Below are 72,089 nucleotides of genomic sequence, written 5' to 3' on the forward strand. Positions count from 1 at the left end.
CACTATGCCACAGTGCCGGTCCCCCCAGATTGGATTCTTTCAAAAAATTTTACTGTTATTTGAAGGGTGGCAGATTATTAAGTCAGCTTTAGTAGTTTTTTTTTTTTTTAAGATTTTACTTATTTATTTATTTGAGAGGTAGAGTTACAGAGAGGGAGAGGGAGAGAAAGGTCTTCCATCTTCTGGTTCACTCCTCAAAATGGCTTCAATGGCTGGAGCTGGGCCAATCCAAAGCCAAGAGCCAGGAGCTTCTTCCAGGTCTCTCCATGTGGGTGCAGGGGCCCAAGGACTTGGGCCATCTTCTACTGCTTTCCCAGGCCATAGCAGAGAGCTGGATTGAAAGAGGAGCAGTCGAGACTAGAACTGGCACCCATATGGTGCCTAGCTTACTGTGCCACAGTGCCAACCCCAGCTTTAGTAGCTTTTGAACTCAATGTAAACTTTTAGAAAATGGGAGAAAATTTCTAAGCAAAATTTGTATGTGTATTTTTACTGATATTAAACAAAAAGATGGGACATGCTAGGGAGTGTCAGTCAGCTGATGGAAATGACACAGAAGAGGGAATATTGATGATGGAAAAGATATAATTGTAGGAATGAAGCCATTTAGAGGATGATAGATTGGTTTTCTTTCTTTTTTTTTTTTTTTTTACTATTTATTTTATTTATTTGAAATACAGTTACAGGGAGAGGTAGAACCGGAGAGAGAGAAAGGTCTTCCATCTGCTGGTTCACACCCCAAATGAGCACAATGGCCAGAGTTGTGCTTATCCAAATCCAGAAATCATATGAGTTCTTCCAGGTCTCCCACCTGAGTGCAGGGGCCCAAGGACTTGGGCCATCTTCTACTGCTTTCCCAGGTCATAGTAGAGAGCTGGATCAGAAGTGGAGCAGCTGGAATTCGAACTGGTGCCTGTATAGGATGCTGACCATGCAGGCCAGGGCTTTAACGCTCTGTGCCACAGTGCAGGCCCCTAGGTTGACTTTCAGTAGGGAGTAGTGACATTTCATAGAGCAGGGAGGAGGGCAAGTATTTGACTCCAGAGGCAGGCTGTGAGATGGAGCTGGATGGGCTCAATGGAGTTTTGCCTTTCTGCCTGCTTCTAGTTGTTCCGTGAGGTGTAAGGTAAGATCATCAACCAAGTGCTGGTATATGGGTACCAAAATGTTGGACATATCAGTCCTATCTAATATTCCATTACTGGTTTTGGATACCTTTGCATCTGAGAGCTGTTTATTTTTCTTTTCTTTTTTCTTTTTTTTTAAGACATTTCTTTTTTGAAAGACACACACAGACATGCAAACACACACACACACATCCACACGGGGGTGGGGAGAGAGGAGAGAGAGAGACCTTCCAGGCTGTCTTGTGCTGCCTTCCCAGGTGCATTAGAAGGACAAAACAAGGTGGGACTCGAAATGGCACTGTGATATGGGGTGCTGATGTTGCCAGTGTAGGCTTAACCTGCTGCTCCACAATACCACTCTTCAGGCTGTTTAAAGTTGTTTCTTTGGGAAATCTCATGTGGTGTTCTAGGAAAAGTGAGAGTGGAGTATAGAGGTTCTTGAAGTTTGATTTACACCTGGGAAACCTGATTAAAAAATAAATATCCAGGCTCCACCCTGACTCTATTAAATTAGAATTTAAATTTAAATTACCTCCAGATATGTACAATTGATAGAGCTCCTCAGGTGGTTCTGAGTCAAAGCACACAGAGAACCTCCACTTAATCAACAGTTTCAGAAGAAAACTGGACACTAACTGGGGGTTCAATACCAGGATAGAAAGAGGTGGGGGGGGGTGGCGCTGTGGTGCAGTTGGTTAAAACCCTGGTCTGCAGCATCAGCATCCATATGGGTGCTGGTTCGAGTCCCAGCTGCTCCACTTCCCATCCAGCTCTCTGCTATGGCCTGGGAAAGCAGTAGAAGATGGCCCAAGTCCTTGGGCCCCTGCACCCACACGGGGAGACCCAGAAGAAACTCCTGGCTCCTGGCTTTGGATCAACTCAGCTCTGGCCGTTGCAACCATTTGGGGAGTGAATCAGTAGATGGAAGACCTCTCTCTCTCTCTCTCTCTCTCTCTCTCTGGTGCTACATCTCTCTGTAACTCTGTCTTTCAAATAAATGAAATAAAACCTTTAAAAAAAAAAACAAAGAGGTAGGGGGAGGCATTGATGCTAATAATAGAAGAGGAAATCTGCTTTGGTTGTTGACATTTTCCTGGATTGCTTTTAAACTATATAGAACTTGCACTAAGATCATTGTACTCCTCAGCTTGTGCCATATTATTCACGCTCTGTTGATTTGGTTTGTCCCTTTTATTCTCATTTTCCATTTCTTTTTGTTTTTAATATTTTAGTACAGCTGCAAAATGTACTTCTTTTGTGGATTTACTTATTTGAAAGTCAGAGTTATATAGACAGAGGGAGAGAGAGAGAAAGAGAGAAGGAGAAAGAGAACTTCCATCTGTTGGCTCACTCCCCAAGTGGCTGCAACAGCCAGGGCTGAACCAGGCCAAAGCCAAGAGGTGGGAACTTGGGAGACCAAGAGAAGCACCTGGCTCCTGGCTCCTGACTCCGGATCAGTGCAGTGCGCCGGCCGCAGCGGCCATTGGGGGGTGAACCAACAGAAAAGGAAGATCTTTCTCTCTGTCTGTCTCTCTCACTGTCCACTCTGCCTGTCAAAAAAAAAAAAAAAAAAAAAAAAAAAAGAGCTGGGAACTGTATCAGGTCTCCCACATGGATAACAGAAGTTGAGTAACTGGGGTATGAACCCACGCCCACATGGGATGCCAGTGTGACAGGTGGCAGCTTTAGCTGCTACACCACAAAGCTAACTCCACCCATTTTCCATGACTAAAGCTCAACCTACAACCATTCATATGTGTACAATGCACATCCTTATTTGTGTACCTGAATTTTAACTTACATAGATGCATTGCAATAGAAATCCCATTTTGTGTCTAACTTTTTTGTTGGTTTGTTTTTAGCCCGGGATTGTGTATATATATATATATTTTTGACAGGCAGAGTGGACAATGAGAGAGAGAGACAGAGAGAAAGGTCTTCCTTTGCCATTGGTTCACCCTCCAATGGCCGCCGCGGCCGGCGCGCCAGTGCACCGCACTGATCTGATGGCAGGAGCCAGGTACTTCTCCTGGTCTCCCATGGGGTGCAGGGCCCAAGCACTTGGGCCATCCTCCAGTGCACTCCCTGGCCACAGCAGAGAGCTGGCCTGGAAGAGGGGCAATCGGGACAGAATCCGGCGCCCCGACCGGGACTAGAACCCGGTGTGCCAGCGCTGCAAGGCGGAGGATCAGCCTAGTGAGCTGCAGTGCCGGCCCCAGGATTGTATTTTAAGATCTATGTTTCTATGTACATTTAGTTTCCCACTTCTTTCAACTACTGATGGTAGGTGGTTCAAGGAGTAAGTGCATCCATCCAATTTACTTATACATTCCCTAATCATGGATATCATATTGTCTTGGACTTCAATCTTCAAAAAAACATTCAAGCATGCCTTATTTTCTATTTTTATTTTTATTTTATTTATTTATTTTTTGACAGGCAGAGTTAGACAGTGAGAGAGAGAGAGAGAGACAGAGAGACAGAGAGAAAGGTCTTCCTTCCGTTGGTTCATCCCCAAATGGCCACTATGGCCAGCGTGCTGTGCCCATCCGAAGCCAGGAGCCAGGTGCTTCCTCCTGGTCCCCCATGCAGGTGTAGGGTCCAAGTATCTGGGCCATCCTCCACTGCACTCCTGGGCCACAGCAGAGAGCTGGACTGGAAGAGGAGCAACCGGGACAGAATCCGGCTCCCCAACCAGGACTAGAACCCGGGGTGCCGGTGCTGCAGGCGGAGGATTAGCCTAGTGAGCCGCGGCGCTGGCCACATGCCTCCTTTTATTTATATATATATATGTATATATATATATATACAAAATTATTTGTATTTGTGGAGTACTATGTGATGTTTTGATACATATCTACATTGTTTAATGTCCAATAATGGTAAAAATATTTATACCCTCAAGCATTTATCATTTCTTTACAGAGAAAATATTCAAAACCCTTTCTCCTAACTTTTAAGGAAAAATAAACAGTACATTATCACTACCGATAGTCACCCTACTGCAATAGAACACCACAACTGTAACCTGGCACCTTTTCAATAACCTTTCTCCATACATCTCCCCAAACCCCAATCTCCCCCACCCTCTGGTTACCGCTGTTGTACTAAACTTTTATGAGATCAACTTTTTCAGAGTTCACATATGAGTGAGATTGTGCCGTACTTGTCTTTCTGTGCTTGACTTATTTCACTTTAAATAATAACCTCCAGTTCCATCCATGTTGTAAATGACAAGATTTTATCATTTTTATTTCTGAAGGGGATTATATTGTGTGTATATACACACATTCACTCATCACTTGATAGACATTTAGATTGTTTTCATTTCTTGACTATTATGAATAGTACTCTAATACATGTAGGAGTACAGTAGAGATAGATAGATAGATAGATAGATAGATAGATAGATAGATAGATAGATAGATAGAGATGTCTTCCATCCACTGGCTTACTACCCAAATGCCCACAAAAGTTGGGCCTTGGCCAGGCTGAATCCAGGAGCTTGGGCCTCAATCCAGGTCTTCTATATCAACTGCATGGACCCAAGTACTTAAGCCATCACCTGCTGCCTTCCAGGGTGCACAATAGCAGAAAATTGAAATTGGAATTGGAGTTGGGAGCTAGACTCAGGTGCTTGGATAGGGGGTATGGATGCACCAACTGTATCTTAACCAGTGTAACAAATGTCTGCTTCTATTTTTCTTTTTTTTTTGAGGACTCTCCATACTGTTTTCCACAATGAACATATTAATTACCTTTCCACAAACAGTGTTCAAGGGTTCCTTTTTTTCCACATCCCTGTCAACACTTGTTTCCTTTTGGCTTGTTGATAGCCAATCTACTGGGAGTGCAGTGGTATATCATTGTGGTTTTGACTTGCATTTCCCTGATGGCTAGTGATGTTGAGAATTTTTTCATATATCTTTTGGTCCTTTGTATGACTTCCTTTGAGAAATGTCTCTTTGCATCTACTTTCCATTTTATTTATTTTTTTAAATATATATTTATTTGAGAGATAGAGTTAAAGAGTGAAAGAGAGAGAAAGCTCTTCCATCCACTGGTTCACTCCTCAAATGGCTGTAACAGCTGGAAGCCAGGAGCATGGAGCTTCTTTCGGGTCTCACATGTGGAAGAAGGGGCCTAAGCACTTGGGTCATCCTCCAGTGCTTTCCCAGGCCATAGCAGAGAGTTGGATTGGAAGTGGAGCAGCTGGGACTCTAACTGGAGCCCACAGGGGATGCTGGTACCACAGGTGGAGGCTTAGCCAACTATGACACAGGTCTGGCCCCTGCCCATTTTAAATTGCATTATTATTATTATTTATTTTGGATTGAGTTCTCCTTTTGCATGTGCATAATTTCTTGGGGGTAGAGCCTCAGGAACTAAATTACATGGGCATAGTGTTTAGATACCTTGATTTTATTCAGAAATTCTAGGTTGTTTTCTAGAAGGCTTCATCATTGTACCTTCCCACCACAACATGCATGAACATTTCTGTATTGCCAAAATCCTCCAACACTTGGCATTATCCAACTTCTGATTTTTTTCCCTTCAATGGATATAAAGTATCCTTTCATAGGTTTTTTAAACACTTATTTCTCTGATTATTAATGAGTTTGAACATGCCTTTTTTTTAAAAAAAAGATTTCATTTATTTATTTGAAAGGTAGAGTTATAGACAGTGTGAGAGAGAGACAGAGAGAAAGGTCTTCCTTCTGTTGGTCCAATACCCAAACGGCTGCAACGGTGGGAGCTGCACCAATCTGAAGCCAGGAGCCAGGAGCCAGGTGCTTCTTCCTGGTCCTCCATGCAGGTGCAGGGCCCAAGCACTTGGGCCATTCTCCACTGCCTTCCTGGGCCACAGCAGAGAGCTGGACTGGAAGGGGAACAGCCAGGACTAAACCGACGACATGTGGGGTGCCGGTGCTGCAGGCGGAGGATTAACCTAGTGCGCCACGGTACCGGCCCCTGAACACGTCTTTCTATAGGAGTATCTGCTGGGGTTTCTTCCAAAAATTGCATATTAATATCCTTTGCCTGTTTTCCTTTAGATATCCTGTTTCTTACTGATGAGTGGTAGCACTTTTTTAAACAGTAAAGAATAAGGATTAACATGAAGGATACTGAGTACTATGGTTGAAGTTGTAAGGGGAATGGAATCCTGAAAAAAAATACCTGAGGGGTTTCAAACACTAGTGTAGAGGTAGGTGTGTGATTCAGCAGTTCTGAAACTGCTTGGGACATCTACATCCCATATTAGAGTGCCTGATTTGAGTCCCAGCTACTTTTCTTCTAATCCAGCTTACTGCTAATGTACACTCTGGAAAGTAATAGAGGATGGCTCAAGTACTTGTGTCCTTGTCACCCACATGGGAGAACTGGATTGAGTTCTGGGCACAACCCTGGCTGTTGTGGGCATTTGGGGAATGAAGCAGCAGATGCATGACCTTTCTCTGTTTCTATATTTCAAATAGAATGAAAATAAAAATTGTTTAAAAATGAAAATGCCTTTTAAAAGCTCATGTAAAATTTGCATTATGATAAAAAATTAATGAATATTAACATTTCATATTATCTTTTAATGTCATTTTTCCATGAACTGTGTGAATACTCCTCTTATAGAGGATTTCAACTGTATTGTAATGATTAATTCCTCAGGTTAGGTGGTAGATCAAACACATTTACTGAATTTTAAAAAATCTTGTAAATTGTAGGTGTTATGAAATTTTAAACAAATTCTACATGTTAGAAAGTAGTTGATTTTCTAGATCAGGGTGTCTCCGAGTGTGGTCCTTCCAACAGTAGCATCAACATTACTACAGAACTTGTCAGAAATGCAAAATCAGGAAGGGCATTGTGGTGCAGCCCTTTAAGCTGCCACTTGGGACATCCACATCTCGTATTAGAGTGCTGGTTGGAGTACTGACTGCACCACTTCTGAACCAGCTTCCTGCTGATGCATCTGGGAAGGCAGTGGACAATGGCCCAAGTCCTTGGGTCCCTGTCACCTATGCAGGAGACCCAGATGGAGTTCCTGGCTCTTGGCTTTAGCCTGGCTGAGAACTGGCTGTTCTGGGCATTTGGGGAATGAACCAGTGGATGGAAAACCTCTCTCTGTCTCTCTCTCTCTCACCTGGTCTCTGTTACCCTGCATTTAAAATAAATGACTAATTAAAAAAATGCAAAATCAGCCTGTTTTCCAAACCTCTGGACTCAAATTCTTTGGATGGGTAGTGGTGTTTTAACAAAACTCTGTAGTGATTCTACGAGTTGCTAAAGTTTTGAATTATCATGGAGGAAAAAACCACAGCACATTTTGATGCTATCTTAAAAAATAAGAGATTAAGGAAGGTGTGTGTTTGACACAGCAGTTAAGTCACTGCTTAGGTGCCTTGCATCTCATACTGGATTGCCTAGTTTGAATTTCAGCTACTTTGCTTCCAGTGTAGCTTCCTGCTAATACCCACCCTGGGAAGCAGTGGATGATGGCTCAAGTACATGAGTCTCTACTACACAGGTGGGAGACCTGGATTGAATTCTGGGTTCCTGGCTTCAGCCTGGCCCAGCTTTGGCTGTTGCACACATTTTGAGCACAAACTGGTGGATGAGAGATCACCCTGTTTCTGTCCCTTTGTTTTGTTCTTTCAAATAAATGAAAATAAAAAAATAAAAAAGATTAATCTGTTGAAACCAGCAATTCTCCTTCCATCTGCCTCTCTCCCTCCTACTCCCTCATACCCTTCCTAATTTTTCTTTGGATGTTGTTCCTCTGTCTGAACCAAATTTCAAAAAATCCTATTAATTAATGGTTGTTGAGCCAGCGCCACGGCTCAATAGGCTAATCCTCCGCCTGTGGCGTCGGTACCCCAGGTTCTAGTCCCGGTCGGGACACCAGATTCTGTCCTGGTTGCCCCTCTTCCAGGCCAGCTCTCTGCTATGGCCTGGGAGTGCAGTGGAGGATGGCCCAAGTCCTTGGGCCCTGCACCTGCATGGGAGACCGGGAGAAGCACCTGGCTCCTGGCTTCAGATCAGCGCGGTGCACCCGCTGAAGCGCACTGGCCGCGGCGGCCATTGGAGGGTGAACCAATGGCAAAAAGGAAGACCTTGCTCTCTGTCTCTCTCTCTCTCTCACTGTCCACTCTGCCTGTCAAAAAAAAAAAATTATTGGTTGTTGGTAAAATACCACAGTTGAAATACCAGGACATGTAACTTCATCACTAAGACTCTTTAATTAAATGTTGAGGGGCCAGCACTGTGGCTTACTAGGATAAGCCTCCACCTGCAGTGCTGGCATCCCATATGGGCACCGGTTCATGTCCCAGCTGCTCCTCTTCTGATCCAGCTCTCTGCTATGGCCTGGGAAAGCAGCAGAAGATGGCTGGCCTAAGTGTTTGGGCCTCTGCACCTGCATGGGAGACCTGGAAGAAGCCCCTGGCTCATGGCTTTGGATTGGCCCAGTTCTGGCTGCTGCAGCAATTTGGGGAGTGAACTAGCAGATGGAAGACCTTTCTCTCTGTCTCTCCCTCTCTCTGTCTAACTCTACCTCTCAAATAAATAAATAAAATCTTAAAAAAAATTGAAGTAATCTAATTTCTGTTACATTTTTTACCTTACCATATCCAACATCACTTTTCATAATTCAATTGCTAAATTTTTAGCCTCATTTTGCATGTCTAATTCTTTTTTTAAATGCAGAATGGAAATCTCTCCAGCAATGTTCAGTAAACTTGCACTATAATTTCTTGAAATTTTGATGCTAGAGAAACTTAGATCATAACAGTGCTAGATTTCTCTTTCTCTAATTTCAGTTCCCAACCAGAAACCCAGGAAACAACCTGTTATTTCTTTACTGGTAAACACTCCAGCTGAAATTCCAAAGAATCTTTTAATGGTGATGATTATGCACAACCTTGCTGAGATAAGCACCTGGAAATTTGCATGGGTAAAATGTCAGCAAATTTTAAAAGCTTCCCCAACTATTTTGCAAAATGATTTCAGAGATGATTTATCTTTCTATTTTACTAATCTCCATTTGGCTGTACAGGGCTAGCCTTAGGTAAACTCCGATAGATGTGAGTGCAATTTGTCCATGACACCATATCTGCTTTTTAGTTCTTTCTAAACCAGTCTGGGCCTGCCTGTATTCTGACAGTAGGATTCTCCTGCTGTCTTCCTCAGGAGCATCATGGTCCTTTCTCCTTGGTTCTTAAAAGGTATCCTCACTGTGCCCTGTGGGTCAAGAAAGTCATACTCCCCACCTCCTTTCCACACAAACAAAACTTAATCTCTAGGGTCCCTATTCCCCCAGGGTTCTCATCTGCTGACAAAGGTGCTAATGAATTTAAATGGGATCAATCAACCTTGACTGATTGTGCTCAGCCTTTAGTTTTCACACTACTTTTAGGAAGACCTTTGAAAAAGAAGTAAAACAAACATATGCTATATTCAACTAATCCTGTTGAGCATCTGCAAATTGGCTGCTTTCCCTGGGGTGAAGACGGTTCTCTAACAGTCAGTCTCTACGTGGGGAGCACTGAAACCATATTGATGGCAAGACCACATCCCCAGAGATTCTGATGTCACTGATCTGGGCCTGGGTCTGGGCATTGGTAGTTTTACAAAATGATACCAATTTGTTTCTCCTCTTCATCATGCATTAGAATCCCCTCAAGGGTCTGTTAAACCAGGATTACTGGGCTCTATCCTGAGTTCCTGGTTAGGATAGGGCCTGATCATTTATAATTTGAGCTTCTAACAAGTACCCTGGAGATATTGCTGCTGGTGGTCCAGGGTCTGCATTTTGAGAATACTGCTTCCCTGCCTTAAATACTTCAACACTTTACAATGACTAAGAACACTATTCTCCTTGATACCGGTGATGGTGATACCGGTTTATCACCATCAGTCCATGAAATGTCCTCTCACCTTTTTTTTTTTTTTTTTTCCTTTTTAAAAACTTTTTACCCAATTCCCAACATCAGCCCTCCATTCTCTCATTTCCCAGCAAAGGGACTTCCTGTAGACTCGTCCTGCGAGGTCCACTTTGCCGGGATGGTGGGGTGACGGTGTTCTTCAAGAAGCACCCGAGACAAGTTTTGGTGAACATGTCCGTTTATTACTGATCAAGCATAAGCTTTTAAAGGGCAGGCAGATGGGGCCTAGCTTATTCAGGGCAACACTAATTCCACAGGATAAAGCCAATATTGGTGCCTCTATGCTTCTCCAATCAGCCTGAAGGTCACGTATGCTATGGTAGCTTTCCAGGTAGTCCTAATAGGCTGGGGCACACCTGGGAGCTGTTTACCTGATTGGTAATTACAAAACCCTTCAACAGGGAGGGGTTGGGGGTGGGGGAAATGTGCCTGGAGCTCCTGCCGCCTGCAGGCAATCAGGCCATCCCAGGAGGCATGGTGTGCCACGCCCTCCTAACTTCCTGCATGGGCTAGGCAGGCAGTCTCCCAGCCAAGCACAGGATCACCCCCAACTTCCTAGAACTCACTTGATATAGTACCTTTTATAATTATGGAGAAATATAATTAACAGATCAATCCTGAGAATTATAGTCACAGACTGCTTGGAGCAGAATTTTAAAGCTGGAGTGGTTTTGGGTAACTTTGAGTTACAAAATGGCCTTATATCTTCAAATATAGTGTCTGAGGGGGATTGGTTCCAGGATTTTCCCCAGACACCAAAATCAGGCCCTCAGTTACCTCATATAGCATGACGTAGTACACATAGTACTATGTAAAGTTCATTATGTGCATAATAGTACACAGTGGCAATGTGCTTATAACCCACACACATATATCTATTTTAAATGATCTGCAGGATATCTATCATACCAAATACATTGTAAATGCTTTGCAGATAATCATTATGCTGCATTGTTTAGGAAATAATGCCAGAAAGTCTGTACATGTTCAATAGATACACTTTTTTTTTCTGAATATTGTTGATCCTGGATGGTTAATTATGTGCATGTGGAGCTCATGGGTGTAGAAGGCTGAATGTACTAAAAATCTTATACTGTTTAAATAAATGATGTAACACAACTTTTTTAAAAAAATATTTTACTTATTTGAAAGTTACAGAGAGAGGTAGAGACAGAGCGTGCAAGAGAGATCTTCCATCTGCTGGTTCACTCCCCAAATGGCCACAACAGCTGGAGCTGAGCTGATTTGAAGCCAGGAGCCAGGAGCTTCCTCCGGGTCCCACATATGGGTACAGGGGCCCAAGCACCTGGGTCATCTTCCCTCGCCTTCCAGGTGCACAAGTAGAGAGCTGAATCAGAAGTGGAACAGCTGAGACTCTAACTGGCATCCACATGGGATGCCAGTTCTGCAGGCTGGGGCCCTAACCTATTGTACCACAGTGCCAGCCCCAACACAACTTTTCATAATAAATAATAATTAAGATAGACTATTCTTATACTGGTGCTTATTTTCTGTAGAGTAGGAAAAGTCTTTAGAGCATTTATCTTCCTTGAGGATAAAACAGAGATAACACATATATTATAGTGGAAAAATGTTGTAAATCACTTGTAGGTCATCTTTAAAACTTAATAGAAGTGGGCTGGCATTGTGGCATAGTGGGTAAAGCTGCCGGCTGCAGTTTCGGCATCCATTATGGGCACCAGTTCAAGTCCTGGCTATTCTGCTTCTGATCTGGCTCTCTGCTATGGCCTGAGAAAGCAATAGAAGATGGCTCAAGTCCTTGGGCCCCTGCACCCATGTGGGAGACCTGGAAGAAGCTCCTGGCTCCTGGCTTCAGATTGGCACAGCTCTGGCCATTGCGGCCAATTGGAGAGTGAAACAACAGAGGGAAGACCTCTCTCTGCCTCTCCTTCTCTCTGTGTGTAACTCTGACTTTCAAATAAATCTTAAAAAAAAAAAAAAAACTTAATAGAGTGGCTGGCGCTGTGGCACTCGCATCCCATATGGGCGCCTTTTCATGTCCTAGCTGCTCCTCTTCCAATCTAGCTCTCTGTTATGGCCTGGGAAAGCAGCAGAAAATGGGCCAAGTGCACCTGTGGAGAGACTCCGAGGAAGCTGCTGGCTCCTGGCCTTGAATAGGCTCAAGCTATGGCCATTGTGGCCATTTGGAGGGTGAACCAGTAGATGGAAGACTTTTCTCTCTGTTTATATCTCTGTTTCTCAAATAAATAAATAAATAAAAATATTTTTTTAAAAAACCTTCATAGAATAATGTGGATTAAATATAAATGGTGATTCGTTTCTCATAAGGTGTCTGGCCTTTGATGTTTTCTAACACTGCTGTTTCAATCCAGCATGTTTTATAATTTACTTTGTCAGTGAGATTAACATGATAGATATCCTTAAACCTTGTGACTGGCTCCCAAATACCAGTAAAGCAGAATGATACAATGACCTGTGCCAAAAATAAACATATCCATTGATTTTTAACCAGCAATTATGTTCTGAGAGGCTCTTAGTTTTCTGATCCTTTGATTTGTGGGATCATCAAAGCTCTGCAACTCATCAAAGCCACTGTAAGTGTGTTTATGATGTTGCTATAGGCATTATCCTTATTTTGAACAAATATTTCTATGTTTGTATAACATTCAATTGACCTCATAATATTATCATTGAAGAAATCATAATGACATCTATATAGTTGATAAATCCACTAATTTTAATTATGGGATAAGGGAAGTTCATTCACCATTCATTTAAAGAAGAAAATAAATATTATTGCTGTGTTTTAACCCTTCCAAATCCTCCTTTCCCATAAGGACCATGCCCTACTGTGTCTTACTGTCTAAAGTACTTGGTATGGGAGCCAGCACTGTAGTGTAGTAGGCTAAGCCTCCACCTGCAGTGCCAGTATCCCATATGGGGCCGGTTTATATCTTGGCTGCCCTTTTCTGATCTAGCCCTCTGCTTATGATCTGGGAAAGCAGTAGATGATGGCCCAAGTGTGAGAGACCCAGAAGAAGCTCCTGGCTCCTGGCTTTGGATCAGCCCAACTCTGGCTGTTGCAGCCATCTGGGAAGTGAACCAGCAGATGGAAGACATTTCTGTCTGTTTCTCCCTCTCTCTGTCTATAACTCTGCCTCTCAAACAAATAAATAAAATTTTTAAAAAAACCAAAGTACTTGGTACAGTGTTATGTATGAATGCTTTATAAGTACTGATTACACTGACAGACTCCAAATTTCGGAATATAGGTGTATGTGTATAGTGATGGCCCTGGGTTATTCCTTCCACTCATTGGAGAAGTCTTTCAGATGCAGAAGTTCTATAGTCCAGTGCTTTAGGAAAACTACTTTGTCTTAGCTTAGAGTAAACTTTAACCTGGGAGAGATTTCACTGTATCAGATGTAGTGGAGAATGTATTATTTTCTGTTTCTTTCCAATCACACTGTTGTTAAACCATCTGCAAAGTGAAGGGCTTTTTTTTTTTTTTTTACATAATTGCTGTATTTACTGATGTGTATTCAATTTGTGATGGATGGTGATTTCTGCATTTAAAAAATGTTTGTTCAAGAGTTCACTTCATTTTGTTTGTGTAGTTAAAAAAAAAATCCTAAGTGTACTTCGCCACACATTTCTCAACACAATTGCTCATCAGTCTATTTATATGACTCTTTTTCCAGCTTTACAAGGTCATTTAGAATTCCAATCCTGTCCTCCAAAGTATAACCATTTATTCCAATTTGCTATTATCTGTAAATTTAATCATTATGCGCTCTAGTCCATCAACCATACAACTGATGAGAATGTTAAATAGACTTAATCCTAAGAGAAAAACAAAGCATACTATAGTTTAGTAAACACTATTCCTAAAAGAAACTCAGTATATAACTCCATTTTTTCAAATAGCTGTAAACCATCCTTTATTTTTGTGTAATTAATGTGTATATCATACACTTACAATGTTATTAATGCCAAGATATGTTTATTTTGAGACCCAGTTAAGGGAGTAATGGATAGGGGGTATTTTTATTTGGGATTTATTTGTTTCATTTGCAATTATTCCTATGAAGAGTTAACTGCCTTGATTATAGAAATGATTTCCAGAAAGAGTCCCATAATCCAATGTGTTGTGCTGACCTGTGCATAAGATGTATAGAGCCAAGGGCAGTTCCTGTAGTGCCTGGTACTGGAGGCATATGAGTATGGAGGGAAGCAAGAATTTGAGAGGTATGGATTTAGAAGCTAGACTGTTGAAAAATCCTACGGCATACATGGAATAAAGAACTTACAGAGGTTTACCCCAATTTGATAATACTCCTGAAACTTTGAATGACTGATAACAGTATGATACTAAAAGAAAATTTTCAAAATTGTGAATGGTGAAAAAATTTCCATAATATGTGTTAAATGAAAGATTGAATTATATTTTTTTGTGGGTACAAAAGTTATGTGTTTATTCACTCAATAGACTTCATATTAAATATTTAAGGGCAAGACAATATATTAAAAGGAGTGAAGGTGAATGAGAAATTATGCCTCTCCCAAGGAGTGAAAGTCAGCTACCCATACAGATACCATGTAGATTGAATTATATATATATATATATATATATTTTTTTTTTTTTTTTGACAGGCAGAGTGGATAGTGAGAGAGAGAAACAGAGAGAAAGGTCTTCCTTTTGCCGTTGGTTCACCCTCCAATGGCTGCCACGGCTGGCGCGCTGCTGCCGGCGCACCGCGCTGATCTGAAGCCAGGACCCAGGTGCTTCTCCTGGTCTCCCGTGGGGTGCAGGGCCCAAGCACCTGGGCCATCCTCCACTGCACTCCCTGGCCACAGCAGAGAGCTGGCCTGGAAGAGGGGCAACCGGGACAGAATCCGGCGCCCCAACCAGGACTAGAACCTGGTGAGCCAGTTTCTCTGCTCACTAGTATAGCAAGATGTTTCTAAAGAATGTCTAATCAACTCTTCTAATTTTAATCACTCATTCATTCTGGATCGCTTTTCCATCAGGTTGTCTTGTCGATGTTTTCTTTGAAACTTCAATTTTTTTTTTTTTTTGACAGGCAGAGTGGACAGTGAGAGAGAGAGACAGAGAGAAAGGTCTTCCTTGGCCGTTGGTTCACCCTCCAATGGCTGGCGCGGCCAGCGCACTGTGACCGGCTCACCGTGCTGATCCGATGGCAGGAGTCAGGTACTTCCTCCTGGTCTCCCATGGGGTGCAGGGCCCAAGCACTTGGGCCATCCTCCACTGCCTTCCCGGGCCACAGCAGAGAGCTGGCCTGGAAGAGGGGCAACCGGGAAAGAATCCGGCACCCCGACCGGGACTAGAACCCGGTGTGCCAGCACCGCTAGGTGGAGGATTAGCCTAGTGAGCTGCGGCGCCAGCCTGAATTATATTTCTATTTTTTCTTTACTAGAAATTAAAAAATTGTCACATGAAAATGTAATCAAAACATATACAACAAAAATGTACATGAAAGTATAACAGGGATGTAGCAAAAAGTTAATAAAATTATTATGCTCTCTTTTCTATAAAGGCACTTGGAATTTTAAAAATTTATAACTTGTTTGTTTTGCTTCATTATAAATTTTTATTTTTATAATTAAAAACATTATTTTACATGAAGAGAATACTCAGATTGCCTAAGTTCCAAAACTCTCAAAAAGTCTGTATTTACCCTCGATTCCACCCAATTCCCTCTCATTAGGCCAATGCCTTCCCTCTTGACTGTGGTTTGTTTAGGGATAGACTGGCTGTGAACAGGAAACATGGGGCCCCAGTGACTGCTAAAAGGTACTTGATGTCTAGATGGAAGAGGCAAGTGACACAGAGAACTGCAGAGTCTGAGGGAAATACACTTGAAACCAGGTTTATTTTGGGGCATATAGTCTGTAAATTCTCTACTAGAATTTGCAATAAAATCAGGATTTTAAAAAGCAAAGTTAACCCTAATATTTAGTTGAATAGTTGAAAGTACTAAGCTAAGTTAAAATAAAGAAATGTAGGCCAGCGCCGCGGCTCACTAGGCTAATCCTCCGCCTTGCGGTGCCAGCACACCGGGTTCTAGTCCCGGTCGGGGCGCCGGATTCTGTCCCGGTTGCCCCTCTTCCAGGCCAGCTCTCTGCTGTGGCCAGGGAGTGCAGTGGAGGATGGCCCAAGTGCTTGGGCCCTGCACCCCATGGGAGACCAGGAAAAGCACCTGGCTCCTGGCTCCTGCCATCGGATCAGCGCGGTGCGCCGGCCGCAGCGCGCCGACCGCGGCGGCCATTGGAGGGTGAACCAATGGCAAAGGAAGACCTTTCTCTCTGTCTCTCTCTCTCACTGTCCACTCTGCCTGTCAAAAAAAAAAAAAATGTAGACACATAGTCTCCGTTTTTCTAAGGCATTTTCCATTCATATATAAATCATTCTAATCATTGTATCTTCAAGAATTAATAATATTGAAAGTATAAATTAGTATCAGCTTGGATGTTGAGACTAATTTATTAAATTCTATACGTTTTTCCAACAGCTTCTATGTTAATGTGAAAGTACAGAAACCAGAAATTAAAAAAATGAGTTCATGCATACTTCTAGAAAGTTTATTTTGATGTAGTTCCTTTTCATTTTTTTATGTGTATTTCCTTTGAGAAAAAAAATGATCATACTTCATATACAATTTTACATACTGCTTTTCTCTGTAATTCTGTGGGGTTTAGCACAGAAGCATCTCCATGTTTCACAAATTCAGGAGCCTTTGTTCACATTGTAATCTATGTGAATGGCATCCACAGAGTTGTGAACAGGCTGAGTGACTTTGTAAGGCAGCCGTTTACGTTGAGTGCCCAGCCCTCAAGGCAAGTTGGAGCATTTTCTGCGACTGTCCATTTAAATTACAGATTTGGGAATAAAAGTCGGGGCAAACCTTTCCTGGCCCGCTTCCAGAACTGCCATATAAATTCAATATTCAGCCTTTGTGCCTTTTCCTCAGGCTGGCTTTGTCTGTGGCTGTGTCTCACAGCTCTCCTCTTACAAGGTTACACCTGTACCTTTTTTCATCTAGGGATAATCTGCTGACTCTAAGTGGATGAAAAGAGTGTTAAATAATTAACCTCATGGCTGCTTTAATGATTGCATTTCATGGTTACATCATTTTGCATGGTTCCAATCTAACTTCCTTCTGCCAGTTTGTTCAGATTGATTTTCTATCTACTCATTTTTCAGGAATCCATACTGTTATTACCTTTGCCCTATCTCAAGCAACAGTCAATCTCCATGATTCTAATTTTCTTTTTGTCAGAAAATGAAATATTGCTCATATTCCAATAAAGGCACCTAAATCATGGTGAAAAATCAAATTACGTAATCATTTATAATGGCAAACTATCCTATTTTTCTAATAGTGAAAATGCTAACTTATTGATAACTGAGGACTTGATTTATAATTTTTAGTCCTTCAATAGTTAACTCCTTTTAGACACATATATTGTCAATGTAGTACATGGGTGGATGAAGGATTATCCAAGAAAACTGAACCTCATTCTCAAGGTAACCCTATGCACTCAGGAAAGATGGGATTTGCAATAAAATGCAGATCTCTCTCTTCACTTTGTTTTATAAGACTTAGTTTTCCAACTTTTATTTCATTCAAATAGGCTTGGCTGCTCAAATCAAGCTTTAGAGAAAGTGCAACAAACAAAGCAATTTCTTAAAAGGTTAAGCCCACTTCTCCACAAACGGAAAGAAAGGAAGGGAAATTAGAAGGGAGAAAGCTAAAATGGGAAGGCCATTCTAGGAAAAGGGGCAAGAAAGGCCAGGGAGATTAAAGAAGGAGGAGCATGGGTGACAGAGTTCAAGACATCTGGTTGGTTCTCCTGCTTAAAAGTTTGAGATTATCTTCTTGAATTGATATAGGAAATTAAGTTTGATCAGGTTTGAGCTTTGCTCTACTCTACTACTTGTTCCACAATAAGACCATTTTATATATCAAATATTGCGTAGAAGCAGAGTAGATATTTATTGAGACTGCAGAGAACTTGGATAGCTGTCTAAATTATATGAAAACTCTAAAGTATCAGAGATATTTTCATAACCATGTTCTATACTTCCTGTCTTCTGTGGCCACCAAAGTTCCACCAAATATTAATTCTATTTTTAAAACAACTCAATGGGAGCAGAAAATATATCCAATGTACTCAAGTTATCTGCACTATGACCCACTGTGTAACCAGTGTGTTTGAAATTTTGTGAGCCAGTAAGAATTTCAGTGGCTCACCAGGACCTATGAACTAATATATAGGACAGGGTTACCCAGCAACCACTCTGGCTTTAAGATGGGGATGAGGGGGAAGTGAGGAAGCCACACTTACCTCTCTGCTGCCTTCCTTCCTTCTCCCATAGCCATGCTCCTGGCTGGGAGAAGGGGTGGATAGAATCCTGCAAGAATTGCACTACCAACAACCCATTGGGTTCCTTTTATGAACCCATAGATGCTTTTCTAAATCCAGCCGAAATCCGACTCCCCAGCCTGATCATTACACTTGTGGTCAGAATCGCAGCACATGAGTTGGCTCTGCTGCTGGGAATTGTGAGTCACTCCTTTCAGGTTCTTCCTGGTGTCAAAACGAGTCTCTGTCAGGTGAGCTCATCATTATCCTCACTGTCTAAGCATTGACTTCCTGAGAGACCGTGCAATGTATGTGAAAAGAGCCCTTGTCAAATTCCAGGAATATCACTGTCTCATTATGTGACCTTGGGCAAGGCTGCTGAAGTTCTCGGAGCTTCAGTTTTCTTGGTTAAGATAGAAAAGATTCCACAGAGTTGGTGGGACTAAACTTAAATACTTAGTGTATGGGAAGTACAGATCTAGACAAATGAAAAATACTGTTTTATAACATTGTGAACACAGCATAAAGTGTAGTAATTATTATTTGCAGAAGTATATGAAACACAATACAGAAGAGAAGAATAGAAGACAAAATAGATGACTATCCTTTGTCATTTATTTTTTTCAACAACTAGTTATTGGTCACTGTTCTATGCAAGGTCTATGAGGCACTGTGAAAACACAAGGATATAAAATGTATAGCACGTCCTTAAAGAGTTTATGGTGGGAGCCAGCGCTGTGGCATAGGGGTAAAGCCGCCTCCTGCAGTGCTGGCATCCCATGTGGTCAACGGTTTGAGTCCTGGCTGCTCCACTTCTGATCTGGCTCTCTGCTATGGCAGAAAGCAGTGGAAGATGGTCCAAGTCCTTGGGCCCCTGCACCTATGTGGGAGACCCGGAAGAAGCTCCTGGCTTGGATTGGCACAGCTCTGACCGTTGCGGCCATCTGGGATGTGAATCAGAGGATGGAAGACCTCTCTCTCTTTCTCTGCCTCTGCCTCTCTGTAACTCTGCCTTTCAAATAAATAAATTAATTAACAATCTTTAAAAAAAGAGTTTATGGTACATGAGGGAAGATTGGTTACATGTACAAGCAAGTAACGTGTTCTTTGTATAAGATGTGCACGTAAATCAGCTGCTATGGCAGTTCAAAACAGATTAATCCAGAAAAAGGCTTAATGCAGAAGGAAGGCAATACAAGCCAGTGCCACCATTATGTGCACTGCTGTAGGTATTTGTATATTCAGTGATGACTCTTATAATAAACTGCCTGAATCAAGGTAGAGAGGCAGGAACCCACACAGAAGGTGTGGCAGGGATTGAGTAGCTTAGGTAGAAGCAGTGCTCTGATAAAGACAGATAAGATTGAAATAATTCTGATGTGCATAGATGTAGCATCATGAATGTCTTTTTTGTTTGTTTGTTTGTTTGACAGGTAGAGTTATAGACAGTGAGAGAGAGGTCTTCCTTCCGTTGGTTCATTCCCCTAATGGCCGCTAAGGGCCGGCACTATGACAATCTGAAACCAGGAACCGGCTGCTTCCTCCCAGTCTCCCATGCAGGTGTAGGGACCCAAGTACTTGGGCCACAGCAGAGAGCTGAACTGGAAGAGGAGCAACCGGGACTAGTACCCAGTGCCCCAACCAGGACTAGAACCCAGGGTGCTGGCGCCACAGGAGGAAGATTAGCCAAGTGAGCCACGGTGCTGGCCCCATGAATGTCTTAAATACAAGGCCAATGTTTAGTCTTTGTCCTTTAAGTAATGAAGATAATGCATTCCATGGAAGCCTTTACAAAGAATAACTTTTCTTTTTTTTTAGATAAAATCTGCTTTTCTGCTCCTGGATTTGTAAGTGGGCCACCTCTGTGTAGAACTAGATTAGCTCCAAATCTGGGATAGATTATGTAAGAATTCTTTTTTAAATGAAGAATTCTTTATTTATTTATTTCTAAGAGTGACAGAGAGAGGGAGAGACAGAGAGTTTAAGCAGTTGATAACTGATAGAGGCTGACTAAGGGCTGTGTTGTCTCCTAAATTCTCCAAGACAGTAGAACTCAAAGTTTTTTTTTTTTTTTTTTTGGTTTTTTTTTTTTTTTAATTTACTTGAAAGGCAGTTAGAGAGAGAGAGAGAGAGATAATCTTCCCTCTGCTGGTTCACTACTCAAATGGCCACAATGGCCTGGTGAAGCTAGGAGCCTGGAACTCTATCTGGGTCTCCCATGTGGGTAGCAGGGGTCCAAGCACTTGAGTCATCTTTTGCTGCTTTCTCAGGTGCATTAACAGGGAGTTGGATTGGAAGTGGAGCAGCTGGTACTCAAACTAGAGCTCATATGGGATGCTAGCATCGCAGGTGGTGGCTTAACCTGCTGGTCCTGAACTCAGACTTTTAACAATTGCGTCAGTCACAGTTCGAGTAAGGAAAAAAGAAATCACAACAATTATTTAAAAAAAAATTATAGGAGGAATTTGTTATATAAATACCGGAGGACTGAAAGGGCAAAAAGAAACACTTACATATAGGTAACTGGAGGAAGCAGCTATTACCACTGGCCCCTGGGGAAAATGAGGAAAAGATTGTTAGAAGCTAGAGGCTTGGAGGAAGAATCTGTGAAGCTGGAATGCAGACGTGTGTGGTGTGGAAGCTGCCTGCAGGCTCAGGTGCCTCAGGAACTCAGAGAAAAGTACAGCGGTGCTGGAATCCAGACAAAAGAAGATGCTGGTGCTCTGAGGAAGTGTCATGGCATTGGTACAGGGAGACAGGACAAAAATGGAAACTGGAACCAAAGCTACTGGAAACAACTGGGACTGCTGAGGTGAAGAACCACAGCCGGGAGACACTGGCAGGAGCAGCAGCAAAGCAAACTGGAAGGAGCCTACTGACTCCTTCCTCCTGCTTTCTGTTTTCCTTCCAGGGTACCCTGTTGGTGGAACTCAACAGGGAGCTGGGTGGTCACAGAGACCCAACTTCAGCATCACAAGACCAAGTGTAGGAAGTGGGTTTGATCCTGAGACAGTACTGGTAACCAGCAGTACATGTGTACAGTTCAGTGGGATAATTGATTTTTTGCTGAAAAGCCCGAGATCCACACCTGGAGTTCTGATTCAGTAGTTTTAGAATGAGGCCTTGAATGCTTCATTTTGCAAAGGAACCTTGAATAATCTAGTGTAGAGAATCTGTGAAACATTCTTTCAGAAACGCTGCTCTAGTTTGTTAAACTCCCTAAATCAAGTTAGAACAAGAGTTGGTGAAGTACTCATCTCCACTAATTCAGTTTTCTGAAACAAATGGTCTGATGAATTAATTTTGCTTCCTTAAGTTTTTCCATTTACAAAAAATGCTTTTATGAGAAATGACTTTGTAGTGTCTTTCAAACACGGGTTGAGAGTTTTTTCCATTATGATATTCAGTATCTGTTATTTTGGCATTGATATGCAACTCCTTATATGATTTAATACTAGAAAAAAATCTATTTTTCACATGAACTTGAATATTTTCTTATTAAAAAATGGGAAAAAAGGAAATAGTACCTTGATTTCTCTTGTTTTGGCTTCCAGGGATTTCAGAGTTAGTATAATCTCTTTGTTTTAATCATTTTATGCTTTTAATTTTCAAATTATGAGCTGTTACATTTATTTTTTGTCTTGAAACAAGTTGGACATGCGAATAAATACATGAAATTACATATTGTATTTTTCAAAATACTTTTTAGTATAGTAGCTTAGAGTTCCTCACTAATTAACTCAAGGTATAATAAGGTCAAAGTTGATGTCCTTTTAGAGGACATGCATCTGTTGTGGCAATATTAGAGCTACTGGCCTTAAATATGAAATATTTTTCACATGGTTTTGCATTGTTAGCATGTCTCCCAGAGTTGTGTGTATTTTATAAGCTAAATTAAAAGCCTGTTAACAAAAATCTACCTTTTCTATACATAACTTATTTCTATTATTTTTAAAAGTACATCTCAGAAACTTGGGAATTACTATATATATATATGTATTTTACTAGGAGTAGGCAATCTGCTAAAAATTCAGACAGAATGCTTTTGGCAAACAAGATGCCTTGGTCCTGTTTCAGGTGGGCTTATTACAGTTTTTTTTCTGTAGTAACTCACAGACTAGCAGGATTTAATTTATAAATAGCACATTGTGTATGAGATCTGAGAAAGCACACAATAAACAGTGAAATAAACACTTTGGAACCTTATTTTATAGCCCTTTTGTGATCATCTTTAAAGGTGATTCTGTCTTATAAAGGAGATTAACTAAGTCTCTGTCTAAATCACCTTACATGGTAATTGAAATGGACCCATTGCTCTGAATCTTTCCATGTAACAAATGGTCTTATGGTATTGCTTCCACTGTTCAAGGAATTGCAACTGTCAGTAAATATGTAAGCAAAGACTGACTTATTTTTTGTCTGTTGCACTATCATGTTCTTTTACCTAATACAAATGATATAATTTGGAGAAATATTCAACTATAAAGTTCTTTTCTATCTCAAAGAGAAAGTGCTTCTTATTGCTCTCTTGGTTTACCTAAATCTTTTCCTGCAAACCATCTTGTTAGTTACACACAGAGTTCTGGATTTCCACACTTTGGCCTGTTTCATCTGAGTTGTGCCTAGTGGCTTTAATGAGAACTATCTGCTGTAAACCATCTTGTTAGTTACAAAGAGTTCTGGATTTCCACACTTTGGCCTGTTTCATCTGAGTTGTACCTAGTGGCTTTAATGAGAACTATCTGCTGTAGGGACTTTTTTTTTGCTGTTTATCATTTCTTTCTCTCACTAGAATCTTCCTAGCAGATATGTGGTAATTCCACATAAATCATGTGTGTGGTTTCTGGACCTCATATCCTTATTCAGTCAAATTCACATAACTAGAGACAGTAGTTGACATTCACAACATAACTCCTGAAATACATGGAAGCTCCCATAAAAAAACTCCCATAATATCAAAAAAAGCAGAATGGTAAGGTTGAGATAAGGAAATTCAGGAGCCCAATCTTGAAGGAAAAATGATTCAGTCAGTACAGGAAATATGATCTGAAGGTACTTGAGAGAGCATTAGAGAGGAAGAGGGATAATATGGGTTCCAACCTGGACTCTGTTGCTAAATGAGTGTGTGCTCTTGAACAAAATATTACTCTGGGTATCAAGTATTTAATCGTTAAAGTAAGAATATTGCATTCATACATTATATTAGATTTTAATCACTATAACAAAGTACTGGAGGTAAACAACTTAATAAAGGAAAAATGCTTATTTAGCCCACAGTATTGGAGGTTCATGTCCAAGATCCAGCTGCCCCATTGGTGAAATCTCCGTGAAGGCAGTGGATGGCAAAGAGGCAGCACCTGCAGGGGAAGATTACATGCTGAGTCAGGAAGCAGAGAGCATGGCTAGGCCCAACTCAGGATTTAATAACGAGCACTCTTGTAAGAAAAGCCTTTGCAGAGAAAGACCCTAAGAACCTCCCACTAAGTCCACCTCATATACACCATAATTGGGTTAAGTTTCCACCCTCTGAGTACCATTAATTTATGACTTTGTAGTTTAAATCCCCCCATGAGTTAGGGAGGCAAATCATGTTCTAAACCACAGCATACAGATTCTTACTGGTCTAACATTCTGCCCTTAAGAATTCCATAAAGTAGGTAAATTAGAATTACCCTTTGATGAAAGTAGCTTCACAGTTCCTGCTTGTTGGAGTCTATTCTGCACATGGATACTGGGCAAAGTAACACAAGGCCTGGGACAGTCAGAAAGTGCAATTGTTAATGAGTTACTGCAGGAGAGGCAGAGAAGGTACAGCACATCCATTTATTGTTCAATTTATATAGGTCAAGGGAAAGTTTCTAAAGTACTGCAATTTGTTTCCAAACTGTGTTTATTTAGGAAATAAATAATTCTGGTGGTTAATGGTAAAACTTAATTAAGTCACTCAGTCATCTGTTATTGTTATTTATGTCTTTTCTTTTTTGATGTAATTAGCTACTTTGATGCATTCCTATGAGAAAGATGCAGCCCATTCCTCATGCTACATGAGTTACTTAAGGAATTATATTGGAGGGGGAGGGCTTGAGATCTCATTGAAAAAGGAAGTTGACATGATTTATGTTAGGATATGATACATGAGACATTTTTGAAGCAAAATTTCAAAATTTATTTTTTTCTTGAATTACTTAGTTTTTAAACTTGTCTACTGTATTCTATATGAGACAGGTTTCAATTAAATGGTCTCTTTATCACCTGTTTACAAAGCAAAAACTCAAAAAGAAAGGTAAATCTCACACAAATCATATTGTGGCAATTATATAATAAACACTGGTCACAGATTAAAGGTGACCAATTTTACCAAAATTTCTTTTAAATTATCTATTTTCATTAGTATTTTACTATTTTTCCTAGTTCTTAGCAGTATTAATTGATAAATTTCCTATAGGCCAAAGCCAAAATATCTCAAAATTTAGCAATAAGGATCACATAAACATCTAACAGGAACGTATTTCCAGTTGTAGAATCAAGGAAGACTGAATATAAAAAGAGAACACACACAGAAGAGGAGAGAAAAGTATTAATGCAAAGCCAGAGTATAATAATACAAGAAATCCAGTGGTTAACTTTTGTTTGACAACTGTATCGTTACTTGAAATTTTATCTATAGTTTTTTTTTTAAAAAACTTGTTGAACTCTCAGTTGAGACTCCTCTGTAGGCTGACAGAGACTCCTCTGTAGGATGACATTAAATTATTCCACAGGTTTATACAGTTACAGGATAGAAATCATTGGCTACTGAATTTTAATGTTCTGAATGTTTATTTCAAGTCCATTTACCAAAGTAAGTTGTGGTAGCAAATATCTTTAATCTGAATAGTGTGATCTTCAATGATACAGTGATGCTTGAATTTGAGGAACTAATAATCTATTTATAGTACTTTCTAAGTTTCTCATTTGCTTATTTTAAATGTAAGTGTAATAGTTGGAATTTAACCATAGTTTCAGCATTGAATTAGAACTGTTACACATGAATTGCTTTCTAGCTTACCTGGATTTTTAGTAGATTGATCTGTATTTCATCGTCATGGCCTATATTTTAATTCAACTGCGTCATATAATGGACTATAATTGAGTCATAAAGCAGGAAACAATCTTATGCCAAGTGTGTGGGACAAACTTGGCATAAATAATGTCTTTAACCTGTTAGTGGAAAGTCATTTCTGGTAAGGCAATCAGTCAATTTATTATTAGTATTTCCCTCACCTGGTAAGACAGGAGATATTATAGGCACACATGACTTATGTGCAATTGTGAAATCCAAGCAGCTATGAAAAGAGGAAGTAGTTTTGAAACTCAAATCTTGACCAGACCTGAACTTGTTTAGCAGTGAAAACTGTACTGAACTGACATGTGACCTTTACAGCAGTCATCCATCTTAGTCTGAATACTTATGTGGCTCCTTGCAGAAATATTGGTGTGTTTGATAATGGGGTACTGTCCAGATCCTGCTAGAAGTCTACTGAGTTCCAAAATACATTGGCCTCAGGAGTGCCCTTTCTTTGAAATGAAATCTACTGTATACTTCTCAATGTTGAGTGTTTTCCTATATTTCCTATAACTCCCCAGGTACATTTATGTATTATTATTATTGCCAATACTAAAGGCAAAATCCTTCTTTTAAAAATATTGTACATATTTATGGGGTACCATATTTTGAAACATGTACATATTGTGTAATGTCCAATTGGGATAAATTTATCTATTTCCCTAGATATTTCATATTTTTTGTTGAAAACATTCAAATCCTATCTTCTAGCTTTTCTCTTTCAAATATGCAGCACATTAACAATATTTACAGTCAACCTACTTAATGGTGCAATAGAACCCTGGAAATTTTTACTTTTATCTAGCTATAACTTAATACCCATTAATCAACCTTTCCCCATTCCTTCTACCTCCCTTCACTTCCCAGCTTCTGGTAACCACCATTATACTTTTACCTTCTACAAGATTACTTTTTTAATTATTTTTTTAAAAATTATTTATTTATTTAAAAAGTAGAGTTACAGAGAGAGAGAAGGAGAAACACAGAGAGAAAGAGAATCTTCTACCCATTGGTTCAGCCCCCAAATAGCCAGGACAGCCAGGGCTGCACCAGACCGAAGCCAGGAGCCAGGAGCTTCACTAGGGTCTCCCACATGGGTTCAGGAGCCCGGGGACTTGGGCCATATTCCACTGTTTTCCCAGGTGCATTAGCAGGGAGCTGGATCTGAAGTGGAACAGCCAGGACTTGAACTGGTGCCCCAGCGCTTAACCCACTGTACCACAGCACTGGTCCCTATTTTTTTTTTTTAATTTCATATATGAGTGAGATCATGTGATGCCTATCTTTTTGTGCTTGGCTGATTCCATTTAACATAACAACTTCTAATTCCATCTGTCTTTTTTTTTTTAATCAAGATTTCATCCCATTTTATGGATTAGTAGTACTGTATTGTGCATATGTACCACAAAACATCCTGCTTTTGTCCTCTGTTAGTACACTGTAGAGACTGAATGGTTTGCTGCCAGGAGCTTTAGCTATGAAATTAAAGAGACCTAGAGTCAAACTCTGGTACTGGGCTGTAAGTTGTGGGATCATAGGCAAGTTACTTAACACTTCCGAGCAACACATTTTTTTATCTGTGAAATTCTTGTGCCTGTACGTTTATTTTTTTTTTTTTGCCTCATACAAAAGTGGAATTCTGAGTACACAGAATGTAGTTGCTATATTTTATCCCTGTTGGATCTTACTGCTAGTTTGTTCTTTGCCAAGGGAATACCTCAAATACCATAAAAACAGCTAAACAATTTATTCTAGCCTTTTCTGCTAGAGCCTTGAGATACCTAGGCTGAAAGTTTAGGTACAAGGAAACAGAAAAATAAATTAAACCAACAAAATAGATACTGTGCTTATTAGGGAAAGTAGAACCATAATCTACGTTGTTCTCTGGCAGCAGCAGAGTTATGGAAAATATGGTGAAAATATTTTCTATAGTCAATGGATTTTTTTTTTTTTTTGGACAGGCAAAGTTAGTGAGAGAGGGCGACAGAGAGAAAGGTCTTCCTTCCGTTAGTTCACCCCCAAAATGGCTACTACAGCAGGCGCGCTGTGCCAATCCGAAGCCAGGAGCCAGGTGCTTCTTCCTGGTCTCCCATGCAGGTACAGGGGCCCAAGCACCTGGGCCATCCTCCACTGCCCTCCCTGGGCCACAGCAGAGAGCTGGACTGGAAGAGGAGCAACCAGGACTAGAACCTGGTGCCCATATGGGATGCTGGTGCCGCAGGCGGAGGATTAACCAAGTGAGCCATGGCGCCGGCCCCATCAATGGATATTTTTAAAATCGATTTTTTTAAAGATTTATTTATTTATTTGAAAGAGTTACACACAGAAAGAAGGAGAGGCAGAGAGAAAGAGAGAGAGGTCTTCCACCTGCTGGTTCACTTCCCAAATGGCCACAACAGCAGGAGATGGGCCAATCCGAAGCCAGGAGCCAGGAGCTTCCTCTGGGTCTCCCACGCCGGTTCTGAGGCCCAAAGACTTGAACCATCTTCTACTGCTTTCCCAGGGAATAGCAGAGAGCTGGATCATAAGTGGAGCAGCTGGGACTCAAACTGGTGCTCCAATATGGGATGATACTGTTGCTCTTATTTTTATGCTATTGTTTTGGACATTGTCTATGACTGGGAGTGGAGGGAAGTAGCCCATTAATTTCCATATCCTCTGTTAATATCCATAATATATATTGTAGAATGTTAAATAATTTGACAACATCTGATGGTGTATACACACACACATACACACACACACACACGGTAATGGTCTGTGTTTTGAACTTTAAGAGTTCATTACCCTTTCCAAAACTCCTGTTTCCTTTGTTCATTGTGCTGTTGTGTTAATTGATCCAGTCAGAGATTTTTCACCATTCAAAGGATTTTGGTTTATAGGATATTACATGTGCAGACTGTATTTTCCACTTTAAATATCTTATCAAAGTTCAGAGTCCTTCAACACTAGGCAACAATTGGAATAAGAAAACATGTGGTTACTTCAGGAGTTGAGCAGTATATCCTGTCTGTTTGACCTCTTGTCTTTATTCAAGTGATTTATTCTAATAACATTAAAAGTTGCTTCCCAGTAGATTGTTTCCTTTGATAGGTGTCTTTATAATTTTTTTTAAAGATTTATTTTATTTATTTGAAAGAGAGATACAGAGAGAGGTAGAGACAGAGAGAGAGGTCTTCCATCTGCTGGTTCACTCCCCGGATGGCCTCAATGGATGGAGCTGAGCTGATCTGAAACCAGGAGCCAGGAGCTTCTTCCAGGTCTCCCATGTGGGTGCAGGGGCCCCAGGACTTGGACCATCTTCCACTGCTTTCCCGGGCCATAGCAGAGAGCTGGATTGGAAGAGGAGCAGCTGGGACTAGAACTGGCGCCCACATGGGATGCTGGTGCTTCAGGCCAGGGCTTTAACCTGCTGAGCCACAGTGCCGGCCCCAATTCTTTAATGTTACTAGTCTGAAAGGTAAGATTTTTCCAGATATATTTTATCTTCTGAATATTTAGCCCATGATATTATCCTTATGTAATAATACAATAATAATAAGCATAATTTATTGCACACTTGCTATATGACTAGTACATGACCTCATATGATTCTCAAAACCTTTCTGTGTGGCAGTATTCTCAATTAGGATTATGTTTAACAGAGAGAGAATTAAGTACTCCAAAGGAGCACTTCAGGCCTATGGTTGATTCCTCTTTACTGCTAAAGTATAGAAGAATCAGTATCAGTTTAAGGTTGATATGACGTGGTGGCAGGGAATCAGTCCCTTTCTGTGTAATATCTCTGGCAAACGTAGCTTCCATTCCTAAGGTTACTTCATAAACAAAACAAGATGTTGGAGCACCTGCCATAATGTCCATATTCTAGCTCCAAGAAGGAAGAAGGGAGTGGACGTCACAATATGCTCCCATACTTTTGAGAACACTTCCTAGAAGTAGAATGTACAGTTGCCACATACATTCCAGAATTTAGATCAATGAACACACTCAGTTGTAAGAGATCCTACCCCCACCCCTGCTGTCATGTGTGTGTTTCCAGCTAAAACTAAGATTCTATGGCAATGGAAGAAGGGTTATGGGTACTGAGAGACAGGAGTCCGCCGAGTTTGAGTGCTATTATCCCCATTTTACAAATAGAGATGTGGAGTCATAACAAGTTAAATTGATTTACTAAGAACTCACAGCTGGTAGAGCCAATATGCAAATCCACGTCAGTCAAACTTCAGAGCTCTTAAGCACTGCTTTGAAGTGCTTCTACATTAAAACAGTTATTTAACTTTATTCTGTCTCGTCTACTCAATTAGTGTAAAAAAGCTTTCTGACTAACTTGCTAAGTCAATCTGTTGAAACAATGGACTCATTTATTTTACCAATGATTCTTGGCAAAGGACACAGTACTGGTATCAACTTGTGCAATCAAGCATTTACTTTTGCTGACATTTTGGGTAGGTAGATTCACAGAATTTACGGACAGGTTTAGAAAATTGGCTGACAGACAGATTAAAGTCTTATTTTCTGTCTTCTACTTTTCCAGGGTTGCAATGGGTTTACACTTCATTGAGATTTTAAAGCAAAATTCTAAAGGAAAATACTTTCAGTAGGACCAATAAGAATTGATAGAAAACAATGATTTACTGTAGGAAAAATCACAGTAACATTATATTTTTGTTCTATGGAAAAGGAAATGATAGTGTATTGTTAAGGTATTGCTAGCAGGTATTAGAATAAACTGTTTTTTGAAGTTATTTGAAAATTATTACATTTAGATTGTTAATCTAGATTCTCTTAGTGGAGTAAAAAATCCAAATTATATATCATGTTATGAACTAGGGCTTCCTTCCTGACCCTCTTTCTTCCCCCCATCCCTCCCTCTCTTTCTCTCTTCTCATTACACACGGCTTAATTTCTTATCCTTTACCTTAGATTCCGTTTTGTTCAGGTTCTTAGTTGTACCTAGATCATGAAGATTTTAATTTTTCCCACACATACATAGATCTTTGCTTTCTAGCAGCAACAGGGAAAATTGAATGTAAATGAATAAATCGAACAGTAAATACCATGCTGTATATATGTACAATTAATGTTGCTTAAAACTTTCATCATTTAAGGAACTTCTTTAGAGATATCAATTTCTCATGAATAATGAGAAGTGCTTCTCCCAACGACCACAGCGCTGGGTACCCTGAGTGCTAATGACAAGTTTTAATGATATGATGATTTTTTTTTCCAAAGTCAACAGACATTCTCACTGCTGTGGTAACTTCTAGAAACAAATAATTCAAATTTAAGAAACACCTCAGAAGTCAGAGAAAACAGTGATCACAGCACAGTTCAAGGGTCAAAGTGCAGTAGAAATTTCTACTTGTTTGCTGTGGGTCTTTGTGTCTTTTTAAACATTAAGCAAGAAAAGGACCAGGGACCAAATAACCTGGACAAAAGAACATAAAATTATTAGTCTCTAATGGATTTTTCATTAATCCTTTAATTTATCATTAACTTACATTTAAACAATAATGTACTAAAACATATTTCTTAATAAAATTTAAGGCCTAATTCAAATAAAGGCAAAATCCCCTTTTTTTTTTCAATGATTCTTTGCCAGCAATACCTTCAATTTCTTCAAATGGACTACTTTGATTAAACAAGTTGTAGACAGAGTATAACATTCAAGGATTGTGAATGTTATGGCCTAGATGTGGAAACAGATGACATAGGTAAGTATATCACTTTACCTGTGCAACTCAATGACTTTTCTTAATTTATTAGTGTTTCTGTTTTTTTCTGGTGGTGTGTTGGCTGCTGCACATGGATTTTTTTCATTTATCTTTACAGCAATGCTATATAGCAACTTACTATACATTAAATGTATATGTAATATACAGTAGGAGCTGCCAATTATCCAACTCAAAATTGAGAGAGCTAAAGACTTGTAATTCACTTAGCTAGTAAGTAGTGGGGTTGAGTAACAATTGAGTAAGTTATACATTTATTATGATAATTAAATGAGAGATGCAGGCAAGGGTTTTAGGAGAGTGCTCTATATATAGAAGATATTAGTCTGTAATTAATTTCAAATGTATTCTCAGAGTTTGGCTTTGAGAATTTGAAAACCATTGCCTGGGCATATTAAAATTTTATTTCATTTATTTTACCAGAGTTTGCAGCCCACTTAGATGTCTTGGATTAAAATATCCTAAATTTAATATAACTTTTCCTAAACACAAGTTATTATTTTATGATTTTGGATTCATTTCAGAGACTCAAAACTGGAAAATATTTTTATTAAAAGTACAAGGATATTTCAAACATTTTTTTGAAAACTGGAATTAAGAGATAAATCTATTTTGTTCAAAACATTTTGAAATCCATACTATACGTTTTCCATAATTTTTTGAAGATCTCTTGTATATGATTTTTCTTATGTTTTCTACTGAGAAAATTTTTTTCTGAACTTACAGATGATTTACTATATACAGTGGAATTTGTTACTCTTTATGTGTCTACAATTTAAAGAGAGTTTAAGCTCACACACAATTTATGATCTTTATTATGGATCTTTATTGTTATCATTTGGCAGGGATCTTGCAGGTACTTCTACTTTGAACTGGTTCCACTATGTCATTAAGGACCCAAGTTCTTTCCATCTTTCCATATTCTCACTTTTTGTGTGATGGCTTAGTTCTCACGCTTCATCCCTCATCGTTGCCACTTGGCTGCTGCATAACCTGACATCACACGAGGACTTGAAAAGAGGATCATTTCCTTCCACACATTACCTCTTTTAGTGAGGAATACTTTTCCCCAAAGTCCCAGCAGAATTAGCTTCATTAGCCACAGTTGGCTCTCATTCCCAGGTGCAAGTTATTCATTGTTCAAATGGTATAAGATCATGATTTGCATTTTTGGGGGTGGAGAAGGGTCTTTCCTCCCTCTGATAACATGTTCTAGGGTAAACAAATTTAGGATTTTGTTAGCAAGGAAAAAGTAGGATAAGGCAAACAAGGTTTGAATGTAGTGTTTTATTTTTTAAAGATTATACTCAAAAATTCAATATAATTTTTTTAAAGATTTATTTTTATTTATTTGAAAGTCAGAGTTACATGGAGAGAGGAGAGGCAGAGAGAAAGAGAGAGAGAGGTCTTCCATCCAATGGTTAACTCCCCAATTGGCTGCAACTGCCAGAGCTGCGCCGATCTGAAGCCAGGAGCCAGAAGCTTCCTCCTGGTCTCCCACGTGGGTGCAGGGGCCCAAGAACTTGGGCCATCCTCCACTGCTATCCCAGTCCATAGCAGAGAGCTGGATAGGAAGAGGAGCAGCCAGGACTCGAACCAGCGCCCATACGGGATGCTGGCACTTCAGGCCAGGGCATTGACCCGCTGCGCCACAGCACTGGCCCCTCAATATAATTTTTTAAAAAAAATTTCTACCGCCCACAAGTTTAGGTATGATGATTAGTGTCTGACTGAAAATCTATTCATGCTTTATTCTTTCAGAAATGCTCTTTGACCACTTATTAGGTGTCAGGCACTCTTCTTGATACTAAGGGTAGAGAGATCAACAAGAAAGATGAGTGTCTGTTTTAGGAATACTTTCATCAGCAAGTAACAGAATAGACAATTACTGTGGCTCAAACAGTAGAGACATTTAATATCTACCCAATAGGTAGTTAGAGATGGGCAGTCTGTAGTCCAGTTGCTCTAAGATGTTTCTTTCTTTTCTGCTTTCTTAGCATGGTAGCTTTTATCTTTATTTTTGTTATCTCATTTTTCCATGCTACTGTAGGTCCAGACGTTCTCTCCCTTCAAACCAAGAGGAACTGTAAAAGGAAGTTCTTTTCTTATTCCTTTCTCTTTCCCAAAGACTGAAAAGCTCCCAAAAGCCTTTTAGTCTACTTCCAAAAAGTCTTACTGGAAGGAATGTGCTACACTCATATCCTAAACAGTGAAGGAGTCTGGGAAAATAATAATCTAACAAAGTGTTAAGGAACTATACACAATGCTGCCTCAAAGAAATGAGCATTCTGCTTAAAAAGGGAGCCATGGATGATGATTGGTCAATTACATGTCCTTTATCGCCCTCTTCCTCTTGGAATTAATTACTTGACCACTTCATGAAAAAGAAGTGATAAATCAATACATTCATACTCTAGTCTAGAAATTGTGTATAAGAAATTTGTATAGAAAATAATTTGTAGGCTTTGATTTTGCACATTCTGATAGAAAAGCTGTGTGTTTACATAGCTTTACCATAATGGGAGTTGGGATGTCTAGCCAATTCATTTGGGCTCATCTTATGGTTGTAAAATGTTGTAGAGAGGGTTAGGAATAGAGAACCATGTATTTGTGTTAAATGTTAGTTGGTCAGATAAAGGGTTGATAACCAGAATCTACAAAGAAATCAAGAAACTCCACAACATCAAAACAAACAACCCACTTAAGAGATGGGCCAAGGACCTCAATAGACATTTTTCAAATAAGAAAATCCAAATGGCCAACAGACACATGAAAAAATGTTCAAGATCACTAGCAATCAGGGAAATGCAAATCAAACCCACAATGAGGTTTTACCTCACCCCGGTTAGAATGGCTCACATTCAGAAATCTACCAACAATAGATGCTGGAGAGGATGTGGGGAAAAAGGGACACTAACCCACTGCTGGTGGGAATGCAAACTGGTTAAGCCACTATGGAAGTCAGTCTGGAGATTCCTCAGAAACCTGAATATAACCCTACCATACAACCCAGCCATTCCACTCCTTGGAATTTACCCAAAGGAAATTAAATTGGCAAACAAACAAGCTGTCTGCACCTTAATGTTTATTGCAGCTCAATTCACAATAGCTAAGACCTGGAACCAACCCAAATGCCCATCAACAGTAGACTGGATAAAGAAATGATGGGACATGTACTCTATAGAATACTATACAGCAGTCAAAAACAATGAAATCTGGTCATTTGCAACAAGATGGAGGAATCTGGAAAACATTATGCTGAGTGAATTAAGCCAGTCCCAAAGGGACAAATATCATATGTTCTCCCTGATCAGTGACAACTAACTGAGCACCAAAGGGGAAACCTGTTGAAGTGAAATGGACACTATGAGAAACAGTGACTTGATCAGCTCTTGTGTTGACTGTTGATGTACAATGTAATACTTTATCCCTTTTAGTATTTTTTTATTCTAGTACTGTGGGGAGCAATCCGGACTAGACTAAGTTACTCGAATTAGGACTTATTCTATGCATCTGCTCTCCCACAATATGGCGCTGGGAGAGAAGTAAACAGCTCCGCACAGCTGCCTCCAGTTCAACCAATTAACTGTAGGACTTGCTCCTGATTGGAGAGCAGCGTACTCAGCCGAGTTGGGATTGGCGGAGGAGGACTATAAAGGAGGAGAGAGACGGCATGCACCAGGAACATCTATGGGGAACATCTAAGGGAACCCGTGCAGCCCCCGAGAAAGCCGGCCGGCGGTCTGCCGCTCCCCTGCGGAAGTGGGGAATGCGGCCAGGGGGAACTGCCCTTCCACGGAGGTGGAAGGGATAGTAGCCAACCCGGGAAGAACCAGCAGCAAACCCGGGGAGGGCCGAGCAGACGAAAAGAACAGCGCAGGGTCCTGTGTTGCTCCTCCACGAAGAGGGGGAGCGACATAATGGTGCCGTGACTCGGATAGGAAACTTAGGACGGATATGAAACTTAGGAGGGAAGAAACGGGAAGAACTAGGGAAAATATCGGAGAGAGAAACTAGCAAACAGCCTAGGGAAAATACCGGAGAGAGAGACTAGCAAAGAGCCTAGGGGAAGGCCGGACGAAAAGGGTGCCGGAAGAAGCTGTTGAAAGCCTAGGCATAGACTCAGATACGGACTACGGGGGGAAGCTGGGAGAAATCTCTAAGGTCGAAAGCGAAAGTGAAAGCTAGAACAAACAGACTCGGACGCGGGCTGTGGGGAGAGGCCAGGAGAAATGAGGGAGGAATATCGTTGGAGGAAAGCTTGGGGAAACATACCGGGTAGAGAAAACTGTTAGGGAAATTGAAGCCGCGGGGGGCAGGCCAAGGCGGAAACGAAAGCCACTTTGGGGTTCTCAGGTTAGCCCGGGAATAGGGGGCGAAAAGTTGAAACCAGAAGCTGAGACGTAAGCCAGATTGGGATCCGTCTGATTAGCCCGGGGAGCAAAGGACGGGAAGCCAAATCGTGGGGCGGAGACGTACGCTGGGTTGAATTCGCCAGGCTAGCCCGGGGAACTTGGATTGAATGCTAGTGGTGGAGACGCAAGCTACGCTGTGTTACTCGCGGAAGCCGCCGCGTGCAGAGAGAGCACGGGGCGTGAATAGATAGGGAACGCTGGCGTAGGCCATGGTTCAGACGCGAAAGGGTTAAGCGTGGAGACCGCGGAGCGCGCAAAGCCGAGCCGCGCAAAGCCGGGAAGCTGCGCAGATGAGAGAGGCGCGCGGGCTGAAGCGGCGCAGAGCCGGGAACCCGCCGGCGGGGCGAGGTGCCGGGAAGCTGCGGGGATAAGAGAAACAGAAGTTTGGAAGTGGAGTGAGAGAAATGGGAATGTTGGCAGATAGAAGTAAAATGGGAGAAATAGGAATGCCCGGAGATAGAGAAATAGAGAAAAATAAGGCCTCCCCTCAACATGACAATTAGAAGGCTTGGATTCGGTTTGCCTGATAGGTCTTGTAAGTCCCCTGCAGGCAGAGCAGAGCATGCGCTGCAGGGCACCGAACACAGGCACGCATCAGCGCCCAAAAACCTCCTCACAATGGCGAAGAGAGGACCCGGATTCGGTTTTCCTGATTGATAGGACTTGTAAGAGCCTGTGGCAACTCTAGCAAGTAGAGCAGAGTGTGAGCTGCGGGACACCGAAGACAGGCGCGTATCAACGCTAAAAAATAAAAAGAAAGGGGGATCTGTGGGGAGCAATCCGGACTAGACTAAGTTACTCGAATTAGGACTTATTCTATGCATCTGCTCTCCCACAATATGGCGCTGGGAGAGAAGTAAACAGCTCCGCACAGCTGCCTCCAGTTCAACCAATTAACTGTAGGACTTGCTCCTGATTGGAGAGCAGCGTACTCAGCCGAGTTGGGATTGGCGGAGGAGGACTATAAAGGAGGAGAGAGACGGCATGCACCAGGAACATCTATGGGGAACATCTAAGGGAACCCGTGCAGCCCCCGAGAAAGCCGGCCGGCGGTCTGCCGCTCCCCTGCGGAAGTGGGGAATGCGGCCAGGGGGAACTGCCCTTCCACGGAGGTGGAAGGGATAGTAGCCAACCCGGGAAGAACCAGCAGCAAACCCGGGGAGGGCCGAGCAGACGAAAAGAACAGCGCAGGGTCCTGTGTTGCTCCTCCACGAAGAGGGGGAGCGACATAGTACTATTGGTTGAACTCTGTAATTAACACACAATTATTCTTAGGTGCTTAAATTTTAACTGAAAAGTGATCCCTGTTAAATATAACAGTGGGAATAAGAGAGGGAGGAGATGTACAATTTGGGAGATGCTCAATTAGACTTGCCCCAAATGGTGGAGTTAGAATCATGCCAGGGGATTCCAATACAATCCCATCAAGGTGGCATGTACCAACGCCATCTCACTAGTCCAAGTGATCAATTTCAGTTCACAACTGATCACACTGATAGGTCTAAGAGTCAACGGGATCACACAAACAAGACTAGTGTCTGCTAATACTAACTGATAGAATCAAAAAGGGAGAGAACGATCCATCATGGGAAGCGGGATACACAGCAGACTCATAGAATGGCAGATGTCCTAAATAGCACTCTGGCCTCAGAATCAGCCCTTAAGGCATTCAGATATGGCTAAAGAGCCCATGAGAGTATTTCAGGCATGAAAAGCCAAGGCACTCTGGAAAAAAAAAAAAAAAAGAAGACCTAAATGAAAGATCTCTGAGAGTGAGATCCTAGTGGAAAGAACAGGTCATCAAAGAAGGAGGTACCTTTCTCTGAAGGGAGGAGAGAGCTTCCACTTTGACTATGACCCTGTCGGAATAAGATCGAAGTTGGCGACCCAAAAGGCTTCCATAGCCTTGGCAACTCATGACTAGAGCCTAGGGAGATTACTGACGCCATAAACAAGAGTGTCAAATTGTTAAGTCAACAACAGGAGTCACTGCGTACTTAACTTCTCATGTGGGATCTGTCCTTAATGTGTTGTCCAATGTGAAGTAATGCTATAATTAGTACTGAAACAGTATTTTACACTTTGGGTTTCTGTGTGGGTGCAAACTGATGAAATCTTTACTTAATATGTACTAAATTGATCTTCTGTATAGAAAGATAATTGAAAATGAATCTTGATGTGAATGGAATGGGAGAGGGAGCGGGAGATGGGAGGGGTGTGAGTGGGAGGGAACTTATTGGGGGGGAGGAAGCCATTAAACTGTACTTTGGAAATTTATATTTACTAATTTTAAAAAAATGTTAGTTCGTTGTTACTCCTTGGATAAAAGCTTCCTTGAGTTAGCACCCACTCATTTTCTTATAACACCAACCAAATTTTATTGCCATCCTTAACTGTTCCTCTAATGAACTTCCTGAGGGAAGAGAATATTTTACTTATTTTTGTATTCCTAATTCTAAGGATGATTCTTGGCACATGGTAGAAACTCAGGGAAAGTTGGAATTTGAAGATTATCTTTCAGTGTGTAAAATATAGGAAGGAAAGTTCAAAAATTGTATATTAAGGAATTAAGACTTGAAGGTTTTAAAAAATTAATTTAAAAAGGTAGTGATAACAACAAAAAGATTATGTGGTAACAAGTTTATGAGGAATAATTTGACTCTTCTTTTATTAAGCTTTTTTTTTTTTAATTTTCATCTCCCTAGGTAACTACTTTGGAGATCATGTGGTGCTTGTACAAATTGCTTGGGAGTACATGGCACAGAATCGGGGACAAAGAGCAAATGAGGTGGAACTCAGAATCAGCCTGTCAAAGCAAACATGATTTAGAACAATTGTCCATATACTGTACCATTTTTATAGTGTTGAAAGCATCAGTGACATATTTTATTGCAGTCTATCACAAGCTGCCTTTACTGTATTAGATGAGTGACTTAAAACAGCTCTTCCAGAAGCTCAAATGTTTGCCATTTATTTCTTTTAAAATTTCAAAAGCAGCTTTGCATCAATATTTAAGATAATTTATTAATTGTTATTACATTGCTAGTTAACACTCTACTGGTGATGTTACTTGTGTGTGTCACGTGCTGATATTTTGAAAAGTCAGTGAAATTTTCCCTAGAGAGTATAGTTTTGTACACTGCTTCCATGCAAGATATGGAAAGAGGGTGGAACTCTGCCGAACTGGGTGGTTCTCAGGTCTGCAAGTAATAAATCCTGGCTCCTGGCCAAGTCAATTAACCTATCTGTTGCTCAGTCTCCACATCTGTAAAAGATGAGTATATGAGAAGACAACCTCACATTCTTGAGATTATGATTCACGCTTGTCCTAGCTCTAAAATTTTATCATCATGACTTACCTAATGCCTATATTTAGCAAAGCTGAAGTAGTTAATGGTTAATGTTTACCCTATAAGTTACATTTTTCCTGTCATTTTGTATAATAAAATATTCATCTTAAGAGGCTGGCATTGTGGTGCAGTGGGTTAAGTTGCTGCTTGTGATGCCAGCATCTGGTATCAGAGTGCCACTTCTAGTCTGGCCTGCTCAGCTTCCAATCCAGCTCCCTGCTAATGTGTCTGAACAGCTGATGATGGCCTATGTACTTGGGCCTCTGCAACCCATAAAGGAGACCTGGATGGAATTCTTGGCTCCTGGTTTCAGCCTGACCCTGTCTTGGCTATTTGGTCATCTGGAGAACAAACCAACATTTGGAAGATCTTTTCTGTCAGTCTCTCCCTTTCTTTCTCTGTCACTTTGCCTCTCAAATGAACAAATAAACAAGTAAATAAGTGATAAATCTTTTTAAAAAATTCCTGTTGTAAATTATGCAATTAAGAAAATATAGCAGTATCTATAAAATAATAAAAAGGTACAATTAACATTTGGTGCATTTATTTTAATGTCTATTTCCACAAATACTCAACATGCATACACATCATTGGGGTCATACCAAATACGAAGTTTTATATCTTTTATTCTACTGAATTTTATACTGTATTTTCCTAACTTATTAAAGAAAGTCTTAGGAACTGGTGGACACTTGGCATCATGGTTAAGATGTTGGCTGGGACAGGTACATCTCATGTTTCTTGATTCTAGCTTCCTGCAAATGTGTACTCTTGGAGGGAGCATGGGATGGTTTCATTCGTTGACTCTCTGCCTTTTTTTTTTTTTTTTTTTGACAGGCAGAGTGGACAGTGAGAGAGAGAGACGAGAGAGAGAAAGGTCTTCCTTTGCCGTTGGTTCACCCTCCAATGGCCGCCGCCGCAGCCGGCGCACCGCGCTGATCCGATGGCAGGAGCCAGGATCCAGGTGCTTTTCCTGGTCTCCCATGGGGTGCAGGGCCCAAGAACTTGGGCCATCCTCCACTGCACTCCCTGGGCCACAGCAGAGAGCTGGACTGGAAGAGGAACAACCAGGACTAGAACCTGGTGCCCATATGGGATGCTGGCGCCGCAGGCGGAGGATTAACCAAGTGAGCCATGGCGCTGGCCCCATCAATGGATATTTTTAAAATCGATTTTTTTAAAGATTTATTTATTTATTTGAAAGAGTTACACACAGAAAGAAGGAGAGGCAGAGAGAAAGAGAGAGAGGTCTTCCACCTGCTGGTTCACTTCCCAAATGGCCACAACAGCAGGAGATGGGCCAATCCGAAGCCAGGAGCCAGGAGCTTCCTCTGGGTCTCCCACGCAGGTTCTGAGGCCCAAAGACTTGAACCATCTTCTACTGCTTTCCCAGGGAATAGCAGTATGGCACTCCCAGGCCATAGCAGAGAGCTGGTCTGGAAGAGGGGCAACCGGGACAGAATCCGGCGCCCCGACCGGGACTAGAACCCGGTGTGCCGGCGCCGCAAGGTGGAGGATTAGCCTATTGAGCCACGGCGCCGGCCCGACTCTCTGCTATTCATGTGGGAGTTCCTGGCTCACTGCTTCAGATGGGTCAGGCCCAGCTATTGCAGGCATTTAGGAAATGAATCAGAGGATGGAAGATTGATCTTTCTCTCTCTCTCCCAAATAAAATGAAAATAAATACATTAAAATTGAAAAAAGAAGTAAAACAGTTGTTTGTTGTTTGCTCAGGCTGACTTGCCCCAAGTGGTGGAGTTGGAAGCATACCAGGGGATTCCAATTCAATCCCATCGAGGTGGCATGTACCAATGCCATCACACTGTTCCAGGTGATCAGTTTCAGTTCACAGTTGGTCATGGTGAAGGGACTGGGAGTCAAAGGGAGCACATAGACAAGTCTAGTACCTGCTAACGCTAACTGATGGAGTAAATAAAGGGGAGAGTGATCCAACATGGGAAGTGAGATACTCAGCAGACTCATAGAATGGCAGATGTCCTAAATAGCACTCTGGCCTCAGAATCAGCCCTAAAGGCATTCGGAGCTGGCTGAAAAGCTCATGAGAGTATTTCAGGCATGGAAAGCCAAGACACTCTGGCAAAAGATCTCTGCGAGTGAGATCCCAGTGGAAAGAACAGGCCATCGAAGAAGGAGGTACCTTTCTCTGAAGGGAGGAGAGAACCTCCACTTTGACTATGACCTTGTCTAAACAAGATAAGAGTCGGAGAACTCAGAGGGCTTCCATAGCCTTGGAAACTCATGACTGGAGCATAGGGAGATTACTGATGCCATAGACAGGAGTGTCAATTGGTAAAGTCAACAACAGGAGTCACTGTGCACTTACTCCTCATGTAGGATCTCTATCCTTAATGTGCTGTACATTGAGATTTAATGCTATAACGAGTACTCAAACAATATATTTCACTTTGTGTTTCTATGGGGGTGCAAACTGTTGAAATCCTTACTTAATGCATACTAAACTGATCCTCTGTAAAAAAAAAAAAAAAAAAAAAAAAAAGAAAGAAAGAAATTATCAATTCCCAACTTGACTCTCACTGGGATTAAACATGACAATAGGTCTGCTCTGATTTCATCATCATTTAAAAAAATCATCTATTATTTTTCACTTTATGTTTCTGTGTGGGAGCAAACTGTTGAAATCCATACTTAATGTATACTAAGCTGATCTTCTGTATATTAAGATAATCGAAAATGAATCTTGATATGAATGGAAGGGGAGAGGGAGTGGGAAAGGGGAGGGTTGTGGGTGGGAGGGACGGTATGGGGGGAAAGCCATTGTAATCCATAAGTCGTACTTTGGAAATTTATATGCATTAAATAAATGTTTAAAAAAAAAAAAAAGAAGTAAAACATTTGGATTAGCTTGAACATGTCTGGAAGCCATGAATAAATTATTGTGGTTTTTTTGAGATTTATTTTATTTACTTGAAGGACAGAATTAGAAAGAGAGAGAGAGGTCTTCCATCTGTTGGTTACTCCCCAAATGGCTGCAATGGCCAGGGTTGGGTGAGGTTGAAGCCAGGAGCTTCATCTGGGTCTCCCACATGGGTTCAGGGGCCCAAGGACTTGGGTTGTCTTGCATTGCTTTCCCAGGTGCATTAGCAGGGAGCTGGATCAGAAATGGAATAGCTGGGATTGGAACTGGTGCCTATATGGGATACCAGCATTGCAGGTGGCAGTTTAATCCATTACACCACAACACTGGCCCCAGACATGAATAAACTGTATACACATGCACCAACTCTCCTCCCTCCAGTCAAACCTAGAATCTCATAGAGGGAGGGAGAATGGTGGTCTCCTATGGCTAAGCAACAGAAGAAGAAATAACTCGGACTCAGTTTACACATGAATTTTCAGAAAACATGAGGGGTAGTAGAAAATGGATGGACACCACATCAGCCCTACCCAGGGATGGAAGGACAGTTTTGAGAAGACATTCTCCATGCAGGCAGTTTTATGAGTAGTGCACATGGTCATTCACTCATTTTAGAGAGAGAAATATACTTTGGGTTGCAAATACCTGGATTCTGGGGCAGGTGGGAGTGGGTTGGCTGGTTTGTTAGGGGTCTGGCAGGAGCAAACCCTAGGCATCCTTGGATGGGTTCTTACATCCTTCTTCCCTCACCCTTCTGTTCCTTCACTCCTGTTCCCTTAGGACTTAAGGGATACTAGTAAGAGAGTACCACATAAACTTCTTTTTTTGAAAAAGATTTACTTATTTATTTGAAAGAGTGACACAGAGAAAGAGAAGTAAAGACCGATACGCACACCCACACACCCACCCACACACACACACACACACACAGCTCTTCTGCTTGCTGGTTCATTCCCTAAATTGCTGCAACAGCCAGGTCTGGGGTAGGCTGCAACCATGAATCAGAAACTCCATCCAAGTCTCCCACAATAAGAATCAAGGACTAGTTACTTTTGCCATTTTCTGCTGCCTTCTCAGGTGCATTAACAGGAAGCTGGATCACAACCAGAGAAGCTGAGACTTGAACTGTTGTTCTGATATCGGATGTCAGCATTGAAGTGATGACTTAAACTGCTGTATTACAGTGCTGGCTCTTTACATGAACTTTTGTCTCAGGCTCTACTTTGAGGAACCAAATTCTATTTAGTTGTGGGCAAATAAAGCTCCCAAAGTTATGCAAGCATATGCTCTGCCCATGTGTGGATAAATGTCTAGTGATAACTCAAACTATCACACTGGGAAAAAAAAATGAAGAAAGACTTGGCCAGGAACTGGCATTGTGGCATGTTTAGCTACTGCTTACTGTGCCAGCATCTGACGCAGGTTCTGGTTCTGGTTCTACTCCTGGGCTGCTCTATTTCCAACCCAGCTCCCTGTTAATGCACTGGGAAAGCAGCAGAAAATCATCCATGTGTTTGGGCACCTGCCACCCACATGGGAGACCTGAATGGAGTTCCAGGTTGCTGGCTTTGGCCTGCTCCAGCCCTGGTGGTTGCCATTGTTACCATTTGGGAAGTAAACCAGTAGGTGGAAGAGCTCTCTTTCTCTCTGTAACTCTGCCCTTCAAATAAACAAATCCTTTTATTTATTTATTTATTTATTTATTTAAAAGAGTTGCAGAGAGAGAAGGAGAGGCAGAGAGAGAGAGAGAGAGAGAGAGAGAGAGGTCTTCCAAGGACTTGGGCCATCTTCTACTGCTATCCTGGGCCATAGTAGAGAGCTGGACAAGAAGTGGAGAAGCCGGGACTCGAACCGGCGCCCATATGGAATGACGGGAGCTTCAGGCCAGGGCGTTAATCCACTGCGCCACCGCGCCCGCCCCTCCTTTTTTTTTTTTTTTTTTTAAGAAAGACTAGTCCAGATTATTTCTGCTACCTTTCAAGTGTATAATTTCTCTGAAAACACTTCCACCAAGTTAGCCATTTTGGCACTGAGATGGAAACTTGTTTGTGAATAGATGGACAAAACTGTCTCATCAACAAAACAGGAAGTTAAGAAGCTGCCTTATGCTTTTTGACCTGAGAAAATCAACATGTAATCAAAAAAATTTTTTTAATTAAAGCTACCTTAAAGGTTGAATTTGCCTTTTTCTCAATTGCATCAACTTTGTCAAAAACCTAAGCAAAGAATTTAAATACCTTTTGAAAATATTTTTCCCACCCTGCTCCTCGATTAGTCTAAAGTTGTTTAACAATTGGTAATTGTCTGCCTTTGTTTAGCATTAAGGACTTCCAAAATACTACATATACTGTTTGAAATAAAGAATGGCATGATTCATTTACCAAGGAGTTATGGAAGAGCACATTAATATCATTCATTGCTCTAACTTTATGAGGGGTTATTGATAAGGCAGAGAAAGCAAGTTACCAGAGGAAACAAAGGAGTGGTAGGGAGTCAAGATGTGAAATGAGGTGTGCATTCTAGTACAGGACAAGAAAGGAAGGAAGGTGATGGCTGTGGTGGGGACTGGGCTGGCTGATGGTGTGGATGAGAAATGAAGCACAGCTGATCTCATTCTGGTGACATCATGTATACCTTCCACTGTGACTCAACAGACAGTGTGACAAACCACTTTCTCATATCAATTGGTTGTGTTGTCACTCAACAGTAGGGGAGAAATCTTTGTTAATGAACTATCTCAAGAATATCTCGGAGCTTTCTGCCATGTTGAACTGCAGTCAAATTCACTTAACCTTTCCTGAAGAGAAACTGAAGTTGTTAAGAATGATAAGGAAATTCCTGTGTTTTTAGAATGGCAGTAAAGGATTATTTTCATTCAACTGTGAATTAAAAAAGGTGAGATAATTTGTAGAACATGGTTTAGGATGGTATATTGGACATCTATAACTTGTGACTGCTAGATCTTGATTTTCTTTTCCTAACAGCACCACTTTTCTTTTAGAGAAATGCTATTATTTTGGGTTCTGCCTATTAGATATATACTCAGAGGCTCTGGAGATTTTTTTTTTTTTTTTTGACAGGCAGAGTGGACAGTGAGAGAGACAGACAGAGAGAAAGGTCTTCCTTTTTGCCGTTGGTTCACCCTCCAATGGCCACCGCGGCCGGCGCACCGTGCTGATCCAATGGCAGGAGCCAGGTGCTTCTCCTGGTCTCCCATGTGGGTGCAGGGCCCAAGGACTTGGGCCATCCTCCACTGCACTCCCAGGCCATAGCAGAGAGCTGGCCTGGAAGAGGGGCAACCGGGACAGAATCCGGCGCCCCGACTGGGACTAGAACCCGGTGTGCTGGCGCTGCAAGGTGGAGGATTAGCCTAGTGAGCCGCGGCGCCGGCCATCTGGAGATTCTTAACCAAAGTTTGCATATGTGATTGAAATTAGGCCACTCAGGCACTCCTTGGAATATATCTTACGTGGAGGATTAAAGAGAAGGAAAATGGTAGGAATTCATTTAATCCAAGGACAAGAGCCAGGACTTTTAACACCATCAGATCATTTTTATCATCTCCAGATCCTAGACAACTTGGAATATTCTGACTTGGCACCCTTCAAGGTCTGATTCTCCAGTCTTTCTTCTAGATAATGAGGTTTGCTGTCTTTCTGTGAGTTTTCTTAGCATAAATTAACTAGAGTTACTTCTGTTGTTTGTATCTATAGCATTCTGACTCAGTCCAGTGATGTATCTGACCAAAAGGAACTTGAAGGAATATTTACTTCACAGCTGTAAGATAAAGCTGTATGGGACCATAACTAGAAGGAATGCCATAGTTAATTATGTAAAAAAATGTTTTAAAAAGCCTTCAGAAAAAATTCCTCAATGATAAATACAACAATTTTATAGAAAGAAAAATAGGGACTAGAACAAATAGGTAATATTGAACAAAATCCAGGAAATATACTTTTAAGAACTGTGGCAAAATATGAAATAGATGACATAGAAGGTTTTTTTTTAATCTGATATTGATTGCTTCATTAGTTGATTGGCATTGACAGATTATAGATCTTAATTTAGCTGAGATTATATCCTGATTGTTAGTTCTCATTATTTAGACCTCACAGAAATGTTCTGGCTGTTTTATTGTGTACACAGAGATAAAATTCCAAAGTTATGGAACTTGCCTGAACTCCAATCTGTCCAGAAGTGGGATTCTATAATGAGTTTAGTCAGATAAAATTGTATAGGATCCAAATTTAAGGATTCTGGACTGTTTTCTTTTTGAAGGTCCAGAAACATTAACGATTTTTGTGTGGGAAGAATGTCTTGTTATGCAAAAACAAACAATGAAGGTCTAATTGCTTGTCACTTTCCTCTGTATTATTTTCCTGAAAAGTATTTTTGGAAAACTTAATACATTATATTACCTGGATTTATTATACACTTTTTCACAATGAAATGAAAGCTTATTTGTATCATGTATCACAGAATTAGTATTTGTATTTGTATTACAGAAATTTCATAAAACAGGATATAATGAGTCATTGAATATCATATATCAAAACTTTTATTACCGAAGCACTTGGAGAGTTAGCACCCTCACAGATAACCAGTTGGAATTACAAAAATATTGAATACAATCTGATGTGACAATCACAGTTAGATTTAGCTCTCTGCTTTTTATCAGAAGAACCAACCCTTCTCTAATAGCTAATAAACTCCTTCTCTGGGGAGAAGGTTCTGACGTCTTTCCTCTCATCTTTAGGGAATAAGTTTCCCTTTGTATTTAATAAGTCTGTGTGAATACAAATAAGCCAGTCTCCAAAAGACAATATATGTTTATTCTGATAAGTGGTAGTTCATATAGAATGCAAAACATGTATAGGAGTAAAACAGACATCTTGTGATTTGAATGTTGTTTTCAGCTCTTGTTTATGCTTCCTGCAGAACTGTGATCTCTCTACATTTTACTTGTGGAATATTCTGGTAAGTGATACATTAAGCCTGTGATATAGAGTGGGGTGAAATTATGTTTTTGCAAAAATTAAAAAAAAAGAAAATAAGAAAGGAAGGAGAAGGATTGTGGGAGAGTGAGGGGTTGGGAGAGAATTACCGTTATCTTAAAATTATACCTATGAAATACATGAATCTGTTTTAATCTCTTTTTTAAAGAAAGGCAAACTTATGGGGGAGAGAGATCTTTCATCCACTGATTCACTACCCAAATGGCAACAAAGACCTGGAGCTGGGCCAGACCGAAGCAAGGAGCCAGGAGCTTCATCCAGGTTAACCATGTGGGTGCAGGGGCCCAAGGTCTTAAGCCATCTTCTGTTCTTTCCCAGGCATGTTAGTAAAGAGCTGGATTGCAAGTGGGGAAACTAGTACTCAAACCAGCACCCATATGGCATCCCAGCATCACAGGCAGTGGCTTAACCCGTTATGCCACTTTATATTAATAAAAATTAAAAAAAATTACAATCAAGATGGTGCTCATTATAAAAATTAATCTGTTAACAATCTAATTCTCCAGTTAGCACTGAGATGTTAAAAAAAAAAACCCTAGAAAGCAAGATCCCCTTAAGAGAGATCTTGAAAACTATGATCATGACACTACCTTGCTCTATACATAAGGAATGCTTTTACCTGCAAATAATAGAAAGATCTAATAATTCCTTAAACACATAGTGCTTTGTTTTTCCTCATGTTACACAAAGTCTGGCAGCAAGTTTCCAGGCTATTCAATGACTCAATAAGTTAATAAAATATACACCTCATTTTTAGATTTTCCCAACTAGCCATACATAACATATTTGCTCATTGCTCCTATAGTTCCATGCATCACTTTTACACTGAAGGAAAGAGGAGGGATGGGTTGGTGACAATGAACTCTCCTCAATTATTTCCTTTTAAAAACAAGCAAAGGTTTTACAGAAGACTTCTGTCAGAATTAGGTTTATGTTCTCATTGGCCAGAACGTAGTCACACATCCACTCTAGACCAATCACTATTGGGAGGAAGTGTAGCATTACCATGATTGGTTAAAATCAACTGTTACTCATCTCTTAGTTCAAAGAAGGGAGGTCCCAAGGGAATTGACATTCCTTATATAAAGGTTTTTTATTTATTACCACAACATAGAATTAGAGAAGAGAGGAGGATATTGTTTTGCCTGACATGATAGCCTTCCCAAGATTTGCCCTATTGGTTCCCTTTCATTCTTTGGGTCTATTTAAATGTCATCTCTTCAGAGAGTATGTTCTTAGTCATGCAACCAGAGGGAGACCACTCTTCCAATTGTTTTTATACTCACAGAAAACTGTCCATAACCTTATTCTCAATGTAATTATGCATTTTTTGCTCATTTAGAAAAAAGTCGAGGTCAGTGCTGTGCCATAGTGGGTAAAGCCACCACCTTCAATGCTGGCATCCAATATGGGCATCAGTTCGAGTTCCAGCTGCTCCATTTCCAATACAGCTCTCTGTTATGGCCTGGGAAAGCAGTGGAAGATGACCCAAGTCCTTGTGCCCCTGTATCCACATGGAAGACTCAGAAGAAGCTCCTGGCTCTAGGCTTCTAATCAGTGCAGCTCTGGTGTTGCAGCCATCTTGGGAGTGAACCAGTGGATGGAAGACCTCTGCCTCTCTTACTCTACCACCTTTCAAATAAATAAATAAACAAATAAGTATTAAAAAAGTGTTCTCTTTGTCCCCTTTGCTCCAAGGTTGATGTCCTTTTGGGGAAAACACTTTAATTGGCCTGTAAATATGCAGAACAAAGTAAAAATCCTGTTCTATTTTTGAAGGACACAATTAATTAATAAGTTAACTGATTTACATAGTAATAGTATTGTCTTTCTTTGGGGCACAGTACAGATTAGTCATGGATAGGTAAAGATGATTTTTCTGCCCTCTCTGCATCCCAAGGATTTGGACTTAGCAGGAGAGAAATTACAAGGATACTACAAGAGATGGTTTAATCTGTAGAGTATGATGGAAGGCTAAGTGCTAAAGAGAGAGAAATAAACAGTAATGATAATGATAATAATGACAATATTTAAAACCTGCTATTGGGTGCATACTAGGTATGGGGCAGAAATCTAAGTAATGTGGTTTGGGTTGGTATTTGGCACAGTGGTTAAGATGATGACTGGGACACATGCATCCCATAACAGAGTGCCAGCGCTCAACTTCTGGCTCCACTTTCAACCCAGCTTCCTGCTAATGTGCATCCTGGGAAGTGGCCAATCATGGATCTAAGTACTTGGGTTTCCTGTCACCCATATGGGAGATGCAGATTGAGTTCCAATCTCTTAGCTTCATCTTGGCCCTGCTTCTGTCTCTCTGTTTTTCAAATTAAAAAAGAAAGAAAGAAAATAATTTTTTAAAAAAGTAATTCTTGGGGCCGGCGCTGTGGCATAGCAGGTAAAGCCACCGCCTGCAGTGCTGGCATCCCATATGGGTGCCAGTCGGAGTCCTGGCTGCTCCACATCTGACCCAGCTCTGCTAGGGCCTGGGAAAGCAGTGGAAGATGGCTCAAGTCTTTGGGCTCCTGCAACCACATGGGAGACCCCTAAGAAGCTCCTGGCTCCTGGCTTCTGATCAGCACAGCTCCGGCCTTTGCAGCCATTTGGGGAGTGAACCATCAAATGGAAGACTCTCTCTCTCTCTCTCTCTCTCTCTCTCTCTCTCTCTCTGTGTGTGTGTGTAACTCTGACTTTCAGGTAAATAAATACATCTTTTAAAAATTCCAATAAAAGTAATTCTTTTGAGAAAAAACTCATTAAGACTTCAAAGGTATTTTGGCATGGTAGGTGCCCTTTGAAACAGAGATTTTAAATGACCTGTCAGAGGTCACTCAGACATGAGGAGGAGGAGCCAGGATTTTCATTTATACTGTCCATGTCTTGATTATGCTCTTGATCACTGCCTCTTGTGGGCAGAGATAGCTCATCTATGAGAGCACAGTCTCTTTTACTCATTGTAATTCCTCTTTATATCCTCAAGTCTTTGGTAAATTTTGTTAAATGCTGTTGCTTGGCTTTAGCTGGGCATTGTTAAGTTGATAGAGGAGTCTCTGTTAATGCTTAAAAGGGAAATTTGGGCAAGCAGTACTGACCAGGAGAAGCTTATTAATCAGTGATCCCCAGGGATCTGGATCAGAACAGGTGTCTGAGAGGATGAGCAACAATCAGTGTGATAGTGTAGAATTGAGGAGCCTGCCTCATTCATAGAGAGACATACAAGAATGTGAAGAGGGGCACTCTCACAAAATTATGGAATTATAGAAACTTGAAGTATCCTTAATTTGCTAATGATAACTTGTAAATAAGAATCATAAGGATGTTAGGAGGTTAGAGAATTGGACATCTGGGTATGCTTCCTGGACTTAATGTAAATTGGACATAAAGACATAACCACGTTCCACCTTGCTGCTTATTCCAAACACTACCTTCCATTGTATCCTGTCCATCTCATGGCTACATGAAGAGGGGCTAAATCAGTCAGGTGGCACAGAGGCTAATGGTGTCAGGGCAGCGGAAGCTTATTAACAACTCAAAGGACATGATTTGACCTCTCATAGTTGGTGTACAGAAAGAAAATTTTGGAGGCTTTTGATGCACCTGAAGCAGGAGAGGAAAATCTTGTATTCAAACGCTATGAAAGGATGGGCTTGTTTCTTTATAACTCAAAAAATCCACTGTCAGGAAATAGAAAGGATTGAAAGGCCCTTAATGCCCCACCCACAGCTGCTGGATGGCTTTCAGAAATCTAAAGCTATTACGATAGCAATAACTAAGTTTTGAGTCACTAATATTTTCCAGGTGTGATTTATTTATCACTGTCTATGAATTAGGGATTAATTCTTCTCCCTATTTTATAGACTTGTGCACAGCAGTTCTTGCCTGAGTGACAGCTAACTAAACTCCACTTTGTTCTCTGTTCAGCTTTTATGCAATTTTCCAAGGTTTTGTTACAGTGAGAGGCAACATATGTCCACATATTAATGTGAAAATTATTGTGATTCAGATTTTTAAAGGAAAATTCTGTATATTGTGGATGCTATATTGGGCATGGTAGATAACCAGCTGAGCAAAGTAGAACTGACTTACTCTTGGATGTGGCAGGAATAATTGCAGAAACGATGTATATACAACGTAGGACTGCTCGACTTTTATGTATTTTAATTTAACTTTTTTTAAAAAAATTTTATTTGTTACACAAGTTCATATATTTGATAAATACAGATTTAGAACCATAGTGGTACTTCCCTGCCTACCCTCCCTCCCACCCATGCTCCAAACGCTCCTCCCCTCCCTCTCACATGCCCACTCAGTTTTTACAATGATCTATTTTCAGTATACTTAATGATCATATAGCTAACTCTACTCTTCACAAACCTAAGGATTCCTTGGCCATGTGAGGACAAGTTAAGGTCAGTTTTTGGAAGAGTGTGATGTGATTTCTTAGGTGAAATTATTGAATGGAAATGTTCATAATTAGCTAAGCAGAGCCTATAAAAAGCTAAGTGAATTATAAAACACACATTTAGAAATTGTGATAGAATAATGTGATGAGTGAGTTAATCACAGTTTTTATCACTTGTTAGTGAGTTTTCTTTTTTCTTTTTTTTTTACTATTTTTTTTTAACTTTTATTTAATGAATATAAATTTCCAAAGTACAGAATATGGATTACAATGGCTTTCCCCCCATAACATCCCTCCGACCCGCAACCCTCCCCTTATCCACTCCCTCTCCCCTTCCATTCACATCAAGATTCATTTTCGATTCTCTTTATATACAGAAGATCAGTTTAGTATACATTAAGTAAAGATTTCAACAGTTTGCTCCCACACAGAAACATAAAGTGAAAAATACTGTTTGAGTACTAGTTATAGCATTAAATCTCAATGTACAGCACACTAAGGACAAAGATCCTACATGAGGAGTAAGTGCACAGTGACTCCTGTTGTTGACTTAACAAATTGACACTCTTGTTTATGGCGTCAGTAATCACCCTAGGCTCTTGTCATGAGCTGCCAAGGCTATGGAAGCCCCCTGAGTTCACTGACTCTGATCATATTTAGACAAGGCCATGGTCAAAGTGGAAGTTCTCTCCTCCCTTCAGAGAAAGGTACCTCCTTCTTTGATGACCCATTCTTTCCACTGGGATCTCACTCGTGGAGATCTTTCATTTAGGTTTTTTTTTTCCCCCAGAGTGTCTTGGCTTTCCATGCCTGAAATACTCTCATGGGCATTTCAGCCGGATCCACATGCCTTAACCGCTGATTATGAGTTTTTTTTTTAAAGTATTTATTTATTTGAGAGACAGAGTTACAGAGAGGAGAGACAGAGAGAAAGGTCTTCCATCCACTGGTCCTCTCCCTAAATGGGCATAACAGCTGGAGCTGGGTCAATCCAAAGCCAGGAACCAGGAGCATACTCTGGGCCTCCCATGTGAGTATAGGTCCCAAGCACTTGGACCATCTTTCACTGTTTTCCCAGGCTATAAACAGAGAGCTGTATTGGAAGAGGAGCAGCTGGGACATGAACCTATATGAGATGGTGGTGCCTCAGGCAGAGGTCTAGCCTATTAGGCCACAGTTTCAACCCCTCATTTAATTGTTAAAAGAATAAAGGATGTGGTAAACTATGAAGATATTATATTTACTGTTAAATCTTTTTAAAGCATGTATTTTAGGTAGGAGCTAATAACAAATTAATAAATACTATGTAACTCGAGTATCAAGTGACCTTTGGTATACTGCTGCTCTTTCCTTGGCTTTCTGTACCTTTTTTGACTACCCTACAATCAAAAACCGCTTTTCACTGTTGAGAAGAGTTTCCCAGATTAATTGCTGTTTGCTTTCAATTCCCACCCACATGTACCCTTTTAAACTGGCTGTTATCTCAGAGCCAAGACAGAGGGAGAGGGAAGGGCCAGGTGAATACATTGCTCTACCTTTCTGTTTTCCAACCATCATGTCCACTGTTACTGATGGAGAATACATGGTTTGGGGATTTCAGTTTTGCACATTTCAGCACCAAATCTTAAATAAGTGCCTACAAGTTGCCAGACACCATAGGTAAAGACCAGAGAACAAGACGCTCTTTTCAAAGAGCTTATGCTGCAATGGGAGCAAATCATCCTGGTTTGAACAGTACACATTATATACATGTATTGAAATGTCACCCTGTACCTTATAAATATGTGTGATTGTCGTGAATCAAAAATATTCTTTTAAAATGTTTAAGGAGATGAGAATGCTAACAAACCTGATTGGTCTTCACACAGTGCATACCTACATTAGATTATCATACTGTACCCCATAAATATGCACAGTTAAAATAACAATTAAAAAGAAAAAGGAAAAATGGTAAATAAAATGTACTTGTATGCAGAAATTGGAAAATCTTCAAGCTAAAATGCATTTATATTTTAATTTCATTTCTCCAAGAACATTTTGAAGTATCTGTGTAGAGATAAGGCATGGAAGGAGATGAGATTCCTGCTGCAAAAGATAATAGAGATGAAATAAAGAGTGATGGGGGGAGGATTTCAAGTTGTGTTTTAAGGTAGACGTGACGGGGCTGGCGCTGTGGAGCAGTGGGTTAACACCCTGGCCTGAAGCACCAGCATCCCATATGGGCTGCTCCTCTTCTGATCCAGCTCTCTGATATGGCCTGGGATAGCAGTGGAAGATGGCCCAAGTCCTTGGGCCCCTGTACCCTCATGGCAGACCCGGAAGAATTTCTTAGCTTCCTATCGGTGCCGCTCTGGCCGTTGCAGACAATTGGGGAGTGAACCATCGGATGAAAGACCTCTCTCTCTCTCTCTCTCTCTGTAACTCTGTCTTTCAAATAAATCAAATCAAATAAAAAAAAATATAGACATGGCTACACTGACCAGTTTCCTTTAAATTGCTGTTTACCTGATAAGAAGGGACCAGAAAACAGGCTTTGACCTTCTTGTGCACCTTATTAGGTGAGGGACCTCTGTGAAGTCCTTGAAACTCAGTCTCAGTTTTGCCCTCTCCAAATCAAGAAACTTAACTTTATAGAACTGAGAAGAAAACGAAGTAATTTGTCAGGTAACTTTGTATATGGGAAGAAAGCTATGTTTCTAAATCAGGTATTGCCAGGGGATTCCAATTCAATCCCATCAAGGTGACATGCACCAATGCCATCTCACTAGTCCAAGTGATCAATTTCAGTTCACAATTGATCATAATGAAAGGACTAAGAGTCAAAGGGATCACATAAACAAGTCTAGTGCCTGCTAATACTAACCGATAGAATAAATAAAGGGGAGAGCGATCCAACATGGGAAGCAAGATACACAGCAGACTCATAGAATGGCAGATGTCCTAAACAGCACTCTGGCCTCAGAATCAGCTCTAAAGGCATTTGGATCTGGCTGAAAAGCCCATGAGAGTATTTCAGGCATGGAAAGCCAAGACACTCTGGAAAAAAAAAAAAACCAACAAAAACAAACAAACAAACAAAAAAACCTAAATGAAAGATCTCTGTGAGTGAGATCCCAGTGGAAAGAACAGGTCTTCAAAGAAGGAGGTACCTTTCTCCAAAGGGAGGAGAGAACTTCCATTTTGACTATGACCTTGTCTAAATAAGATAAGAGTCGGAGAACTCAAAAGGCTTCCATAACCCTGGAAACTCATGACTGGAGCATAGGGAGATTACTGATGCCATAAACAGGAGTGTCAATTTGTAAAGTCAACAACAGGAGTCACTGTGCACTTACTCCTCATGTAGGATCTCTGTCCTTAATGTGCTGTACATTGAGATTTAATGCTATAACGAGTACTCAAACAGTATTTTTCACTTTGTGTTTCTATGTGGGTGCAAACTGTTGAAATCTTTACTTAATGTATACTAAACTGATCTTCTGTATATAAAGAAATTTGAAAATGAATCTTGATATGAATGGAAGGGGAGAGAGAGAGGGAAAGGGGAGGGTTGCGGGGGGGAGGGAAGTCATTGGGGAGGGGGGGAAAGCCAATGTAATCCATAAGCTGTATTTTGGAAATCTATATTCATTAAATAAAAGTTAAAAAAAAATAAATCAGGTATTGCACTTAGGATTCATGTCAGCTATCTCATAAAATTTCCATAAAATATAAAGGGCTGTTGTTGTTTTCATTATTATCAAGCTTCCCCCCTGAGGTTACTCTTTGCTTGTCCTCTTTTCCTTTTTTTGGACAGGCAGAGTTAGACAGAGAGAGAGAGATAGATAGATAGAGAGAGAGAGAGAGAGAGAGAAGGGTCTTCCTTTTTCCGTTGGTTCACCCCCCTAAATGGCTGCTACAGCCGGTGCTGCGCTGATCCGAAGCCAGGAGCCAGGTACTTCCTCCTGGTCTCCCATGCGGGTGCAGGGCCCAAGCACTTGGGCCATCCTCCACTGCCTTCCTGGGCCACAGCAGAGAGCTGGACTGGAAGAGGAGCAACCGGGACAGAATCCGGCGCCCCAACCGGGGTGCCGGCACTGCAGGCAGAGGATTAGCCAAGTGAGCCACAGTGCCGGCCATTGTCCCCTTTTCCTAAAATGACTCCAGAGTGGCCACTCAAGCAGAATGGAAAAATAGCACAACTATTCATTTTTCCTTGATGCATTTCCTATTGCAACCTTTTGTCAGCGTTAGACAATTCCATCATGTTCTACGATTCTATCTGAGGATTTTTGTTGTAACTTTACTCTTAACATCCTCTTGGATGCTCAGACTACTCTTGTATCCTATGCATGGAAATGCACAGAAAAAAAACTGCATGAGTTACTGACACAACCACTCCCTGGCAGGATGATGCTAAGCTATGTACCTTTCTGTTTCGTCTATGTACTTAAAAACGTTTGTGGAAGAATGGAAATTAAAAGATAAATTTACTTTGGTGCAAAAAATGTTGGAAATCCAGGCATAGTTTTTCCTGTAAAATACATTTTTTATGAACATTTTGGAGACCCCCTCCTATCATATAGAGGCAATAATATTGTCAATCTCACAGGATGCTTGTTGTAAAGAGTAAATGGTTCACTACTTCTAAAGCATTGCAAAGAACAAGAACTCCACATATGTTGCCTATCTTACTACCTGTTTCCTGGATCTATTCCTTCTTCCTCAACTGTCTTCTTAAAATGTTTTTATTTTTTTATTTCATCAAGAGGCAGAGAGAAACAGACACACAGAACTCCCATTTGCTGGTTTACTTTCCAAATGTATGCAACAGCCAGAGCTGGGCCAGGGTTAATGCCAGGAGCTGAGCATTCAGTTCAGATTTCTCACATGGATGGCGTGAGTCCAATTATTCAAGCATCCCCACTGTCTCCCAGGGTCTGCATTAGCAGGAGCTTGAGCTGGGTGTTGTATCCAGGTACTGTATGGGATGCCAATGTCTTAATCACTAACCTAATTATCTTCTCCCTTTATGTATGTTATCCAGACTGTTACAACCTCACTTAAACTATTGCCACTCCCTTACATATAGCCATCCCACATAGCTGTAGAAACCTTGTCTTAATTACCTATAAGTACTTCATTCATTCACTCCAGAAATACTTATAAAGCACTTTCTTTTGTATTTGTCATTGTAGTACCTGCTATGGCAAATTCTCCAAAAAGGAAATCTAGTCTCTGCCGTGAGGTCAGAATCTAGCTGAAGAAAGGATCTGTATACATGAAAAATGCTAAATAAGAGTTTGACTTAAACAGCCACATAAATTAATACCTGGGAAGTCATAAAACTACCTGTTGAGAATCCAATTTGCAAACATTCATGGGTTCCTTTACTGCCTTAATCACTTATATGCATGTTTTTAGGCTTATGCAGTATTTATCCAGTTTTCCCTTTGTTTCTTACACTAATCCCCTCATTCGATTGCAGTACTGTGAGAAGAGGGAACAGATCCACTGTGGAGTGTTAGTGCTTGGGCTCTGGGACAGAAGAAAACCTGCTCTGTGCTTGCTAACTGTTGGAGAAACTTGCCCAGCTTCCCTAAGCCTCATTTCCTCATTTATAAAATGAGGGCAAAACAGTACTTTTCTGGGTTAATGTGGGATTGAGTGATATAATCTATGTAAACCCATAATGCAAGGCCTGTTGCTTGCCAGTGCTCAATGAGCATAAACTATATTCATATTTGTGTGTTACAGAGCTTGTGGTATGTGAAAAATCTAGGAAGCATGGGCTATTTACTTTTGGTACTTTGTAAATGGCAGAAAGTGAAATAGCTTTATTATTATGTAAGCTAATAGACAATGAAAACTCTACCATCACCCTCAAAAGCATAAAATGCATGGTATTTTAATATTTACTAAAACAAGAGATTGAAACAAATACAGACAAGAATTGTTAACATTGAAACCAGTATCCAATGTCCTTTAGTAAGTATCTTGTTTCAGAACATTGTTCTATTGATATTATCTAAGTTTATGGAATGTCAAGTGTTGTTTTTCTGACTTTAAATAAAAATCTTAGAATCTGCATAGTTTAGAAAGGCAGAAGAGATAAGGCAAAACTTTGCCTATATGTACCTATTTTAATTTAATTTAATTTTTAAAAATATTTTATTCATTTGAAAGGCACAGTTACTGTGAGAGAGGGAGAGACACGGAGATCTTCCATCCTCTGTTCACTCTTCAAATGGCCACAATGGCTGGGGCTGGGCCAGGCTGAAGCCAGGAGCCAAGAGCTTCCTCCAGGTCTCCCATGTGGGCACAGGGAACCAAGGATGTGGGCCATTCTCCACTGTTTTCCCAGGCATATTAGCAGAGAGCTGGATTAGAACTGGAGCAGCCAGGACTTGAATTGGTGCCCATATGGGATGCTGGCACTCCAGGCAGCCGCTTAACCTGCTATACCACAATCTGGCCTCCTATACCTATTTTTCAGAAGTAGAGCAGAGTGATTTAAAAATTTTCAAATGCTCTTTCTCCTTAGCAATTTGTTCATGGGCCTTTCAAAATGGTGATATGTTAATTTTCAAAGAATTTTAAACATAGATCTATAATCAAAATCAGAAATTTGAACCAGAGAGTCATGAAGACGCATTTTGTCAACATGGTTCACTACTTCTCTGACTGTGGTATCCCTTCTTTCATTGTGTGTGTGTGTGTGTGTGTGTGTGTCTGCTTACCCTCTACATATTTTATATTAAATAGTGAATATATAGAGCTTATAATGATACATAACTCAAGCGGTTGCTATGGGATAAATATGGGGATCCAAGGAGTCATGGACATGATTCCTTCTCTGTCTCCCTGTTCCAAGGACACCTGAAGTATAATGACTCACCTTTTCTATTGCTGGGAGTTAAATGTCTCTGAAAAGCAATTTTATTTTTAAAAAGTCATGGTTTATAAAACTTTAGAAACTGATTCCAAGGGACACTTGAAAATGAATAATCAAAAAACTGTTATTTGAACTAGAAATAGAAATTATGTATGGGACTCAAGCATGTCCAGCCATGAGACTCATGATTTTGTTTTACAATAACAAGTAACAGGAAGAGATGGCTGAAGAGCCCCCACACTCATTGTAAGGCAAGGTTGAGAAGAGCCTCCTCCCTTCTGTTTTCCCTGGCAAGACAGATCTGAGACAGAGTGTGCACAATGATGAAGAGTTGCAGAGGTTGGCCTAACAGCTTCTGTACCTGGTGAAATAATAGAAACCAAAGGATTACAATGAAAACCTGGAGAGTTCTGCAGAGTTGCCAATCCCAAACTACTAGAGTTGAATTAAAACAAATCATGTATGTATGTATGCATTATTTTTTTTAAGATTTATTTTATTTGGGACTAGCACTATGCCAAAGTTGCTGCTTGCAATGCTGGCATCCCATTTGGGGGCTGGTTCAAGTTCTGGCTCCACTTCTGATCCAGTTCCCTATTAGTGCACTGGGAAAGTATAGGAAGATGGTCCAAGTCCTTGGTCCCCTACAACCAAGTGGGAGACCCAAAAGAAGCTCCTGGCTCCTGGCTTTGGATCAGCCCAGCTCCTGCCATTGTGGCCATTTGGGAAGTGAACCAGTGGATGAATGATCTCTCTCTCTCTCTCTCTCTCTCTGTGCCTTTCAAATAAATAAATAAAGATAGAAAAGAGAGAGAGAAGTCTTCCATCCACTGGCTCAATTCCCAAATGACTATAATGGCGAATGCTGGGTCAGGCTGAAGCCAGGAGCCAGAAGCTTCATCCAGATCTGCCACATGGTGCAGAGGCTGAAACACTCAGGCCATCGTCCAGTGCTTTCCCAGGTGCATTAGCAGGGATCTGGATTGGAAGTAGAGCAGCAGAGACTAGAACCAGTGCCCATATGGTATGCCAGCACTGCAGGCAGTGATTTAACCCACTTTGCCACAGTGCTGGGCCCAAGAGATTTATTTATTTATCTGAAAGGCAGAATTAGAGAGAAAGAGAGAGAGAGAGAGAGAGAGAGAGAGAGAGAGAGAGAGAAATAGATTTTTCCATCTGCCAGCCCACTCCTCAAAAGGCTGCAATGGCTAGATCTGCATCAGGCCAAAGCCAAGAGGCAAGAGCTCCATCCAGGTCTCCCATGTTGATGGAAGGGGCCCAGAATTTTGGGCCATCATCTGCTGCTTCCCCAGGCACATTTGCAGGGAGGTAGGTTGGAGGTGGAGCAACCAGGACCTGAACCGATGCCCATATGGGATGTTGGTGTTGCAGGCAGTGGCTTAACCCACTGCACCACAGTGCCAGCCCCTAGGATTGAAATTTAAATGATTTTTTTCGGTTACCCAAACTGAAGAGTCAGGGAAAAGAGGATGAAAAGGGTTTTGTATCCTACAAACTGAGTCACACTGCTGATTACATTTTATTATTGCTTTCTACACTTTTGCATTTCCTTGCTTCTCTGTAGTTTTATAATGAAAGCATTTTTTTCACTTTATTTTAAACCCAGAGGGGGTTTCTGTGACCTCACTCTCCTAACAGAGTAATTTTTGTTGAAGCAACTAAGCAAAGCAGACATTCAGGGAAAATAATTTGATGACAGAACACACCAAATTTCTCATTAGATCTAGAAAGGTTGAGGAAGCAGTATAGGATGAGGAACGAGAGGGTCACAAAACATTGGAGCAATGTTAATAAAGAGCAACAAGGGTAAACACTGTATATGCAATTCAAACCAGACTATTCTGTGAACTGTGAAGTTCAAAGCCAAATCAGCACTTCAAGCAAAAATGACACATCTTTCTTGGCTTTATGAGACAGAATTCTGAGGGCTATAGAATTTAAAATATCTTGAAAAGTGCAAACATTTCTCAGAAGTACACAGCCTGAAGTATGATATTAAGATTGTATTTAGAGGTAAAACCCAAGCCATTACACCTGTGTGTTTACTGAACTTTATATAGATGTGTATTTACTGGGCAACCATTGATATTGTCTTCCATGAGTACACACTGTTCTATGCCTGGAAAAAGTTTGCTGCCTCTGTGTGGTTGCCTTAAATGTCAAGGCTGCTGCTGCAATCTCTTTCACCGCAGTGGGGCTGTGTGCAGCTCATCAGCCTTAATAAAGAAGCAAAGTTCTTAACACACAGAAGAGGATCATTTTATATACAAATCCTGTCTGCATTCTGCCTGTTTTGATGCTTGGTTCACTAACAGCTTTAAACATGTAATGACAGTTAATCACCCAATTGTTGGGAGATGCAAAGTCACTGTATAATTACTGAAGTTTTCAAAGGAATTAGCATGTAGTTACTATGAACAACATGTCCTATTTTGTGGAAACTATGCAATTAACTTGTCCTAGACTAATAAATTAAAGGTAGCAAAAGCTCATGTAACAGTTGCTGGCAGGAGAGGGACGGACTGCCAACACATTTATTGAGATCACTTTGAACTTTAACTCCTCTTCCATGTATTCTACCCATCCAGGTTTAATGCAACTTGGCCTAGAATTGATTGAAAGGAGGGAAACAGTACTCAAATTCACTGCTCTGGTGGAGAGCTTGAGAAAATTCTGAAGGAGTTTACTGGTCACCTTTGGACTTCCTTTATGATTCTGCTTTGGTGTGTTTAGAGGAAAAACCCTTAAGTCTCCCAGTTGAGGTAAACATTTTTAGAACTAGAGTGCACACTTTCTAGTGTTCCAGCCCTGAAATAGACGTGGCAGGGGGATCTAGCTGGTCACATCGTGGTGACCGCTCAGCTTTCACGCAGGGACACCCCTTCTGTACATTCACGTCAGAGATAAGGTAAGTGATGGTTAACTTTGGGAAGGCTAGAGAGGTGGTCAAATACTATTTCTGGATGTGTCTTTGAGAGTGTTTCTGGAAGAGATTAGTGTCTGAATCAATAGGCTGGGTAAAGAAGACCTGCCCTCACCAATGTGGGCAGGCATCATTGATCCACTGAGGGCCAGAGTAGACCAGAAAAGCAGGGGGAGGGTGAAATCTCTCTTCCTGTGTTGGGCTGTTCATCTTCTCTGCCCGTACTCCTACTTCTCAGCTCTTCAGACTCCAATTGGATTAACATCATTGGTCCCCTGGTTGTCGACCCTTCAGACTTGGGCTGAAAGTTATCATTGTCTCCACTTACTCTCAGGCTTTGGGCATGGATTGGAGGGATATCACTAGCTTCCCCATGCCTCCAGCTTTCAGATAGCTTATGGCAGGACTTCTCAGCCCCTCTAAGCACCTGAGCCAACAGCTCACAATGTATACTACTGGTTCTGTTTCTATGGAGAACTCCATCAATACACCCACTGTCCTATGACTAAACTCCTGACTCTCTTTGGGGTAAGGTTAAGCTTAGACTCAAAAACTGGAGGGAGGAATCTTCTTTCCCTGTGTCTTTCTGGATTGGTAATCATGAGGTAATCATGACACCTTACCCAAACATCTTCGGGGAATATCTCCATGAGATGATGCATGCATTTGTGCAGGTATATTCATATATTCTTATTGAGAAATGGGTTCTGTGTCTCAGTTTCCCTCAATTTCCCTTCCACTTTGAACCTTACGCAGAGGTTGTAACAGGTGGAATGAGATACAGCTATGGTCTAACTGGACGTGAGGTGGAGGCTGTGGACCCTCTGGCATCAGTGAGCCATCTTCAGCAAGCAGCTGTGTAACGACTGCGAATATTTTTCTGTTGATTGAAGCTTTTGGACATGGTTTGGGTATATTCTTTTCCAATGTAACACAGTAAATTCAATGAAGTGTCACTCTATGATTTTCCCTCAAGCAAGACCCTGGTAGCTAGGGACTTTAGAGAAGATGACATTTTCTCAACTATTTTTATATTTTGAAAATAAAATATAAACTTAGATTTGAATTAAAGAGAGATCTTATTCCAGGCTATTTAGATATTGTCTACCAGAAGTGTAAATTATATAAATATGACAAATAAAACTTTACCATCTTACATTTATTGAATATATTAAATGAAAATTAATTTTATAGGGCAAGAATATTCATTTAGATTAGTTAAAATGTCCTATGACTTGATTTTATGACCTGTATCCAGTTATTTTAATAATATAAATACAAAGGTAGGCAATTTTGTTTAGTCATATATCAATGTTATTTAACAAAAAAGTTAGCAAAAAAGTGAGTATAATTTTACCCGCACTAGTATCTGCTATATTTATTTGCTGTCTTGTCAGTTCAAACTTGGAAGATAGAATTCTTTTCAAATGACTGCCCAGAGAGTTTGTTATCCATATACCAATAAGGATTATTTGATGTGTTCAAAGTTTTTTTACAGTGTTTAATTCTCTTTACTTTCTTTTGCCAGAAAACTTGTTTTCTTTTTTTGCAGAAGATTCTGCTTTTGAGTAATAGTTAGAGAAACTCAAACCTCCAATCATCTATTTTCTCATACTTCCCTAGATATTAGAGGAAAAGAATCTGTAAGAAGCTTATCTGCCAGAGAAATGGAAAGGATACAAATTATAATTTCCCTTTATGGTAAAAGCTGAAAGGAAGACTGGGCAAGAGGTGCTGGCAATGGAGCAGAGCCATGAGGAGTCCAGGAATGGGGATGGATAGACCCGGGCCCTACCTATGGCCGGGTGAGCAAATTACCTGGCAGACCTGACCCTCTCTTTTTAACTTGCAAAGGGAGGCTAGCACTTCACTGATAGAACAGCTATGATAGCTCACTGATGCCAGAAGAGTATAGAGCCTCCATCTTACTTTCACTTAGACAACAGCTGTATCTAAGTGATGTAATATATCTCAAACACATAACACAGTAGTAGGTATTATCATTTGTGATAAAAGGTGTATATTCTCAATTTCCCACTTCCAGATCCTTTCCTAAGGAACAACTAGTATCTGCTTAGATTATTTGGGGTCATGCGTTTTTCTCAGGGGAGCAGCTGGATATCAATGATATGCAATAACCTCCCTGATTCATAATATTGGTAAGCTATTCACACAATATCAAGATTATAATAGTATTGAAATGCATAAAATTCAATGCCTTCAAATTCAGTAGATTACAAAACTGTTCCTTAGGTTTTATTTGTCATTTCCATCACAGAGAATTGCTGTACACACTGTTGGTGATGGCCTCAGACAGAAAAAGCCAATAAGCAGAATATGTTACGGACACAGTTCATACCCTCTATGGCATATATATGTGACTTTTGTGACTACAGAAACTACATGCTTTTTAAATGTAATATTTGCTTATATTTATTCTTCCTTCCTTTCAGGACCATGTCTTATCTTCTGTGTACTGCAATATGTCTGGTTCTTCATAGGCTACCAAAACCAATAATCTTGTTGAATAAAATAAATGAGTGAATAATTAAGTGAATGAAGATAGAGATGACTACTGTCCTTTAAGGCCACTTTCAGACATGCTTTTCATTAACCAAAAATGAACTACTTGCCTTCATGACAAGTGGCTAATTAAAATCACCAGGCTTTTCCTTGTCTCCACTGATGTGAGAAAAAAATTCTAAAAAAACTTATTGATACTCATTTAACCTTTTTTTCTTTTTCTTAAATTTTATTTAAGGCATGCCAGTTTCATGTATTTCATATGTACAGAATTAGGAACATAGTGATACTTCCCAACCTACCCTCTCACACTCCAACCCTTCTTCCTCCCTCTCCTCTCCCTACTCTTAATTTTTACAAAGATTTATTTTCAGTTTACTTTGTACTCATAAGATTAACTCTACACTAAGTAAAGACTTCAAAAAATAGTATGAAGGAAAAAAAACCTGTTTCTCAACAGTAGAGGCAAGGGCTGTAGACAATCATCGAATCTCAAAATGTCCATTTCACTCCAATACATTGCATTTTAGGTATTCTATTAGTTACCCCAGGTCAAGAAAAACATATCTATCTTTTTGAGACTGGCTTATTCACTAAGTATAATAACCCTTCTTTCAACTGACTGAAGAGGGTTGATAATTACAAACATCAGTCACTCATTACCATGGTGATTTTCAACTGAAATTTGAGGTTCTCAGGATGCTTAGGGGCCAAGCTGGGGCCAGAATCTAACTCAAGGAGGTCGAGAAGAGGGAGAACTGAGGAGAGTCTCAGCTCATGATGCCATGAGCAATTTCCGCTTGGAGACCAGTTCTGCTTTTTTCTGTCTTATACATTGTGAGGCTTCAGGCAAGATTTTACTTAAGATATGTGATACACCACTGAAAATGCCTTAAGCCTGCCTTCATTTCTATACAAGGTATTAAATGAAAGACTTTCTCTCCTGAAGTCCATGAAGAAAGACAAGTTTGCATTCTTCTAACACCCATGTTAATTTTGGGGTTTTCAAAGCAGAAGATATCAAAGAGTAATGTTGAGAGATAATTCTGGCATTTCTGGATACCTCTGGACAAAGAAAATTGACAATTTTGTTCAAGGATGTTTGGAAGTCTGCTTTAGGGCAGGGAGCAGGTTGGCATCCAATCCAGGTTAATAAAGCTATTTTCCCTCCCTCCTTGGAGATAGTCCAGGTTGAATTGAAGGCAGATTTGTTTCCTGACAAGGCTAATGAAGACAATGACTTTACCTCTTTATTTAGTGGTGGGTAGGAAAGTATAATAGGAGCTCTTTTAGTAGATTGGGTTTTTCTGAGCTGGCGGTTATTTAGCTGTGAAACAAATGTACTGTGTGTGCAGTATCTACCTGGGCCTCCCTCTGCATTTCTGCCATGGGGCTTTGGAGACAAAGGGAATTAATGTGAACATGTAACTCATGCCATGTGTCATAAACTGTACAAATACATTTGGGTTCATTGTCTCCATAATGATTAAATCTACGGTAGTTTGGCAAGCTGGCCTGGGAGCTTTAGTGGTACCTATTGTTCAGCATCTGTTTGGCTGCTTTACATCCCTAAAAATATATTGGCCTGGAGTACCTTACTTGAAAGATAAATCGGCACTGTCATTTCGGCTCTTACTTTTGTAGGAGAACCTATAGTCATGTGATAGACATTAGTAAGAGTATTTATAATGATGTGTGGGTTAACACGGTAGGAGTACTTTGCAAATCATAAATGCCTTACATATGAAACTGGTTCATTATTTGTATTCCTGCTACCTTAAGGAGCATTTCTACTTCACTTATCTAAAGTAAATATTTTGAATATGAGATTCCTTGCATTTCTTTTAAAACAATGTTCCTTAAGTTCCTACCTGGAGGCTTGCTATAAAAGTAGAGTCTGTGCTTCTGTCCCCAGGGAATCTCCTTGAGTATGGAGAACTAGGTTGAGTCAGCTTGTAAAAGAAACCCCAGGGGCTCTGATTTGCTGATGCATATCACACATTAAAAAACACAATTTCAGCAAAGTGAAGAGACATCCAACAGAATGTGAGAAATTACTTGCACCCACATGAGAGACCAGGAAGAAGCACCTGGCTCCTGGCTTCGGATCGGCACAGCGCTGGCCGTAGCAGCCATTTGGGGAGTGAACCAACGGAAGGAAGACCTTTCTCTCTGTCTTGCTCTCTCACTGTCTATAACTCCACGTGTTAAATAAATAAATAAAATAATAAAAAATAAAAAAAAGAAGTGAACTTGACTGTGATGATTTTGAACAGCCCTTATCTCAACTGCTAAGGAGCAGGTTTTTTTTTTTTTTTTTCCATACTATTTGTTGAACTCTTTACTTAGTATAGAGCTAATCTTATGTACATAAAGTTAATTGAAAATAGATCTTAGTAAAAAATAAGAATGGGAATAGGAGAGGAAGGAGGATAAAGGGTGGTAGGGCATGTGGGAGGACAGGTAGGGAGGGAAGAATCACTATGTTCCTGAAGTTGTATTATGAAATGCATGAAATTTGTATACCTTAAATAAAAGATTTCTAGGGGGAAAAAAAAAGCAACACAATTTGAGAGTCTGGCACTGTGGTGCAGCAAGTTAAATTACTTCCTACGGTGCTGGCGTCCCAGCTATAAGCACCAGTTTGAGTCCTGGCTACTCCACTCTGATCCAGCTCCCTGCTTAGGAAGCAGTGGATGATGGCACAGTGCTTGGGCCCCTGTACCCATGTGGGAGACCCGGATGAAGCTCTTGGCTCCTGGTTTCAGCATGGCCCAGCTCTGGCTGTTATGGCAATTTCAGGAGTGAACCTCTCTTTCTCTCTGTCTTTTTTTTTTTTTTTTTTTTTTTTTTGGACAGGCAGAGTGGACAGTGAGAGAGACAGAGATAAAGGTCTTCCTTTTGCCGTTGGTTCACCCTCCAATGGCCGCCGCGGCCGGCGCGCTGTAGCCAGCACACCGCGCTAATCCGATGGCAGGAGCCAGGTACTTATCCTGGTCTCCCATAGGGTGCAGGGCCCAAGTACTTGGGCCATCCTCCACTGAACTCCTGGGCCACAGCAGAGAGCTGGCCTGGAAGAGGGGCAACCGGGACAGAATCCGGCGCCCCGACTGGGACTAGTGAAGAACCTTAAAAATCAAACCAAGATGGAGTGACTTAAGCTAACACTATTAAAAACAAGAAGTCACCTTTGCCCCAAATAAAATTAAAGTTTAAAAATTATAGGCCTAAACTTTTTCCCCCAAAGCTAAAATTAGGTGCAGCTATAAAAATAAGGGACCCTATGCTTAGCTAGCTGCGACACTTGTGCCTGGCTGTGCTAAGACCTAACCCAGTTTGTATGCCTCCTAATACTCAAATAACGGCATGGGAAGCAGGACGCTGCTCTCCCTCCAGGGGAACGAAGGGAGTGTGACGTCGTCCCCCTCAGGGTGAACAAGATGACACTGACAGGGAAAGGAACTACTAAAGAAGTAAACAACAAAATGGCGACGAGGTGCATGCCTCCCATGTGATCCCGTAGCTGATCGGATAGAAGATGCATGCCTTTCACATGATCAGCTCACGGATTGGACTGCTGTGTGCGTGCCTCCCATGTGATCCCGTAGCTGATTGGATAGAGGACGCATGCCTTTCACATGATCAGCTCACGGATTGGACTGCTGTGTGCATGGACACTATAGTGCTTTTGATTGGTTGCTGCGGGTATATAAACCGTGTGGCTCTGTGCTGGGGGCGCTCTCTGGACTCCTGAGTTCAGGAGACCTGTCTGGGCAGACGCCGAATAAATCCTCTTGCTTTTCCATCAGCTGATCTGGACTCTGAGTCTTTGGGGTGTGCCTCTCGACGTGCTAGCATCCTCACTCAGAGGGTCTAACACTAGAACCTGGTGTGCCGGCGCTGCAAGGTGGAGGATTAGCCTAGTGAGCCGCAGCGCCGGCCTCTCTCTCTCTCTTTCTCCCTCCCTCCTATTCTCCTCTCTTCCTCTCTCTCTCTCTCTCTCTCTCTCTCTCTCTGTAGTTCTCTGCCTTTCAAATAAATAAATCTTTAAAAGAGAGAGAGAGAGAGAAAACAGAAACAGAATTTTAAGAGACCAATAATATCTTCTTTAAGTTAAAGAAAAAGTGATTAAACTGCACAAAATTAAGCAATGTTTTTCCTTCAAAATTTGCAAATTCAACTATGGAGGCAGTTGGGGAGATATGGAGTCCAAGTTCTGATACATTAACTTAGTGCTTCAGGTACTCCCTATAATAGTAGGCAATAGAGACAGAGCTCCTCTAGAAGTTATTCACCTCAGGGCCAGTATAATATTTTGATTATATTTTTCAGTATAACATCTTAGGTAGAAGACCATTTTCTTACTATGTCTCTTAATCTAGAATACAATGCCATGGTTGGTGCTGAGCAGGTTAAGCCATTGTCTACAGCTCTGGCATCCCATGTGGATGCTGGTTTGAATCTTGGCTGTTCCATTTCAGATCCAGCTCCCTGCTAATGTGCCTAGGAAAGCAGAGGAGGATGGCTCATACACCCATAAGGGAGACCAGGGTTAAGCTCCTGGTTTCTGGCTTCAACCTGGCCACTTGGGGAGTAAACTGGTAGATGGAGGATTCATTCTCTCTCTCTCTCTCTCTCTCTCTCTCTCTCTCTCTCTTTCTCTCTCTCTCTTTTGCTCTTGATTTCTCTGTAACTCCGCCTTTCAAACAGAAAAACAAATCTTTAGAATGCAGTTCCAATTGGAAACTGGATTAAGCCTCTCCACTGGCCCAAAGACAAAGAATTCCTGTAAAGCTCTCAGTTCTTGTCTTACAGACCTTTGCTTCTATGCTGACCATTAGTTTCCACATGTGTGCAGCCTTCTGGGATTTTTAAAATATGAACTCATTTATTTCTGAATATATTTATGACTCATTAATTAACACTAGCATATTTTAGTGTTAATTGATTTGAGAAGAAGAGAGGAATCTGCTGGTTCACTCCCTGGTTGCTTACGGGCTGAATCTAGAAGCCAGGAACTCAATCAAGGTATCCTGAGTGACAACTCCAGCTTCCTGAGCCCTGCTGCCTCTCAGAATGTGCATTAGCAGGAAGCTGAAGTGGAGAGAAAAGCCAGGATGAGAACCAAGGAACTCCAGTTTGGGATGTGGGGGTCCCACCTGGTGGCTCAACTGCTATGCCAAATGCCTGACCTATATTTATTTTGTTGTTAATCCAGAAACCTTGTTGGTTGTGTGTGTGGGCTCTGTTGTATGCTGCTCAAATTCATATATTGAAGGGCTAACCTGTAGTACCTGAGAATGTACCTAAGTATTAGAGAAATCTCTTTAAAGACATTATTAAATTAAAGTGAGATTACTTAAGGTGGACCCTAATTCAGCATGACCAGTATCCTTTAAGGAAAGGAATTTTGTTCATAGGGAAGACCATGTGGGGATACAGAGAGAAGACAGCTCTACAAGCCAATGAAAAGAACCGTCAGAAGAAACATGCCCAGCTGAAATGATGATCTTGGACTTCCAACATCCAGAACTATGAGAAAATAAATTTCAGTTTTTTTTTTTTTAAGATCTATTTATGTATTTGAAAGTCAGAGCTACACAGAGAGAGTAGAGGCTCAGGGAGGGGGGGTCTTCCATCTGATGGTTCATTCCCCAGTTGGCCACTATGGCTGGAGCTGCACTGATCCAAACCCAGGAGCCAGGAGCTTCTTCTGGGTCTCCCACGTGGGTGCAGGGGCCCAAGGACTTGAGCCATCCTATACTGCCTTTCCAGGCCACAGCAGAGAGCTGGATGGGAAGTGGAGCAGCTGGGTCTCAAACCGGCGCCCATTTGGGATGCCAGCGCTGCAGGCCAGGGCGTTAACCTGCTGTGCCACAGCACTGGCCCCGATTTCAGTTTTTAAAGCTGCCCAATTTTGTGGCATTTTGTTATGGAAGCACTAGCAGATTAATACGGAATAGAATAAGAATAGAGCTTCCATTATCACTGGCCCCCGGTTTAAAAAGCAGATGTTTGCATAAATGAAGTGACAAAAGAATAAAAAAAATCATATGCTATGAACACAGAGAAGAAAGAAACTGGATCCTTGGTCATGTTTTAGAGGGGCTGTGCTAGGGACTGTGTCTTTAAATTTCTGTGAAGTAAACATTAAATGTGCCTATGATGTGGCCACTGCAATGCCTATTGTGCTACTGCTGCTGAAAGCATTCCTAATGCAGATGCACATCTGTCTTGTTCCTCTTTCTAGCCTTAGTACCTACAAAAGTGCCTGTAATATGGTAATTGTTCAAAGTCTTAGCTGAAATAATAGTAAATAGATTTTTCATAAGCACTAAGCATCATATCTTCAGAATTATGAGACAATAAATTTCTGCTTATTTCTGTGAAAAAGAAGACTTCTGTACCCAGTCTTGGTACTGTGTTGCAGCAAACCTGGCAAATAGACACATTCATGTCTTTGAGGGCCGCTCCAGGCAGGTCCTTCTTATAGGAGGGCACTTCAAAAAGTTTGTGAAAAGTGGAATGAAACGATACATTTATTTTGAGGCAAAGATAGTTTGCACTGGCCATCAGCAGGCAGTCTTCAAGTGTTAAAACGTTCAGGCATTACCTCAGCTGCAAAGAGCCTCTCTCACAGGCATGCCTTTCCTGGAGGCAGCTCAGATCCAATGACTGTTAAGTTGAAGGTTTAGAGTCCAACACAGAACTACTTGACAAGCTATTTTAGTTTCAGAATTTTCCCATGGGACTAGCCAAGGCTGCTGCGCCTATAACCTTTCTTTTCCACAGGTGTTGATTTCAAGAACACTTTGTAAACATTCAATGCACAAGAATGTTTCAGAGTCAGCTTCCTGGAGACCCCAATTTGTGGCATAAGGGTATCCAAGTGAAAAGCATTTCCTCACAGAGGATACGGGGAGGGTAAAGGCCACCAAAACAATACACTAGGATAATGACACAGTGATATGAAGAAGGGGCAAATGAGCCTGTTTGATTTGCACCCCAAAGGCTAGATAGAGGAGCATACAAAGCTTGCCAAGGGGGGCTAGTGTTGTGGCACATAAGGTTAAGCCTCCACCTGTGATGCCAGCATCCCATGTGTGCACTGGTTTGGGTCCTGGCTGCTTCACTTCCAATCCAGCTCCCTAATAATGGCCCTGCAAGGACCGTGGATGATGGCCAGAATACTAGGGCTCCTGCCACCTAAGTGGGAAGCCCAAATGGAGTTCCAGGTTCCTGGCTTCGGCCTGGCCAAGTCCTGGAATGTTGAGGGCCATTAGGGGAGTGAATCAGAGGAAGAAGATCCCCCTCCTTCTTTCTCTGTTAACTCTGCCTTTCAAATAAATAAATAATCATTGGAAAAAAAAGGTTGCTAAGGAAAGTAGTAGGAATTTCCTGTGGGGAGTAGTCAAATATTTTCTAGGTGGGAGGCAGCCAAACTTTGAATTAGATGTCACTCCAACAAGCTCATTTGAGACTTCCAGAACTCTAAAGTCCGTGGTTTCTCCCATTGATGAATGGTCAGGGTTCCCCACACAATCTCAGAGAGAGGTGGGACAATTTTTCAAGCTGGAATTTCTTTTTTTTTTTTTAATATTTATTTATTTGAAAGTCAGAGTTGCACAAAGAGGTAGAGAGAGAGAGAGAGAGAGGGAGAGAGAGGTCTTCCATCTGCTGGTTCACTCCCCAGTTGGCCAAAATGGCTGAAGCTACACTGATCTGAAGCCAGGAGCCAGGAGCTTCTTCTGGGTCTCCTGCACAGGTGCAGGGGCCCAAGAACTTGGGTCATCTTCTGCTTTCCTAGGCCATAGCAGAGAGCTGGATCTGAAGTGGGGGCATCCAGGACTCAAACTGGTGCTCATATGGGATGCCGGCACTGCAGGTAGTGGCTTTACCCACTACACCACAGCGCCGGCCCCACAGGAATTTTTCTCTTCCATCTGTTTCCAAGCCCATCCTCCTTTCCCTTTTCATTTGACTACCATCTTTTCACACATTTTCCTTTTTACATTCAAGGTTCCCAGAAGGGGAAGAAACAACTACGTCCAGCCTAGGAGAGCAACAGATTTATTTGGGATTCAAAAATGCTGTTAGTTATAGAGAGAACGTGAACGTTAATCATTGAAAACTAGCATTACCCCCTCAGTCTCATCCCCCAAAGTAAGAAACACAATGCCTTGAAACAAATCAAGAAGAAGGTTATTGCACCTGACTTTCTTCAAAAAGGGAAATAACTCCAAAATTGTTTTCCTTTTATGTGTACAGGACACAGGAAAGAAGGTTTGCATGAAGATTAGACCCTGCCTGACCATTATGTAATTAAAACCATTCCATACTTTGTGTCCGGACTTTCAAACCATTATTAATATTCTTTTTACTTGTGTTATATCCTCACAT

At 40.9% G+C, this 72,089-nt stretch overlaps 1 long non-coding RNA gene across 2 annotated transcripts; it reads left to right on the forward strand.

Annotated features, from left to right (window-relative positions):
- Positions 1–44,075: 44,075 nt before the first annotated feature.
- On the forward strand, positions 44,076–57,450 carry LOC103349787 (uncharacterized). 2 transcript variants are annotated; one of them, XR_011388986.1, is made up of 4 exons: positions 44,076–44,826; positions 45,499–45,574; positions 46,848–46,908; positions 56,816–57,450. It is a non-coding gene; the product is annotated as an uncharacterized lncRNA (long non-coding RNA). The 2 variants fall into 2 exon arrangements; XR_011388985.1 differs by lacking the exon at positions 56,816–57,450 and adding an exon at positions 47,095–47,473 and having other exon boundaries at positions 44,081–44,826.
- Positions 57,451–72,089: the final 14,639 nt, after the last annotated feature.

Source organism: Oryctolagus cuniculus, chromosome 5, assembly GCF_964237555.1.
Source record: "Oryctolagus cuniculus chromosome 5, mOryCun1.1, whole genome shotgun sequence".
Lineage (NCBI taxonomy): Eukaryota > Metazoa > Chordata > Mammalia > Lagomorpha > Leporidae > Oryctolagus > Oryctolagus cuniculus.